This window comes from Bacillus rossius (genome assembly GCF_032445375.1).
Source record: "Bacillus rossius redtenbacheri isolate Brsri chromosome 4 unlocalized genomic scaffold, Brsri_v3 Brsri_v3_scf4_1, whole genome shotgun sequence".
Taxonomy (NCBI): Eukaryota; Metazoa; Arthropoda; class Insecta; order Phasmatodea; family Bacillidae; genus Bacillus; species Bacillus rossius.
This window is the reverse complement of record NW_026962010.1, coordinates 14,885,879-14,957,967: the sequence shown is the minus strand read 5'-3', so window position 1 is coordinate 14,957,967 and position 72,089 is coordinate 14,885,879.

Genomic DNA, 72,089 nt, shown 5'->3' with positions numbered 1-72,089 from the left:
GTGTAGTCGAGGCTGTTTTAAATAAAGGCAGCGATACTTATCGTCAGTAGGTTACGGCTAGGGAAAAGACTGTTTTCCGCTCCAATTGGTTATCCATTTCAACAGAATATTGTTCAGTATTTTTTTTCTTTTACCGAATTCGGGTACATTTGCATACCCGAGCGTATCTTCTCGGGTACCTATTACAGAGGTAGTAATTTGGGTAAGTGTGCCCGAATTCGGCTACGTCTGGCAACTCTGCCCGGCACTGCCAGTTTGGGAGCTGCTGGTTCCAGGGAAGCCTACGATTCACGCGGAGTATTCGACATGCCCGAACCTTACCGAATACTTGCCTTCGGGTGTCTTCGGAATTCTTTTGTTTAAGTGCAAAAACGTCTGTTTTAAATGACGGACATAAACAAATAAAGGTAGGAAGTTTCATAACGATAATACAAACTAAGCCATTAATAGGTTATGTTGGGTTAGGTTGGGTTGGGTTGGGTTAGGTTAGGTTGGTTTGGGTTAGGTTGGGAGTAGTATAACATAGTATTTACTGGATCAGGATGCAGGATGTGGAGCCGAGAGCCGATCCACATCTCTGACGTCTCGTCCATCTCTGACGTCACGGCGACCATCTTGGATCCGCCATCTTGAATCCGCCATTTTGGATGACGTCATTGTGTTCTAGAAAATTCCGGTGATGTGTTTTCCGCCATATTGGATGATGACGTCACCGTTGCAATTTTTGTTACGGCCGCCATCTTGAAATTTGGACGCCATCTTGAAAATCTTTAATTATTATCCGATTTTAATGAAAAAAATTCCAAAATTCATCAAAAAATTAACTTATTCGAATTCTGATTGATTATATCGATCACCGTCCTCGGTTCAAACCCGGTGAGTCCAAAAAAAACTAAAAATGGCGACATGCTCCTTCCTCAACGGTGGATGCAGGCAGACTGACTCCTAGCAATTTTTTTCAAAACATATATATCGTCAGCTGGTATGACGACATGTCCGCCATCTTGTCTTCATCCGCTGGAGACCACCATCTTGTTTTCGTCTGCTAGAGTGTGCCTATAACATGTAGTATAATTATCTGGTCACCATACTTTTGTCCTCAACTGTTGACATTGAACATTGACCTTGACCTTTGTCCATGACCTTGAACTTTGACCTTAACCTTGAACTTTGACCTTGACCTCAAAATTTGACCTTGACCTTGAAATTTGACCTTGACCTTGAAATTTGACCTTGACCTTGAACTTTGACCTTGACCTTGAAATTTGAACTTGACATTGAAATTTGACCTTGACCTTGAACTTTGACCTTGACCTAAAATTAGACCTTGACCTTGAACCTTGACCTTGAACTTTGACCTTGACCTTGAACTTTGACCTTGACCTTGAAATTTGACCTTGACCTTGCACTTTGACCTTGACCTTGAAATTTGACCTTGACCTTGAAATAGGACCTTGACCTTGAAATTTGACCTTGAACTTGAACTTTGACCTTTACCTTGAAATTAAACCTTGACTTTGAAATTTGACCTTGACCTTGAAATTTGACTTTGTCCTTGTCGACCATCATGGACCCGACATTTAATGTTCAGTACATGCTACCAGGAGCGACCAACTGCTGGAGTACGTCATCTTGTGTGTGTACTCATATTATAGAGTACATTTACATCTGGTTAATTTTATTTTAACCTGCTACAGTGCAGTAATCATTTATTACCGAGGTGCCCCCCGCCATCTTGAAATTCGGACGCCATCTTGAAATCATGTAATAATGTAGCTAGAAAAGCGGGAAAAAATCCAAAATTCATCAAAAAAATCACTCATTAACTTACAAATCGAATAGATGGATCCCTGTCCACGGTTCGATTCTTGACCAGTGACAGTTGTAACTAATTATTAAATAAATGTTAGGTTCTGTTTTCCATTACCATTCGCGGAGTTTATTAATCATTCGCTCTACGAAAAACAACTCAAGTCAATATACCTGACCAATGAATTAAATCAGTACCGATTAGCCTATTATGAAAGTCTAATTTTTCAATAATCTGAATAACATATAAGCCGTTCATGTACAAAGCCACACATATAGATCAATTGTCTTCAGTCCATAAGACCGAGTCATGACATTATCAGACGTATAGGCTAGTAATTTCAGGACCACATGAACTTCGTCGTTATCTAATTATATTCTATTAATCCAACGTGACATTTTTTAAACATACTAAAGGACCAAGTAACCTTGAAAAATATTTTAGTAACACCAAGAGGTTTTAAATTAGTAAATATTCAATCACTACATTTTGTACTACGCGCAATCAACAAAAGGGAAGCACTGACAACGAAAAGACAGCACCGACAACGAAAAGGCAGCACATTTGGAAGCACCGACAAAGAAAAGGCAGCACATTTGGAAGCACCGACAACGAAAAGGCAGCACATTTGGAAGCACCGACAACGAAAAGGCAGCACATTTGGAAGCACCGACTACGAAAAGGCAGCACATTTGGAAGCACCGTCATCGAAAAGGCAGCACATTTGGAAGCACCGACAACGAAAAGGCAGCACATTTGGAAGCACCGACAACGAAAAGGCAGCACATTTGGAAGCACCGACAACGAAAAGGCAGCACATTTGGAAGCACCGACTACGAAAAGGCAGCACATTTGGAAGCACCGACAACGAAAAGGCAGCACATTTGGAAGCACCGTCATCGAAAAGGCAGCACATTTGGAAGCACCGACAACGAAAAGGCAGCACATTTGGAAGCACCGACAACGAAAAGGCAGCACATTTGGAAGCACCGACAACGAAAAGGCAGCACATTTGGAAGCACCGACTACGAAAAGGCAGCACATTTGGAAGCACCGCCATCGAAAAGGCAGCACATTTGGAAGCACCGACAACGAAAAGGCAGCACATTTGGAAGCACCGACAACGAAAAGGCAGCACATTTGGAAGCACCGACAACGAAAAGGCAGCACATTTGGAAGCACCGACAACGAAAAGGCCGCACATTTGGAAGCACCGACAACGAAAAGGCAGCACATTTGGAAGCACCGACAACGAAAAGGCAGCACATTGGAAGCACCGACAACGAAAAGGCAGCACATTTGGAAGCACCGCCAACGAAAAGGCAGCACATTTTGGATGCATCATCGAATAAGGAAGCACATTTGGAAGCTCCATCAACTAAAAAAGGCAAAAAGGAAGCACAAGTTACGAGATCTAAGTCTGAGTAAGAAATCATAATACAAGAAATAAAAACATTACATTCTTATAATTTAAATTATTTATTTTATTGCTTTACATTATACAAATGCAAGTAAAACAAGTCAATATTGTATGTAGCCAACATTCCTCAGTTCCTTGAGTATGAAGGATATTTCTTTGATGCACGAATAGTTTCCTGCACAAAGCGAACCATGTAGTAGTCTTAGCCGGTCAACCAATATGTTTGGATCTTTCCATGATGTGTAATCATTCTCTTCTACCACCATTTTCTTTGCACCTTTATAATAAATATTATGATCTCTGGTGTCTTCCGTTTTACTACCAACCTCAGGGTAACTTTCATGTTTGAGACGGTGATCATCACAAGCTTGATCAGATTTATTTAATATATCACGTCGTTTCCATCGTTTCGGTCTCAGGACACCGCCACATTCTTCGATCTTGGCAGCTTTAGGTGCTTCATCATAGTCTATGTCTTTGTCAACAGCCTCAGAGTCACTGTAACAATCACCGTAGAAGGAATCGTCTTCACCCAATTTACCGTAATAATTCGATGTTGATGATGTTGAAGTGTCTTCATCGTCTTCGTGCTTCCTTTTAGGAGTCCATCATTTTTACAAAGTAGGAAAGATCTACTTGAATTCGGCTGGAATATATTCTCACTTTTCACGTTAAGGATTCTTCCATTGTCTTCATTCTTCCGTAAATCATCAACCTTCTTCAATTTAAGTTCTTTGTCGAGATCGGAAGAGCCAAGAAAATTATTGTCGTAATGCAGATCACTCTTCCTTAGGCTAGTAGATTCATCGTTGTCCTCTAGCTTGTACGCAGGCTTGGCGCTACAAGTTCTGCCATGTCTTTTTAGGCTCTCTCTCCGTGTAAACGACTTGCTACATCGAACACAACTTATCATATTGCGCAGTGAATTTTTAACACAGTCATTCTTCTCGTGTTGTCTTTTATTCTTTCTCAAGATAAATTATTTACTGCAAAACTTACACCTATGTTCTTTTGAAACAGCGTCAGATCCCAAATCGGAATTCATATTAGTTACTGAGACTAATGCCAGATACCAATTGAGTGTTTAAATTAGATTCAATACTTAAATAGAAATTTTTTCATATTTCATCAGCGAGAATTAATATATCTCATGCAAAAGTACTTTATGCATGTAGTTCTGCTTTTCAACAACAGATATCGCCACATGTCGCTTGCAGGTAAATAATATTTAGTTATTTTATGCGGGATGCGGGATGCTCACTAACGATCGCAAAAGAAGGATGGCTTCGTTAGACTCCAAGGAAAAGAAAGTTCGTCTTGCATGTTGGTGCTCCACAGATGTCTCATGGCGTAATATTAATTTGACTGAGTAATGATATTTGTTAATTCCACCTGATAAAAATATTGCAAGTTTTGATTTAGTAGCAGAAATTATCGAATTAAATGTAACTCCAAATAAAATGACATGTCTCATTAGAACAAAAAAAAATCCATGCAGAGAGCGGTTTCTCAGAATAGTCAGAAACACTTTAAGAAACCACAGGAATGATTGCAAGAACACGGGAAAAACCATCAAAATATTGTCAAGAATAATCAGGAGCACACTGAGAAAACCACTATAATATTAACAATAATAATCGGAAGCACACGGAGAAAACCATCATAATATTGGCAAGAATAATCAGTGGCACACGAAGAAAACCGCCACAAGTTTTCTTTGATATCATTAAAATACAAAAAAAATTAATAAAAAATAAAAACGAAAAAAAATTCAAACATTCTGGCTTGTACTAGAACTCTATCTTTGCTCAACAATGAGAAGTTCACAAGCTAGCAGAATGTTTGAATTTTTTTTCGTTTTTATTTTTTATTAATTTTTTTTTTGTATTTTAATGATATCAAAGAAAACTTGTGGCGGTTTTCTTCGTGTGCTTCTGATTATTCTTGCCAATATTATGATGGTTTTCTCCGTGTGCTTCCGATTATTATTGTTAATATTATAGTGGTTTTCTCAGTGTGCTCCTGATTATTCTTGACAATATTTTGATGGTTTTTCCCGTGTTCTTGCAATCATTCCTGTGGTTTCTTCAAGTGTGTCTGACTATTCTGAGAAACCGCTCCCTGCATGGATTTTTTTTTGTTCTAATGAGACATGTCATTTTATTTGGAGTTACATTTAATTCGATAATTTCTGCTACTAAATCAAAACTTGCAATATTTTTATCAGGTGGAATTAACAAATATCATTACTCAGTCAAATTAATATTACGCCATGAGACATCTGTGGAGCACCAACATGCAAGACGAACTTTCTTTTCCTTGGAGTCTAACGAAGCCATCCTTCTTTTGCGATCGTTAGTGAGCATCCCGCATCCCGCATAAAATAACTAAATATTATTTACCTGCAAGCGACATGTGGCGATATCTGTTGTTGAAAAGCAGAACTACATGCATAAAGTACTTTTGCATGAGATATATTAATTCTCGCTGATGAAATATGAAAAAATTTCTATTTAAGTATTGAATCTAATTTAAAACACTCAATTGGTATCTGGCATTAGTCTCAGTAACTAATATGAATTCCGATTTGGGATCTGACGCTGTTTCAAAAGAACATAGGTGTAAGTTTTGCAGTAAATAATTTATCTTGAGAAAGAATAAAAGACAACACGAGAAGAATGACTGTGTTAAAAATTCACTGCGCAATATGATAAGTTGTGTTCGATGTAGCAAGTCGTTTACACGGAGAGAGAGCCTAAAAAGACATGGCACAACTTGTAGCGCCAAGCCTGCGTACAAGCTAGAGGACAACGATGAATCTACTAGCCTAAGGAAGTGTGATCTGCATTACGACAATAATTTTCTTGGCTCTTCCGATCTCGACAAAGAACTTAAATTGAAGAAGGTTGATGATTTACGGAAGAATGAAGACAATGGAAGAATCCTTAACGTGAAAAGTGAGAATATATTCCAGCCGAATTCAAGTAGATCTTTCCTACTTTGTAAAAATGATGGACTCCTAAAAAGAAAGCACGAAGACGATGAAGACACTTCAACATCATCAACATCGAATTATTACGGCAAATTGGGTGAAGACGATTCCTTCTACGGTGATTGTTACAGTGACTCTGAGGCTGTTGACAAAGACATAGACTATGATGAAGCACCTAAAGCTGCCAAGATCGAAGAATGTGGCGGTGTCCTGAGACCGAAACGATGGAAACGACGTGATATATTAAATAAATCTGATCAAGCTTGTGATGATCACCGTCTCAAACATGAAAGTTACCCTGAGGTTGGTGGTAAAACGGAAGACACCAGAGATCATAATATTTATTATAAAGGTGCAAGGAAGATGGTGGTAGAAGAGAATGATTACACATCATGGAAAGATCCAAACATATTGGTTGACCGGCTAAGACTACTACATGGTTCGCTTTGTGCAGGAAACTATTCGTGCATCAAAGAAATATCCTTCATACTCAAGGAACTGAGGAATGTTGGCTACATACAATATTGACTGGTTTTACTTGCATTTGTATAATGTAAAGCAAAAAAATAAATGATTTAAATTATAAGAATGTAATGTTTTTATTTCTTGTATTATGATTTCTTACTAAGACTTAGATCTCGTAACTTGTGCTTCCTTTTTGCCTTTTTTAGTTGATGGAGCTTCCAAATGTGCTTCCTTATTCGATGATGCATCCAAAATGTGCTGCCTTTTCGTTGGCGGTGCTTCCAAATGTGCTGCCTTTTCGTTGTCGGTGCTTCCAATGTGCTGCCTTTTCGTTGTCGGTGCTTCCAAATGTGCTGCCTTTTCGTTGTCGGTGCTTCCAAATGTGCTGCCTTTTCGTTGTCGGTGCTTCCAAATGTGCTGCCTTTTCGTTGTCGGTGCTTCCAAATGTGCTGCCTTTTCGATGACGGTGCTTCCAAATGTGCTGCCTTTTCATAGTCGGTGCTTCCAAATGTGCTGCCTTTTCGTAGTCGGTGCTTCCAAATGTGCTGCCTTTTCACTGTCGGTGCTTCCAAATGTGCTGCCTTTTCGTTGTTGGTGCTTCCAAATGTGCTGCCTTTTTGTTGTCGGTGCTTCCAAATGTGCTGCCTTTTCGTTGTCGGTGCTTCCAAATGTGCTGCCTTTTCGTTGTCGGTGCTTCCAAATGTGCTGCCTTTTCGTTGTCGGTGCTTCCAAATGTGCTGCCTTTTCGATGGCGGTGCTTCCAAATGTGCTGCCCTTTCGTAGTCGGTGCTTCCAAATGTGCTGCCTTTTCGTTGTCGGTGCTTCCAAATGTGCTGCCTTTTCGTTGTCGGTGCTTCCAAATGTGCTGCCTTTTCGTTGTCGGTGCTTCTGAATGTGCTGCCTTTTCGATGACGGTGCTTCCAAATGTGCTGCCTTTACGTTGTCGGTGTTTCCAAATGTGCTGCCTTTTCGTAGTCGGTGCTTCCAAATGTGCTGCCTTTTCGTTGTCGGTGCTTCCAAATGTGCTGCCTTTTCGTTGTCGGTGCTTCCAAATGTGCTGCCTTTTCGTTGTCGGTGCTTCCAAATGTGCTGCCTTTTCGATGACGGTGCTTCCAAATGTGCTGCCTTTTCGTAGTCGGTGCTTCCAAATGTGCTGCCTTTTCGTTGTCGGTGCTTCCAAATGTGCTGCCTTTTCGTTGTCGGTGCTTCCAAATGTGCTGCCTTTTCGTTGTCGGTGCTTCCAAATGTGCTGCCTTTTCGTTGTCGGTGCTTCCAAATGTGCTGCCTTTTTGTTGTCGGTGCTTCCAAATGTGCTGCCTTTTCGTTGTCGGTGCTTCCAAATGTGCTGCCTTTTCGTTGTCGGTGCTTCCAAATGTGCTGCCTTTTCGTTGTCGGTGCTTCCAAATGTGCTGCCTTTACGTTGTCGGTGCTTCCAAATGTGCTGCCTTTTCGATGACGGTGCTTCCAAATGTGCTGCCTTTTCGTTGTCGGTGCTTCCAAATGTGCCGCCTTTTTGTTGGTGGTGCTGTCTTTTCGTTGTCAGTGCTTCCCTTTTGTTGATTGCGCGTAGTACAAAATGTAGTGATTGAATATTTACTAATTTAAAACCTCTTGGTGTTACTAAAATATTTTTCAAGGTTACTTGGTCCTTTAGTATGTTTAAAAAATGTCACGTTGGATTAATAGAATATAATTAGATAACGACGAAGTTTTATGTGGTCCTGAAATGACTAGCCTATACGTCTGATAATGTCATGACTCGGTCTTATGGACTGAAGACAATTGATCTATATGTGTGGCTTTGTACATGAACGGCTTATATGTTATTCAGATTATTGAAAAATTAGACTTTCATAATAGGCTAATCGGCACTGATTTAATTCGTTGGTCAGGTATATTGACTTGAGTTGTTTTTCGTAGAGCGAATGATTAATAAACTCCGCGAAAGGTAATGGAAAACAGAACATAACATTTATTTAATAATTAGTTACAACTGTCACTGGTCAAGAATCGAACCGTGGACAGGGATCTATCTATTCGATTTGTAAGTTAATGAGTGATTTTTTTGATGAATTTTGGATTTTTTCCCGCTTTTCTAGCTACATTATTACATGATTTCAAGATGGCGTCCGAATTTCAAGATGGCGGGGGGCACCTCGGTAATAAATGATTACTGCACTGTAGCAGGTTAAAATAAAATTAACCAGATGTAAATGTACTCTATAATATGAGTACACACACAAGATGACGTACTCCAGCAGTTGGTCGCTCCTGGTAGCATGTACTAAACATTAAATGTCGGGTCCATGATGGTCGACAAGGACAAAGTAAAATTTCAAGGTCAAAGTCAAATTTAAAGGTCAAGGTCAAATTTCAAGGTGAAGGTCAAATTTCAAGGTCAATGTCAAATTTAAAGGTCAAGGTCAAATTTCAAGGTGAAGGTCAAATTTCAAGGTCAAGGTCAAAGTTCAAGGTCAAGGTCAAATTTCAAGGTCAAGGTCAAAGTTCAAGGTCAAGGTAAAGGTCAAGGTCAAATTTCAAGGTCAAGGTCAAAGTTCAAGGTCAAGGTCAAATTTCAAGGTCAAGGTCAAAGTTCAAGGTCAAGGTCAAATTTCGAGGTCAAGGTTAAGGTCAAAGTTCAAGGTCATGGACAAAGGTCAAGGTCAATGTTCAATGTCAACAGTTGAGGACAAAAGTATGGTGACCAGATAATTATACTACATGTTATCGGCACACTCTAGCAGACGAAAACAAGATGGTGGTCTCCAGCGGATGAAGACAAGATGGCGGACATGTCGTCATACCAGCTGACGATATATATGTTTTGAAAAAAAGTGCTAGGAGTCAGTCTGCCTGCATCCACCGTTGAGGAAGGAGCCTGTCGCCATTTTTAGTTTTTTTTGGACTCACCGGGTTTGAACCGAGGACGGTGATCGATATAATCAATCAGAATTCGAATAAGTTAATTTTTTGATGAATTTTGGAATTTGTTTCATTAAAATCGGATAATAATTAAAGATTTTCAAGATGGCGTCCAAATTTCAAGATGGCGGCCGTAACAAAAATTGCAACGGTGACGTCATCATCCAATATGGCGGAAAACACATCACCGGAATTTTCTAGAACACAATGACGTCATCCAAAATGGCGGATCCAAGATGGCGGATCCAAAATGGCCGCCGTGATCTACTTGTCCCGTTACGTTATGTCCCGTTACGATATGTTCCGTTACGCTGTGTCCCGTTACGCTTATCCAAGATGGTCGCCGTGACGTCAGAGATGGACGAGACGTCAGAGATGTGGATCGGCTCTCGTCTCCACATCCTGCATACTGATCCAGTAAATACTATGTTATACTACTGTTGGGTTGGGTTGGGTTAGGTTAGGTTGGTTTGGGTTAGGTTGGGTTGGGTTGGGTTGGGTTGGATTAGGTTAGGTAAGGTTGGGTTGGGTTAGTCAAACTCACTTAATTCATTATGCATGTGCGTTCCATCGTCATACTCACCCGCGCTTTTTTCACCTAAACAAAAGAATTCCGAAGTCATCCGAAGGCGGGTATTCGGTAATCTTCAGGCATGTCGAATACTCGGCGTGAATCGTAGGCTTCCCGCTGGTTCCACGCATTCTCGCGGCGATAGTGCTGCTGGACACCGCCACCAGAGCGCAGCACTGGTTGCGGGCCTCTGGTATTCTGCGGGTGACCACTCTCTTTCCCTCGCCTCATTTAATTACCTACTACGCGCGATGAACATGCCTGTGTTCAGCGCGAGGCCTTCATCCTAGGGTCCTGCTCCGGCTTATGTCCGCTCGGTTCTGCCAAAACTGTTTGCACGGAACTGCAGTACACGTCACACGCTCACACCGGTGATCAACTGACTACTTGCACTACAGCACACTAAGGCCGACTTGCAGAGTCAGGTGGGACAACGTAAAACATATTTGCATTTATTAGCCTTAAAGAACGACTGTGAAAAATGGGGCTAACAAAACCATTTAAGATTCATCAACAAGAATTTTACCTCTAGAAAGTAACACGAACTAACTTCCACGTCGAACACCAAAAACATGATTAAGAAATATAATATGTTTTTTGAAGACTCATTTACGAGCACAAATGTATTCATCTATTTTTTAACGACGCTTATTGTGCACAAACCTGTGTGATGAAAAATTATATGTTATAATTTATAAATTGTCTTCAAAGGCGATTCAGCAGGCATACGTCCTACACTTGGGAGCCAGAAAATCTGGTTTGCACCTATGCCTGCCAATTTTTTCCCGCCCTCCCAAATCCTCGTCACGTAGCCAGAATTACGAAACTGGTTGCTAGTGCATACAGCTGACTCTGAATATCTGCCTTATTGCCAAGAGACATAGGAATTTCAAGGTGCACCACTGAGTATCGCCCCTCGGTGGCCCATGTGAATGAATGAGCTGCATAGAAGCGCCACACAGGAAAGTAGTTTGGTCAAAAAGTAAGGAAGATAAGAGGCGCAACTCAGAGCTAAAACTTATACGCTCTTATTTTCATTGTAAATCAGCGAACTATGCGGTATTAATTAGCAAACAAACCAACTTAGAGACGTCAAACTTTAGAAAGTAAATTTTGGCAAATTTTTTTCTGGTCTTTCGTTGCTGGAAATATTCACTGTATATTCTTTAATTTCATCTATTTTTCAAAACGAAACAACAAAAAAACTACGTTGAAATTCTTTAACTTAAGTTTAAAAAATTAAAAACCGCTTAACCACTAAGCATGAGTGTTTAAAATCATAAATTCAGTTTCAATTGCATACACACACACACGTACACATGGCAGCCATGTTTATTTCATTGCCACCAAGATAATTCAACGTTGTTCAAATTATAATATTTTGCAATTATACTAAATAGGCCACTCCTTAATTCTGAAATAAGTATGACAGTAAATTTAATTTCTAACTTGGTTATCATAACAAATTTTTATGGTTTCTTTATGTTTGAAACTTCATTTCAGATTCTGGCACTTATCAACCACAAAGATTTTTTGTGGCCATATTCCGTCTGTACAATTGCACATTCCTGAATTTGGTCATGGAGTCTGACGATGAATTTCTCCTTGTTCTCCTTGGGTGTTGTCGGGGTCGTATTAGGCAACAGCGATCATCATGGATGCACGCAATTAATCAGAACGGTTGGCTAGCGTACAGTTCCACTCACATGCAGATACAACATGGTGTAAAAAATCTTTCAGTATGAATAAAATATTCAATTAACAACTTTGCGAGCAGGACGCTACATAGAATGTTCTCTTGACAATCCTACAAATAAATTACGTATTCTCCACAGGCCACAGAATGCAGCCGTGCGGAATGCTGTTACCATCCTAAAGGCGTGCTACATGCTACAAACTTAGTAATACAGAGGGATGGAATAGACTTCGACAGCACTCTGTGGGACTAAACCAGTGGTTCTTAACCTTTTAGTTATGAGGGACCATTTTACCAAATATATGTCTTGCCGGGGACCACCCAGTTGGTTTACCTAAAAACCTAAATTAAGGGTTGTTTTATAAAGAAAACAAGCACAATTTTATAATTAGCACTCATTTCTTAATTATTTGGCAAAAATCTAAAAGTTACAGATTTTAATTTAATGTGATTTTTGTGGCTGCATACTCTTTACTAACTTCTGAATTCTTGGTTCAGTGCTACTCAAAGCTAAACGCATGTCGGCAGTGGCATCAAACCGATTTCGATGCTTGTTTTTAATAATCAGAAGCGTCGAAAATCCCTGCTCGCATAGATACGTCTATGAAAATAAAGTTAGGTAACGTATAGCAATGTCTCGAAGCTTTGGAAAAGAAATTGCTTTTTGGCTCCAATAATCTTCAAGATTTATTCCTGATTCGAATGTATCTTTTAAGTTCGTGTCGTGTTGCATTTCAATCACTTCTTCTTGAATTTCATCAGATACTTCGGAAACGTTGACAATGAAAGGATTCCGGATCAGTTTCTGAATACTTTTGTCCTCACAGTCAGGAAAATAGCGATTGAATTCACTTTTTAAATTAGTCAAATGGATCATCATGTTCTTTTGAATTTCTTCTTTAATATCTGCACCTAGTCCGTCAATAATTTATTTGAGCGTATCAAATGCAGAAAAGTTTTATCTTTCGACCTTATTGATCCATAGCTAGATTTTAGCAATAAATGCCCTGATTTTATCTTCATATGCAAATATGTTGCTCATGCCTTGCAACTTCAAATTTCCTGACCCTTGCAGTTGAAGGTTCAATTTATTTATTTGCGCAAAAAAGTCGACCAAATAAGCAAAACGTACCTTATATTCGGGCTCGCAGAACTGATCTAGCAACTCTTTGTTTTCCTTGTTAGTTAAGAATATTTGTACTTCCTCTCTTAGTTCGTACAGCCTCCACAGCATGTTTACTTTGGAAAGCCAACGAACTTCTGTGTGGAAAAGCAGAGTTTCGTGTTCAGAGTTCATGTCAGAACACAACTGTTTTAATAGACGAGTATTGAGTGCGCTCTTTTTAATGAAGTTAACTACTTTTATAGCAGTTTTCAGAGCCATAGTGAAACATTCCGGGAGCGTTTTGGCAGCCAATGCTTGACGGTGAATAACGCAGTGCGTCGTAATTGAGGAGGGAATTTTTGGTTTTTATCAATGCTGCAAGACCAGAGCGAGAACCAAGCATAGCAGGAGCACCGTCAGTACAAAACCCGGCAAGCCTTTCCCACATAAGTCCATGTTCCTCCATATATTGACTTATAGCATTCATAACATCTGCACCTTGCGACGTCGTTTTAAGTTCATGAGAAAATAATAACTCTTCTTTAAACATTTTATTGTCCTCCAAGAATCGAATAAATACAAGTAATTGACAGCATTGCGAAACATCGGTAGACTCATCACATTGTAATGCAAAATAAGGGCTGTTTTTAATCTTGTCAATAACTTGGTCTTAATATCAGTTGACATTTTTTGAATGCGTGACTTAACTGTGTCATTAGAAAGCGGTATTTCACGAATTTTCTTTTGAGCTTCCGCGCCTAAAAGCTCCTCTGCAACTTTGAGCATACAGGGCTTTATTAAAGATTCGCCGATTGTGTGTGCTTTTTTCGATTTTGCAATCAGTTTTGAAACTTCAAATGATGCAGATAATGTTTTTTCAGGTGTTGAATAACTTGTTCCACTGGGTCCAAGTTTCATTTTTTTAAGATTTGTTAGTTTGCCATCAAAGAATTCTCGCGAATGGTTACAGAACTTCGGATGCACGGTCTTCAAATGACGTTCCAACTTTGCTGGTTTTAAAGCGTCGTTAGAAAGAACATTTGCACATAAAACGCATTGCGGTCTAGTTTCTCCATTAATTTCTATTGAAGTAAATCCCAGCTTAATATAGTCTTCGTCATATTTTCTTTTTGGTGGCATTTTCCTGAAAACAAAGTTTTAGTGATAATACAGACAGGTATAATCTTATGTATACCTTATGTGTTACATGTAATTTATACTTTATCTATAATAATAAAAATGTGTTGTTTTGACAAGCTTTTATTTGTGAGGTCTATGGCCAGCTGTGGGAATGACGGTAAAAGTATCTAATACTCAAGATGTATCAAATGAGCCCAAATACGTCGGTATTATTAAGTAGGTACCTATACTTACATATACATCATAATCTGCTCAATTATACCAAACAATTGCATTGTCACCGAAATGACATTATAATGTATTCCCGACTTTGCCTCTCAATTGGTTGAGAATAACTGCTTTGAAATATTATGTTGTAATGGTACGATTCCACCCAAATACTGTGCAGCACAGTACAGCACACCGGTGGAATCGTACCTTAAGGTTTAACCCGAAAAAACAAACATTGCAAGTCAAATAAGGCTCGTTTTTAATTGCTCACTAAAACGGTTAACCTAACCTACAAAAGTACTGAAATGTGCAGTATTTTACGTTTTATAAAAATGATTAAAAACAACAGTAGGTACCTAATAAGAAACCTAGCAGATTTACAATGTGACGAAAATAAAGTAAAATTAGTAATCCGCAATTAGTTAGTTGTGTGGCATACCTAAACAAAACAAATAGAAAATATTTATTTTACTTACCTACGTAGTATTTATATCTGGAGTAGTTATTTACTATAACTACCTTCGTGCACTAAGGAAATTTGCTTTTTGCTGACGAACTTTAAAAATTAAACCAAGTACTGTAGTAGGTAGGTACTCGTCACTCTCTCAATGCCACGTTACAAATCCCTACCGCTCATTACATCGTCGACGCTACAAGTGACGATCGGCAACCCGCGCCGATAAAACAAAGAACAAATGGAACGAAACCGCCACCCCCCGCCCTCTTGCACCGCATTTCGCCTTCGGACTCGTGCCACGCGCGGCTCACGTTGTTTCGACTCAACACATTACGTCACATATTATTCGGATGGCTTCGCGGACCACTTGGAATGCCTCCAGGGACGACCAGTGGTCCGCGGACCACCGGTTAAGAACCACTGGACTATACGAAGGTAAACCTGTAATGCAAACAGATGGTCGACGACCAGCTTTAACGATCAGAGAAACGTTTGCAGATTATTTTTGTAGTGCAGAAGGATCTGTGCCGAGGCAGAATCGAACGAGTGATAAAAGTTTATTTTACAATCACAATATGAGTTTCATCGTTGTATTCTAGATCTTGTATTGCAACAACTGCGCTATTTTTCAGTATTCTGAGTGGTAAAATTAGTAACAAATAGGCCTGTTTGGTGTTCTTTAATACTGAGTAGTCAGTCAACACGTTTGGCAAAACAAACGATGCGAATTCTTGTATAATATTTTTTATGTTTCAACAAAATTTGTAATAATAATCCAAAAACAATTTCTGTTCGTACAAAATGTTGAGCTTTTCTTCGTGAATGTAATATTTTTAAACGTTTTACCTAAAATTACACACACAAAAATGTTCACATACCTACGTTGTTCTTTCTGCAGCATTCATGTCAAAAATATCTGGGAAGAAAATTGCTCACACCTTCAACACCAAGCATTCCCTCGTAAAATTTGATTGAAGTAGAAATCAGAAATTGAAAACCAAACTGCTGAGATAGCACGGCGCGAACAAAAAAAGCTGCTGGATAACAATCCATGCGTGTCTACTTAACGTAAGCGTCGGAGCAGCAGTCACCTGACGCTTGACGGGAAGTGGCCCGTGTGGCTAGCTCCACGCCACAGTCACCTGACGCGTGACGGGAAGTGGCCCGTGTGGCTAGCTCCACGCCACAGTCACCTGACGCGTGACGGGAAGTGGCCCGTGTGGCTAGCTCCACGCCACAGTCACCTGACGCGTGACGGGAAGTGGCCCGTGTGGCTAGCTCCACGCCACAGTCACCTGACGCGTGAAGGGAAGTGGCCCGTGTGGCTAGCTCCACGCCACAGTCACCTGACGCGTGACGGTAAGTGGCCCATGTGGCTAGCTCCACGCCACAGTCACCTGACACGTGACGAGAAGTGGCCCATGTGGCTAGCTCCACGCCACAGTCACCTGACGCGTGACGGGAAGTGGCCCGTGTGGCTAGCTCCACGCCACAGTCACCTGACTCGTGACGGGAAGTGGCCCGTGTGGCTAGCTCCACGCCACAGTCACCTGACGCTTGACGGGAAGTGGCCCGTGTGGCTAGCTCCACGCCACAGTCACCTGACGCGTGACGGGAAGTGGCCCGTGTGGCTAGCTCCACGCCACAGTCACCTGACGCGTGACGGGAAGTGGCCCGTGTGGCTAGCTCCACGCCACAGTCACCTGACTCGTGACGGGAAGTGGCCCGTGTGGCTAGCTCCACGCCACAGTCACCTGACGCGTGACGGGAAGTGGCCCGTGTGGCTAGCTCCACGCCACAGTCACCTGACGCGTGACGGGAAGTGGCCCGTGTGGCTAGCTCCACGCCACAGTCACCTGACGCGTGACGGGAAGTGGCCCGTGTGGCTAGCTCCACGCCACAGTCACCTGACGCGTGACGGGAAGTGGCCCGTGTGGCTAGCTCCACGCCACAGTCACCTGACGCGTGACGGGAAGTGGCCCATGTGGCTAGCTCCACGCCACAGTCACCTGACGCGTGACGGGAAGTGGCCCGTGTGGCTAGCTCCACGCCACTAGCCACTCTGTGGCACCACAAAGACGCGGGGAGCCACGTCAGCCCAACACAGATGCGTGCCTCCTTCGCTCCTGTGGAAGGCTCCCCAAGTTAACAATGGCAGCTTATGGCTAACTCCTAACAACTCACTTGACCCTTACGTTGCAGTGTTTCGTTTCCGTACACGTGAACCTCAACAAAATTAACATTTTTTGCCATTCCTTTCTACGCATTAAATCAATACTGATTAATTTTTGAAAAGCCTGTTTATTTGAGCTTATCCAAACACTTCGGAGTTGAGTTTTCCTTTTTTTTAACTAATGTTTTGTTTATAAAAATGAAAAATACAAGAGACATGATTACATTGATAAATAACGTGTAACAGCAGAACTATAACATTGTATAAATTTGCAATGCTGAATTCCAAAATTAATGCCTCACATATCACAGGGAATATCAAATATTAGTGTTAGTGAGACCACATAAACTTAGGGCACGCCATTAAATATTGTCTTAAGCTTCCACAAAAAAAAATTATTTGATTTTAAAATGTAAAAAAAAAATATTATTGACCTTAAAACTGTAGAAACAATTGCGGTGTTTTTCGTTCGCATTCCTGCCCTTTTGTATTGAATTTTGGGGTAAATGTTTTCAGGAACCACTGTCAAAAGTTGATTCCAAAATGTTTCGGACTAGCCGCACTGCACTATGGACTTGGCTGACACGGGTGGCGTGTGCAAAGAGGAAGGAATGCACGGAGGGAAGGATCGGCTCTCGTGAACTTTACCAAACCACAACTTGTAGCGGGTGCAACAAAATCAGAGCCAGACATTCCGATCCCCTCTCCCGACCATCCACCACGATTTTTTTTCCGGTTGGTATTCCAGGTCAGCGTGCAGCCTGCCGAAAAGGGGAGGGCGTAGAGGAAGTGTTGAGCGCACGAGGATTGTTTGCACAATCAAGCGCGCTGGCAGTCTAACCGCGGAGTATCCAACCTCTTCTCCCAGCCTGTCTCCCGTTTCCACGTGCCGAACAACACGTAAAAAAATGTATATTCCCGCTGGAGTAGTGGGAGATCGGGGAAGGCGCCAGCAGTGCTGATAAAGTCTCAGAGCTCAGGACACAGCCAACTGTCTGGTCAGCTGAGTGTGGTAAAGGGGCTGAGGCGGTGACTATGCTAGGTTGGTGGCCCCAGTCGCTGGTCGTTGCCGAAGCACTTATACCCTCCCGATAAAACAAGAGGGAGTGTTCCCTAACAATTCTGTTTTAAGTAAACTATTGAATGTATATAAAACAAACTAGAAGTTTCTCCCACCCTATACTCTGATAGGGCGCATATGTGGGAGGGTAATGTGAGAATGCCGGCCGTAGGTCGTAATAATCTGGAGTAGAACTCTATTAATAAGGTCGTGGAGCCTCAGAGTAAATTCTAGACCAGTTTTCGCTACACTGAGGCCTAAATATGAGCGGAGAGATTCTAGGAAATAAAATTACATTAACCTTTCTTAACCACTTACTAACTGACTTGAAATTAACTCCTTAGGTTGTCTTTGAAGTAAGAACAAGTTCACCCGCATTGTTATTTGTTTTTATTACTCTATGATTTTTTTTAAATTCTTGATATGTAAACATCTTAGCTCTCGGTAAACGACATTTTGCATGTGTAATGTCCTGAAAATGGAACTGAAGTCGATGAGGGGAAATGTGTCAGAAATATGGCGGACCCACGTGAACCCCTACATAGTATCTTTCGTAAACATGAGGGGACATAACAAAAGTATGAGTGTGCCAAATAAAACTTTATGATAGAAGAACTACCCTAGAATGTATATGGTGAACTAAAATATTCTTAGTAAAAATCATTCACAAGTTTAAAATACCTAACATACCTGGCATTACAATACTTATAAATCAAATTTTCGTTTTAAATTCTAAAGAGGCGTACTAACACAGAAAAAGAACATACACATATTTACCTCAAGGACGAGGTTCAAATCCGCCTTTTGAATATTTTCCTTTTTTAACAACATTATAAAATATTAATATAAAATTAATGTTGAATCAACTCTTAAATGTTATGGTTTGTTTGTAGGAAGTATTTACAGACAGATTGCAGTTGTTCAAGCCAAAAAATATACAAACATATATTTAATGTTATAATGTGTGTTTTAAAATTTTTTCGTGTTAATTTTCTAGTAATGCCATCGAATATAACTTCTAACACATGCGAAAACATGAAAGTATTTATTTTGAGGTATATTTTAACAATATGGGCAGTATTTCAATAAAACACATTTTCGAAATTCCCGTCCAAACACGGGGTTTTAACGGAGCGGTTTCTAATGGTTTAAAATTTCCGGGTATTCGTGCTTCTAATTGCTATCTATGTTTGATGGTGGCATGCAAATACAGAGGTAGCTAATTCTAGCGGCGGGTGCAGAAACTATGCGTGTGAATTGTATCCAGACATTTTTTTATTTGAAGAATTCTACGTTAAATTTCGTGTCAGATTTTCATATTAAGTTTATTTGCAACATGGTCAACATGAAAACACACGTTTACTCATTAACGAGGTTAGATGTTTGCACATCACTGGCGGGTTCTGAAAGACTTGCTCACTTTTTTATATATATACACTCTCATCAGACGCATTATACGAAATTAAATTTTATTACTAATATGACTGTTAAAATTAAAAAAATACGTTACAATGCAAAAGCTCTCTTCAAAGAAATTTTCCAGTTTTCAATTTGCCGTTAGCAAAATAGTATATATTATTTATTCTGAAGAGTGTATTAAGAATTATCTTTATTTTTTTAATTTACGATAGTTAGCAATGAAAATACGGAAATTAAATGCTGCTTTATATTTCATGACACAAAATTTTAAATTACTTATAGCTCACCAGTATGACTTTCATGTTTTTATTATTTTGAATTGAAAATCAATTGCTTCAACAGAATTGATTTCGTAAATGAGGTACATTTATTCACAAGACTTTTAAGCATTAATAAATAAAATAATTTTAGTAAAAAATTGTGGAAATTTTAATGGGATTTGATAATATACTTATAAAAAACTTTAAAAGATAACTTCTAATCTGCGTGCATTAAAATAAAATAATATGTTCGGGTCGTTTAAACAGTTGAATGAAATAAATTAAAACTAAATTCTTAATGTTTTACAAGGAGATCTTTCCTGAAAGTCTTACATAGAGATCATTTTTAGTTGCAGTAAAACTTATTTATAGCATATTATGGCACTACGTGGTACCTGACCTACCTTTTAAAGCATGTTGAAGAAATAGTTTTATTCACTGTACCTACTTAAAACTTTGGCGGCCGTTTAAAATTATAAAATATTTTATGCCATTGTTTTACGACCCTATTTTGTAAATAAGTAACACATTTCAACAAAGTTGAAAAACTTGTGCATTATTTATTTTGTCTTTTTATTTTAAAAAAAATATTTATAACTTTATTAAAATAAAATTATAAAATAACATTACCAAGCGCCCGTTAAAAATTGAGCAGCGTTTCTTTGTGAGACTTCATGCACACTGTCACATCTCTCTTGTAAGCATTTGTCCATGATGCAGTTGCTGATAAATGGGTTCCCAATGCTGTTCCACACGCCTTTATAACAAACCACCGGTGAATAATTTTCTCCACTTTTGTCCAACGCATTTTCCATTTTCCCAGATAACACAATAATTGATTAGCGAAAAAAATACTGTGTATCTTCAGTGTTACTGCGTTTTAGAGTGAAAACATTAAAAAAAATTGGTTGTCTGTAAAGTTTACGGACGATAGTTTAACGTGGCAACGTCATAACAAAAAATTGATGAAATGATTGATCCAGAAGAAAATGAAATATCCAATTCGGCCTGAGACTGAGCCGTAATAGGTTTTTGAAACCAAACCATTTAGGCATTAAAAATATTATATTCTTTGAGGAAGTAATTTTTTTTAATTTTTCTATCTTTTGTATGATAAAATATACCTCTTCATACTTGTATGAATAAAATTGAATCTTTTTATTGAATTATCACTATTTTGTATGGATACAAAGAAGGAGTGAAATAAAATCTACAATTTAATTTAAAAATTTACTTTTATTTGCATTTATTAATTCAAATATGTTTATAACTTTTGTAGTGTCATGCGCGCCGTATTTATTTTTACAAGTACAAAAATGAGAGGTATCGCGGCGGCGGGGCTTCGATCCGTAAACCTGCGGATTGGTAGTCAAATTCAAATTCAAATGCTTTTATTACACAAGTTTGCACTAAACAGCTTTGAGTTCTATTAGACATACCAGCACTCAGTGCTCTTTTGTCCAGATTTTGTAGTTTTTACGTATTTACAGTTGTTTTCATATTTGGTACACTTTTGGTAGTCAGCGATGCTAAACGCACGGCCACGAGCCAATCTTGGAAATAATAATTCCAGATGTTGTATATATGCTTATAAAATTTTGTTTTGTGTTGTGGAAGTTTTAAAAACGTCTGTAGTCCACCATGTTTATTTCTTATAGTAGTAGGCAGGAAATTAAAAATATATTGTCGGCTGCTAGTCGGCCGCCATGTTTATACTAACATCAAGATCGTCGAGAATGTTTTGCGCTTTTTCGCAATTACACATTTAACGACGAAGTTTGTTTGTCGTGAAATTGAACGTAGAATTTAATAAAAATGCCCTTGCAGTTAATAAAATAATTATTAGTAAGTTTAAGAAAGAATTTCAGCTTTAATCTCCAACCCAGACGCTCGTGGTGCACTGGGGCCGAGATTAAAATTCGTCGAGAACATTTTACATTTTTATGTCTTCCAGTGCGCAAAATGATATGCAATTGTCGTCACGGGCACGAAATTTAATTTATGATTCATTAATAATAACGTCCCTCGCGATAAACAAAAGAAAATATGTACCAACGAGTGCCTGGTTGCCGCGGAAGACAATGAGCGTAACGGGACACATTGTATTGGGACAATGTGCGTTACGGGACACTTTTTCGTGCGTGCAGCCAGCGTCAATCGATTTATTAGACGTTGTCACGTCAAAAGGAAAAAAAATCGCGTGTAACTTAGTACACGTGAAATAAGTGAAACGTCTTTGGCAATTCAAATTATAACTTGTAAATATATCGTAAAACGGCAGAGAGAGAAGTATAGAGAAATATTCAAATTTTAAAAATATGGTTGTCTGTAAAGTCGGTTTACGGACGATAGTTTAACGTGACAACGTCATAACCAAACATTGATAAAATGATTGATCCAGAAGAAAAGGAAATATAGTCGGCCTGAGACTGAGCCTTAATAGGTTTTTGCAACCAAACCAATTAGGCATTAAAAATATTATAGTCTTTGAGGAAGAAATTTTCTTTTAATTTTTTTATCCTTTGTATGATAAAATCTACCTCTGCATACTTTTGTGAATAAAATTGAATAATTTTTATTGAATTATCACTATTTTGTATGGATACAAAGGAGTGAAATGAAATAAACAATTTAATTAATAAAGTAACTTTTATTTACATTCATTAATTCAAATATATTTAATACTTTATAAATGTTGCGTGCGCCGTATTTATTTTTACAAGTACAAAAAAAAGTTTCGCATCTGCCGGGACTCAAACCGACAACCTTCAATTTGGATGCTATGCTGACCGCACGGCCACGAGGCCATTCTTGAATCATAATATTTTTAGATGGAATATATATATTTTTAAAAATTTTGTTCACGGTTGGGGCATAATATTATTTCGTTTTTATAACACGATTCTATAAAAAAATACGCATCCCAAATACACCAAATTTATTTATAATGTGTTACAATATTTTTTAAAACATTGTGCAAAATATCCCGGATGTAATTTGAATTATTATGTGTAACTCTAAAACACCATTGTTGGTTCAAAACGTATTTGAATATTTAACATTACTTTTAAATAACCTTACCGATTGTGCTGAAAATCGGTGGACGATCGTTAAATTACATAATATTAATAATTCAAACGACGAAAATATGATTGAAAAGTCAAATCGATGGTTGTTCCAATCGAGTGGAAGAGAGATGCCACGCATGCGTACAATGAGCAAACAGGAACATCCGTAGTGGGACATCCGTAGTGGGACACTTTTTCGTGAGTGCAGCCGGCGTTCATCGATTTATTAGACGTTGTCACGTCAAAAAAATAACACACGATGTTTTTTGGCTTTAATTTAAATTTTAAGTATTTAATAATCCTAACTGTTTTGTATTTATTAGCAAGATAATAAAATTTAAATAATTTAATAGACATTAGATGACAAAATTATAACTCTCTGCTCACATAGGATATAAATAATTATTTATCAATCATTAATGATTAATTAAAAATTGATATTACTCACTAATGAAATACACCATGAGCACACTGGCTGTCTTATTCTTTCTTTCATATAGGTATCTCTTTCTGTCCAATTTTCTTTATTGCTGGGGAAGAATCATCGCACGACGAAAACGAGCCCAGTATAAATGCTCTGTCCTTATCGTGTCAGAAACGTTTCACAACAAAGTTTCACGAAAACGTTTGATTAATATTCAGCCTTGAAATTCACTCTCATTGCTCCCAAAGAAGAAACACTTCAAAAAATTTTAGGAAAAAAAAATGATTGTATTTATGTTGTTCCGGATAGCAAACTTCATGCTAAAAATATTATTTTTTCTGAATAAAAATGTATCCGGAGAGCGTGAACGAGGGTTGGGCGAGACCTCGGGCTGGGAGGTATGATGTGCTGTCAGGAGCAGGCGATGCGTGCTGCTGCGAGGAACAGAATGCGAGGCCCCTCATCACGGCCAGATATTGAATCGGCGGAGGAAATTCGCAAACTCGATGGGCCTTTTCCAGAAATCCGTCTTCTTTCCGTGATTCAAAACCGTTCTAACCGATCGTATCTCACGTGAAGGGAGAACGCTAAACGTTCGACGCAAATAGATCCATACTGTCGACCGTTGAGTAATACGATTTCAGCATGTCCCGTCATCGCACTATTAATTGCGTCTAAACTTATTATCTCTACTCACAATAGGTAAAATCCTTCTTTTTCTGAGACTCATGAAATAACAAAACTATTTAAAGTTAAAATTTATTGCAAAACCATCTCCAAATACTTAAAATCACTACACGATGTTCCCGAAATTTACAGATAAATATCTGTTGAAATTTATTTGAGTATTTTTGTGCTAAAAGAAAAGAAAAGCTTGATAAAGCAAATAAATTGTTTTCAATGCACATCCTTTATATAATTTTAAGAATAAAATATTATTACAAGTTATTGGTTTAAGCAGAGGTTTTACTACTCTACAGCCAATGCCAAAGTGTGCGAAAAGTAAAATTTTACAAATATTAAGTGGTAAATATTAAGTATTAATAATACAAAAATTCTAACTTAAAATGTCATAAGAAATATACCTGAAAAATGTTTACTTAAAAAGGAAATTAATTTCGAATGTTTGTTTTAGTTGATTAGTAAAATGTTTGAAGAACAGCATGTTTCAATATATTTTGATAAGTAATTTACTTGTTTAAAATTATGAATTCATCTTTGACAAGAACAGCAATACTACTGAAAGTAGATCGAAAGTTCGTACTAGCGACCACTCAAGTGAATAAGAGCCCTTCGGAAACTTACCCGTGTCTAATATTGCGTTGAACCGTAGCGATAGCTCAGCCGAATAGTAAAATCATTAAAGGGTCGCAATTGCAGTCAAAAACGTATAGCTTATTAATAAATATACTATAAACTATAAAATAATAGGTGGTTTGACAATGTTTTTCAATAAATAAAGTCTTATGATTTTTCTTCTATCTTTCATAGAAAGTATTAGGTATGTAACAACATTTTCGAATAATATTCCCCAATTGAAAATTTCTTTACATTAAAGAAATCACATGGTAAGAAAAAGTATTTTCTATTAAAAAAAAAAATTATTACGCAATTTTTATAATCTTGGCATTTTTTCGAGTAATTTTAAACTTAATTATTTTCTTACTAAAAATCCAAATAGTACATATTTAATACCTTCGTAAAATAATAACTTATGCCAAAAAATAAAATTATACGAAAACATTTTACATTATTTGACTTTCAAGCAATTCATAAGAAGAAACATTTTTTTCTAAAAAAAATCATTTTCATAATTTTTTTTGTTTTAAAATTTGAAGGGAAATATTTCGAAGTATTTAACTTGAAATTTTTTATTTTAAACGATAAATGCAAATAAATCCTGAATTTAGTTTTCAGAATCGTACAAAATATATTTGTGCAAAAAATGTCCTTATACTGTCCTTTGTAAATACAGCTACAGAAAACATAATGTATTTAATGTTCAGTATGATAAATTTTAAAACAATTGTGGTCATTTGTATTAACATGAAAGTAACAAACGAATTTCACTGACAATAAAATAAGAAACACAAATTTAAAAACTGTATAAGTAAGGCTATAATATTTCCCCTGCGACAAAGCTGAGACGTTAAGAAGATCTTCACACACGCAGTTGCATAATCTGGAGGAATGCCATTCATTGCTTAATCAGTCAGAAAACGAATATCGAGACCGAGCTGCCTAGTGATGTATGAGAGTGTTTTCTTGCAGGATGACTCATAGTATACAAACAACTAAACAATAAATTAAGTTTAATTCTCGAAGGTGTTTTAATCTTAGCCATTAACAATTGAAGAATTTTAACTTTAAAAAAATTCCAGAAGAGTGAAAAAAAAAATGTTAATTATTCTGAGACATTACAGTTTGTTAGTTAATAAATTGTCAATAAATAAAGTAAAGGGTGATGAGATAATATTAGAACTTTGACAAAATTAATAAATTAAGGACTCTAGGGGAACCCTAAGACGTAACTTTTCACGGCAAAGCCGGCCACGCTTAATACTAGTGAAAAATCCGGGTTTAACATTAGGAATATAATTCAAATCGCTTTGGTGTAAGGTGGGTATTTTGATGACCTTTAAGTTGATTTCAATGAAATACTACATATTGTAGCCGTTACCATGATGCGACTTCAGGAAATTTTTTGTATAGTTTACCGTTTCATGGGCCATAGACCCCAAAACCAATGTCAAATCAAAAATTTATATACACACATACATAAACACACACTCACACACATATATATACATATATATACCATTATTATAGACACGATAACTGCCGTACTTTTTCACAAATCACTTTCAGAATCCATACCAGGCCAGAAGTATGGTCCAGGAAGAAGAGTTGGTCACGTTCAGAAATTTCAAACCGCGCTGGGGTCGGGATCTATGTCCTTGCGGTCCGCACTGGTGCTTGGTTGCACCTGGATTTGTGCCGGTGGCGCGTGCTCAAAGCTGGGAGAGAGAGGAATGAGTCGAGCGCACATAAGATAATTATTGTGTTAATTTAATTACGTTGAATAATCGCCCGGGCCGTCACTCTGATAGGGACAGGGCGGCGGGTCGCCGGTCGCCAGGCTTCGACCAGTCGCGGACCCGCGTCGCGCTGTTCCCGGGGAACAATACATCCATCGACGACTAACGGCGGTCCACCCCAACCCCCCTGCCTGTCACGCCGCGACCCGCAGCCACGGGCTGGCAGCCCCGGGTGATTTAGCAGCCAGTCCTTTGTCGTAGCGAATGCGGGCGCCGCTGCAAGTCCGACGGGAAAAAAAACGAAGGAAAAAAAGGGTGGGTTCGATCGACCGTGCGAGGGAAACAGGAGAGGAGTGCAAGGTGGTGGGTCCAATCGAACCCCGCCGTCGTTAATGACGTCACTTTGAGGTCCGACGGGGCGGAGGTCGTTCAGGCGTGCGTTTAGCTCTCTCGGGTACCTCGAGGTGCTGCTGGCATAAGTAACGGTGCCAGGGGTACTCTCATTCTTCGAGAGCTAATGCCAGTGAATTTAGCTCCAGCTACTGAACGTACTTCCACACAGGAAATTTGCGTATGATGTCTTTAAATTATTGTTAACAAAACACACAGTCTTGACAACTTGATAAAAAAAAACGTTGGTTATGTCAGTAAAATTGTTTTGAAAAATTAAACGTAGGCATACGAAATATTCATATCAATTTCTTTGAAAGGTAAGAAGGAATATGTGATAACGTTTTGCCTGATGTATTAGATTTGAATTGTAAAATATTTTGAATTTTTATTTCTTTAATTAGAAGTCTAGTTATGCGTAGGTTTTCCTCAGATTTAATTTTTTTTTTGTCTCGTGGAGTTGTGCTCTGAATGACCGCTATGTTGTCACCTTTTCTTGTTGTTACATTTTTTTTCTGCCGACAAACTATTCGGCTGTTAAATCTGGCGACAAGGAAATGCTGAGGCTTAGACAGGTTTGCCACACAAATAGGATGAGTAGTTTGTAAAAATTTCCTATTTTCCTGCTAAAGTAAATTTGATTATATTCTGTTGGTATTTAAATTATATTTATTATATTTATTGGTGCTCACCTTGTTGAACTTCATAAAGTAAATTTGTAACGGAAATAGTGAACTGAGGAAACATTTGTTCTTGGTTAGGTATAAACTATAATACTTGTTAAGTGATTATTAATTTTATAAATGTTCTGTGGCATTATATTCTGATTACAAGGTACATAGTAGGCATAGACTTTATTGCCAGTCCAGCTTGAAGGATTTTACCAATATTGGTGTTTTATTATAATTTGTTTTAGAACAAGTGCAGGAACTTTCTTAAATACTCAGTAACTGTCTATCTATCTTGGTGCTAAAAATATATATATTATTGTGAATGTGCCAGTGACCTAATGTGTATGACATTGATGTGTGTAATAGTACCTGAAAAGAGTATTTTATATATTTTTATATAGATTGTTTACATATATTCTTTTTTGCTTTATATATATATATATTATTTTTTTATGAGATTTTTAGTGGGGTTAAGTGGTCTGGTGTAACGGGTGCACCGGACGACGGGGGCAGGTGGTTCCAGATTTTGTGAGGCAGGAGGTTCTGGTGTTGAAGGGGAACGGCCTGTATGCCCTCTTTGCTTGAGACCTTGACCCCCATTGATTATTATACTGTATCATGTGTCTTTATATGATCTTAAGACTGTTTGAGTTTGTAACTGGATTAATGCCTTTTTTTGATGTGGAATATTTATTGTGTATATTTTTCTTTTGGAACTGAATATTATAAATTAATACCATCAGCCTGGGTTTATTATTATTGTAATCCAGCCTTCTGCTTGGTCCCTATTAGTGTTTACTGGCCCGGCCAGGCAAAAGAGGGGGTTACAAAACGAAGATTGATATTGGGAAATCACCAATTGAGTTAATGCTCAACGAATATTGCTTAAATAATTTCAGAAGATTTGAACACAATTTTAAAATTTATTCGTAAGCATCTGAAAATGATGTGGGAATTCAAAAGGTAAAAAAAAAGAAATACAAAGTTCTTGTATTGTATAGCGGATGAAGCCCTTACAATTTATAATAGATTCAGTATAGAAATATTAAAGCAACTTTGAAATCGGAGTTGCAGGCATCTGAAATGTACAAAAAACTTAGGATAAATGTCATAATAGAGAGATATAATTTATTTATAAAACAAGGAGAAGAACATTTTGGTTCTTTTTCCATCTAAATTATTTAATGTACGTTACAAAGAATTATGACATCAATATGCAAGAAGACACGTTAGTTAAACATAGAACAATTAATCGCAGTAGGTGATGCAACAGTTTTTGCTGAAAATAACAGAAACCTTCATAAGGCTGTTGATATATGCCGGTTAGCTGAGCTTAGTAAATAACAGCAGAGCATGTTGAAGATGCAAGCTGATTACTCTTCTGTGCTAGCAGTTAATGTAATCAAGAGGGTAAGAAAGAAAGAAAAAACAAGGGGTTACAAGAGTAACAACAAGTGTTTTTAAAATGGAAACGCTAAAGTGTAAAAAAATTCAATAAATTTTGCGAATGGGGAAAATGTTTTGAATTTGGTAAAGTCAGTCGTAAGTGTAAGGAAAAAAAAAAAAACATTTTTCTGTGTGTTGTAATTCTAAGTTTATCCAAGAAAGTGATATTGAAAAAATCAGATGGCATTGTTGAAGAATTTCACGTAAGTGTCATTTTTGATAATGGACAGAGTTTAAGGTGGTCAGAAACTTTATGTATATATTAATCAAATTCAGTGTAAACTGGACACTAGGGAAGAATGTTATGATATGCCACTGAAAACATCAAAGGCTACGACTATCAAATAAAAATGTACAGCAATGTAATATGAATGTGTTTAGTTATAATAATGAGAAATTAAAATGTGGGTTTTATCATTTAAAAATTCATTACTAAGGGAAGAAGTATAAAATTAAATTCTTGATTTATAACATTGACGCAAAGCAATTTTAGGGCTACTTAGTAGGCTTCCAAGTGATATTCCAATTTAGAATTGTATAAATATTAAAAGAGTTGTTGAAGTTGTTGTATGTGACAGTGTAAAGATATATATATATATACACCTAAATTAGCTGTATTTATAACGTATAGGAACGTGTCATGGGAAGTACAAAAATGAGTAGGAAGAAAATGTAAATACAGTAATGACCCTAAGAGAAAGGTGCCTGAAGATGTAAATTAAAAATAGAAAGAGACTCTAGATATGTCAGAATGCAAACCCAAAATATCAAAGTCATAGACTGGGCACACAATATTGTCGTTGTTGAAAAACCGGATAAAAGTGTTAGGATTTGCTAAGACAATTATAATCTTAGTAATTGCCTAAATAAATAATTTTTTTTTAACCTACTGTTAATAAACTTCCTTACAAATTAACAAGTAAACGCTTGTATACAGTTATTGATATGAATGCAGGATTTCATAAGGTGGAACTCACAGAATAAAGCAAAGATTTATTTTGTTTTGTAACATATATTAGTAAATATAGATCTGAAAAGCTTCCCGTTGGTTTGTCATCAGCAACAAAGTGAGGCACCTGTGTTCAAATTCTTTCATAAAAGGTTTAGTTTTGTATTTCAGGCAGTTGCAGCACAATTTGTTATGGTCATGCCTAAGACAAATAGGTCAAGCAGTATTTTTTTTTTCAAAGTCACTCACTCAGAAGAAAAATATTCACATATGTATGTAGAAAAAGTTTTTGGCAATATGTTTTGCTTTAGATAAATTTATTCACTACACATATGGGTTAGTACAGACAGATCATAAGCCCATTGTAAATATTTTTTTTGTATAGCTGGTCATAAAATAGCTTGTATGGCAAAGGTTTAAGTTAAAATTGTTTAACTACAATTCGAAAAATATACATTTATCTGGAACAGAAATGTTCATAGCTGATTTGATGTTTAAATAATATGACAATAATAATGATTAGCTAAGCCCTCATAGTATTATTACTGATGTTAAAATTAGCATAGAAAAGGAGTGTATTTAAGTGATAAGAGGATGAAACAATTTCAAATAGAAAGCAAAATGATCAATTCTTGCAATTAGTTGAATAATATGTGTTCCAAGGTTGGCTTCATAGGACATATTTTGGGCAAGTGTGAATGAAATTATTTAGTTTTTTTTTACTTTCAGTGAATGCATTACCTACGGTTTATCATCAGGTTATAACACGATATTAAAGTTCGTAAATGGATATAAATCTTATAATCGTAACATTACTTGCAACGAATTTGAATCGTTGGATCCCTAGGTATGACATTATGTATTTTAATTAAACATTGTTATTATGTAATAAAATAATCCCATGTAGTTTGTGCTTATGCACGTACATTTATTTCAATATACATAGTCAACCTAACATCAGGAATACATATTTAATGAATTAAAACGTCTTGGACTTATTTTATATTAGATTGATACTAATTTTATTTAAGCATGAGAAGTGGGAGTGTGAAAAGTACCATTTACAGTAAATATACTTGTTATAAGTACATGTTGTGTAATGAGTTATATTGCCAATCACAAACCCTACTACATAGCAATTTCCAGTTATATATATTAACATTTGGGTTTTCATTTACTTTGACTAGTTCAGTTTACCAAATATAGTCCAGGGTAGTTTCACTTTCATAAAGTATTATCAATAAATACATTTGGGATGTACCCTAAATTTTACAAAAGTGACTATAAACGTGTTTATATGGCTACACGGGGGTCCGCTATCTGGGTCCCTTATTTTCGTTCATTGACATTCTTTTTTTTTTATTTTCACGAAATAACTCCTACCAAATGCCGAGAGCCAATATTTTTACCCATCAAAATGTACAACACAACTACAACAGAATGACGCATATGCGACCCCAGAGACGCCGACACCACAGCGAACACAATAGGTTTCCTAAGACAATACATACGACGTTTCGGAAACATAAGAAATGTTACCGTCCTCGGGCACAAACATTCATAACGTTAGATGTAAAAAAAAAATTAGATAAATTATTTCATTTATTGGTTTTTTAAAGAAACTTCTTGGCCAATGATAACGTGAACACTAGCATGAACTTAAAATATGTATTCGAGTTCTTTACAGTTTTAAATTAATAATTTGTGGGTAACCATTGACATGTATGTTATACATTTTTGATAATAGTTTAGTAAGTAAAAAATCTATTTTCTCAAAAAAAATGGTGTTCGTACTTTTGGGAAATTTCCAATTATTATTCATTAGGGAATGGTATAAAACAAAACATTAAGTGATACATGTACAGAGCTACACAAAAAATATTTATTTAAAACTGTGTTCAGGCTTGGGTTTACGTAAATATTAGCTTTTAAATTGGTAAAAATTCTTAAGTTTATATGTGTTACATTTTTAAAACACTTCATAAAAAATTAACGATACTCATACAGGATGTCAATAAAATAATGTCTCAGTGCCAATGGTATAATATAAGTTCTATTTAGACTCTTTACAACAAATCAAGCATCAAATTGAAGTTGAACTACCACAGTGTTCTCTAACAAATGGACAATATGTGCACCTTTAGATATACGGCACATATCCCCAGATACGAACATTTGTGTATTAAACATCCCACTTATATGAAAAATTGACTCATCGCTGTACACCAAACGATCAAGGAAGTCCTCTTTCCTCTCAAAAACTTGAAGTGTAAAGTTACAACGTACACCTAAGTAATCTGGCTTCAAGGCATCTAGCAACTCTAACCGATATGGACGCATGTGTAACCGTGTTATTAAACGGTCGTCTTAGGCAACTGAAGTACAAGACTTGCTCTCCTAACAGATTTCTCAGGACTGCGCTGGTAAGATGCACTGACACGGTGAAAATCATGGACAGACACTTTTGGTCAACCCGTGCTTTTCCCTTTACAAACACATTCGGTCGTTTCGAACTGCCTATACCACCAAAGGATGTTTTTGACACGTTGGGGATCACAATTAAAAGCTTAATCGAAACGAACGTTAAAATGAAATTACAGATGCACTCGTAGCAAATTGCAGAACACAAAACGCTTTACGCTCAGGAATCGCCATTTTGTGTAGGTGGCGCTGCAAGCGAGAAAACAACAAAGCAGTACTCGCGCATGCGCTTTTATAAAACTGTTTGAGTTACTCTTTGGTCGTAGTGAGAAATTCAGCCACCAGTGCCACTTTTGTTGCTGTTTTTTTTTTCACTTTGTTTTCAAGATATACACTTTAATTTCACGCCCTCAAAAAATTTCTTAAATAATATACCCGCTTAAAAATCACCCTCAAATTCACCCTAAATAAATGTACCCCTAAAAAACCCAATTACATTTTGGTTCTCCTTAAATTTAAGGAGAAAACCCCCAAGTTGGCATACCTGGCCGAGCCCCGCTCGCTGCCTGCGTCACGGCGCACCACGGAGGAAAGAGGTCGACCGCCGGGGATTCCGAGCTACCGAGAAGCGCCGCCAGGGTCGCCCCATTCGCTCAGTCGCCTTCCCCCGGTTCGCGCGGCTCGCTTTTCCCTGAGCCCGGATAATTACAAACCTTTTCGCGAAGATACCAAACGGTGTCGGTACAACCCCGCACAAGATTTTTAATACAACCCTCTTTTTTTTTGTTTGCTTTTTTTTAATGAAAGGAAACAAAGAAGTATGAGATTACCTTCCTGACCGTGTATGTGAGTTCTTAGAGCATGTGCTTGCTCTGTACTATCTTTATTCCCAGAGAAATTATTATGGTGAAATTAATTAAAAATTCATTCTTTTATTAATTTAATAAAATGTGCACCTAAATATTTAATCAATATTGTTTAGAAAACAATTGAGCTTTATCACTACTTTATAAAAATTATGCAATAACTTGTAAGTAATTCTTAATTAATAGTACCAAAAAATGATTTAGCTACAATTAATTTTTTTGGATATGTAACCACAAAGAAACGATTGTTTACCACAGAGGGTAAAGATAAAATAACATTTTGTGTGTTTTGGCAAACTGTAGTCTAAAGTGACGCGAAAGTGCAATTCAGAATTAAGGTACATAATTTTTTCTGAATAAAAATGTTGTTTTTAAAACAGAAATTATCATACGAAAATTAATTTTACATGAAATTAAATTTTTAGCACATATTATTATTTCGAAGAAAACGATTTTGTTAAAAGTTGGATAAGCGTTAAATATAATTCTTTTGTATGTATTTTTATTTTGGGGCTATACAAATTCATAAAATTAAAAATTGGACTTACACAAATAAAAATATTTTTGCATGCAAAATTAAACGTAATAAAAGAGTATAATAAATATATCTTTAAAAATATTCTTATATAGGTATAAAATCGAACATATGCCATGAAAGGTTTAATTAATTCATGCTAACTTCGTGATAAAACAAAATAAAACAAACTGCATTCATTACCATATTGAGGAACACATAACGTTCTATTTAGGTCCTTCACAAAAAAGTAAGGTATATAGTAAATATGTAAGTTAAAAATGTGAAATGGTTTAGTTTTTATAGTGCGTGGACACCAGTAATGATATAAAAACAATTTAAAAGTTATGCCGCGAAAATTTGTTGTCTTTAATTGTGATTCTGACTTTTCCACGTGGATTTATTTTACCTTTCAATTCTGATTTATACAAGCTTTTCGTTCTGCGAAATATATGCACTCCTGGCAGATTTGAACTGAAGGATCGAAGCAGGAAAATAAAATGTAAGCTAAATAGAAAAGATGGTAATTTAGATTTTTTTTTATGTGCGCGCTAGACCAATCGGTGCACGGTCCTGGGAAGACCTCTCGCGTGCTTCCGGTCGAGCTGCGGAAGGTCGTGTGGAAGGGCCGCATGCGTGGGTTTATTTGAAACAGACATTCCCAAAACAGCCCTTGCTTCGAGATAGGTCCTCGCCAGGAACCCACCTCTCCCTGCTCCAACCCTTTCCCCTCTGCGCAGCAGCGAGTTATCCTGTCTTCTGTGCAAGCGCTTAATCTTCCACTTACCCAGTTTTCCCTTTTTTTTTTTTGTTGAAGCGGAACGATTTTCCTAACAGCACCTCTTTTACTTTTAGTCCCGGCAGACATAGCTTTTCATGCGCTTTTACGGTGCTTCTTCCTTCCTGCTAGACGCGTTCTCTTATTCTTTTGTCTCGCAACAGCCACACGAGTGCAGGCAGCCAGCACTGCGGACGGAAAGAGGAGCAGAAATGGAAATCAATGGAAATATTTATGTAGATTCCGGTCATAGATGAATTTATTTCCCTGAATATGCATTGTAATGTGGGGAGAACTGGGCTCGTAAAGTATAGCACAAAAATAAGTTTTTATTACAGTAAGTTGCATTAAATACTAATATTTACATTAATTACAAAAAAATATACTTAAAAATGTCCAATCTGAAATCACTGGCACTTAAAAATGTTTATCCTAAAGCCACTCAATCAAATGTTTATCAATTTCAGCAGTTCGCACTCCTTACTGGAGCTAGGCTCAACAGTGGTTCGCCCCTTACCACGCGCCTGTACACACACGCAGTATCACGCCACTCAGTCGCCGCACTCTCTCGATTCAGACGAACTCCGCGTCGCGCCACTCTCAGGGGGGTGGGGGTGGAGAGGTCTCTCACCCTCTTCGCCGATGTCGCACTCGGCACTGACGCGGCACCCGTAGTGAAAATCTCGCCGCACTCCTCGCGGAACTCTGTCACCAAGCTCCATCGCCGCACTCCTCGCGGAACTCTGTCGCCGCACTCCTCGCGGAACTCTGTCGCCAAGCTCCATCGCCGCACTCCTCGCGGAACTCTGTCGCCAAACTCCATCGCAGCACTCCTCGCGGAACTCTGTCGCCAAGCTCCATCGCAGCACTCCTCGCGGAACTCTGTCGCCAAGCTCCATCGCCGCACTCCTCGCGGAACTCTGTCGCCAAGCTCCATCGCAGCACTCCTCGCGGAACTCTGTCGCCAAACTCCATCGCAGCACTCCTCGCGGAACTCTGTCGCCAAGCTCCATCGCAGCACTCCTCGCGGAACTCTGTCGCCAAACTCCATCGCAGCACTCCTCGCGGAACTCTGTCGCCAAGCTCCATCGCCGCACTCCTCGCGGAACTCTGTCGCCAAGCTCCATCGCCGCACTCCTCGCGGAACTCTGTCGCCAAACTATATCGCAGCACTCCTCGCGGAACTCTGTCGCCAAGCTCCATCGCAGCACTCCTCGCGGAACTCTGTCGCCAAGCCCCATCGCCGCACTCCTCGCGGAACTCTGTCGCCAAGCTCCATCGCCGCACTCCTCGCGGAACTCTGTCGCCAAACTCCATCGCCGCACTCCTCGCGGAACTCTGTCGCCAAGCTCCATCGCAGCACTCCTCGCGGAACTCTGTCGCCAAGCTCCATCGCAGCACTCCTCGCGGAACTCTGTCGCCAAACTCCATCGCCGCACTCCTCGCGGAACTCTGTCGCCAAACTCCATCGCAGCACTCCTCGCGGAACTCTGTCGCCAAGCTCCATCGCAGCACTCCTCGCGGAACTCTGTCGCCAAGCTTTATCGCCGCACTCCTCGCGGAACTCTGTCGCCAAGCTTTATCGCCGCACTCCTCGCGGAACTCTGTCGCCAAGCTCCATCGCCGCACTCCTCGCGGAACTCTGTCGCCAAGCTCCATCGCCGCACTCCTCGCGGAACTCTGTCGCCAAACTCCATCGCAGCACTCCTCGCGGAACTCTGTCGCCAAGCTCCATCGCCGCACTCCTCGCGGAACTCTGTCGCCAAACTCCATCGCAGCACTCCTCGCGGAACTCTGTCGCCAAACTCCATCGCAGCACTCCTCGCGGAACTCTTTCGCCAAGCTCCATCGCCGCACTCCTCGCGGAACTCTGTCGCCAAGCTCCATCGCCGCACTCCTCGCGGAACTCTGTCGCCAAGCTCCATCGCCGCACTCCTCGCGGAACTCTGTCGCCAAGCTCCATCGCAGCACTCCTCGCGGAACTCTGTCGCCAAGCTCCATCGCAGCACTCCTCGCGGAACTCTGTCGCCAAGCTCCATCGCCGCACTCCTCGCGGAACTCTGTCGCCAAGCTCCATCGCCGCACTCCTCGCGGAACTCTGTCGCCAAGCTCCATCGCAGCACTCCTCGCGGAACTCTGTCGCCAAGCTCCATCGCAGCACTCCTCGCGGAACTCTGTCGCCAAGCTCCATCGCCGCACTCCTCGCGGAACTCTGTCGTCAAACTCCATCGCCGCACTCCTCGCGGAACTCTGTCGCCAAACTCCATCGCAGCACTCCTCGCGGAACTCTGTCGCCAAGCTCCATCGCAGCACTCCTCGCGGAACTCTGTCGCCAAGCTCCATCGCCGCACTCCTCGCGGAACTCTGTCGCCAAACTCCATCGCCGCACTCCTCGCGGAACTCTGTCGCCAAACTCCATCGCCGCACTCCTCGCGGAACTCTGTCGCAAAGCTCCATCGCAGCACTCCTCGCGGAACTCTGTCGCCAAGCTTTATCGCCGCACTCCTCGCGGAACTCTGTCGCCAAGCTTTATCGCCGCACTCCTCGCGGAACTCTGTCGCCAAGCTTTATCGCCGCACTCCTCGCGGAACTCTGTCGCCAAGCTCCATCGCCGCAATCCTCGCGGAACTCTGTCGCCAAGCTCCATCGCCGCAATCCTCGCGGAACTCTGTCGCCAAGCTCCATCGCCGCACTCCTCGCGGAACTCTGTCGCCAAGCTCCATCGCCGCACTCCTCGCGGAACTCTGTCGCCAAGCTTTATCGCCGCACTCTTCGCGGAACTCTGTCACCAAGCTCCATCGCCGCAATCCTCGCGGAACTCTGTCGCCAAGCTCCATCGCAGCACTCCTCGCGGAACTCTGTCGCCAAGCTCCATCGCCGCACTCCTCGCGGAACTCTGTCGCCAAGCTCCATCGCCGCACTCCTCGCGGAACTCTGTCACCAAGCTCCATCGCCGCAATCCTCGCGGAACTCTGTCGCCAAGCTCCATCGCCGCACTCCTCGCGGAACTCTGTCGCCAAGCTCCAACGCCGCACTCCAGTAGTATGCAAATGACGGACCGGGCACAGGCTCCAAGGTGAGGTGCGAGGTGCCGACCGCCATCTTGGATTCTGACGTCACGGCGGCCATCTTGGACTCAAAAATTCATCATAATTCCTCAAAAGTGACTCAAAAGTGACTCAAAATGACACAAATTCCCAAAAAAATTCTCTTTTTGAGGGAAAAATTCCAGTTTTAAGGGAAAATTTCCCGTTTTTAGTCCTTAAAAATCGCAGCAGCCAGAAATGTCCATATAGAGGATTAAGCATCCATGTCTACAGCCTCCGATAAGCCTCTGACGTCATCATGGATTATGACGTCACCGTTGAATTTTCCGTTACGCCCGCCATCTTGAAAATCTTTATTTATTATCATATTTTAACGAAAAAATAAAAATAATTAATAAGAAAATTAACTAATAAAAATTTAATATAAAATTAATATAAACAATCATTTACGACACGGAGCTCGGAGTCCTTGGTTCGAACCTGGAGAGGGCAAAAAAATTAAAATGGCGACCGATCCTTCCCTCACAGTGGCTGCAGGCAGACTGACTCCCACCACTTTTTTGAAAGCATAAATACCGCTAGTTAGCATGACGTCATGTCCGCCATCTTGAAAATCCGTAATTTTTATGTAAGAAAATCGGGAAAATTTAAAAAAATTATAAAAAATATTTATTAATTGAATTAAAAAATAAAAATCATAAAAAACACCATTGCATTTTTCGTTACCGTCACCTTCTTGAAAATCCGTAATTTTTATGTTAGAAAATCGGGAAATTTTTTAAAAAACATTAAAAAATTAGTGAAACTAATTAAATAAAAAGCTTAAAAAACACCGTTGAACTTTTCGTTACGGCCACCATCTTGAAAATCCGTAAATTTAATGTTACAGATTCGAGAAAATTCCAAAATTCATCAAACAATTTACTTATTAGAATACTGATTGATTAGATCGATTCTCGTCCTTGGTTCGAAACCGGTAAGAGCAAAAAATAAAAAAAACATCAGATCCTTCCTCCAAGGAAGCCGCTGGCAGACAGACTCCCCCCACCAATAACAAGGTATATATCAACTAGTATGACGTCATGTCCGCCATCTTGTCTTCATCTGCTGGAGACCACCATCTTGTTTACATCAGCTGGAGTGTGCTGATACCATGTTAGTATAATTTTCTGTTCACCATACCTTTGATCTCAACTGTTGGCATTGAACTTTGACCTTGACCTTGAAATTTGACCTTGAAAATTGACCTTGAAATTTGACCTTGAAATTTGACCTTGAACTTTGACATTGTCCTTGACGACCATCATGGATCCGACATTGTATGTTCAGTACATGCTACCAGAAGCTTCCTCCTGCTAGTGGTCATTACCACCATCTTGTTTTCGTCTGCTAGAGGACACCATCTTGTGTGTACTCGTCTTACCATCATGTTAGTTTTATTCCAACCTGCTACAGTGCAGTAATCATTTATTATTACTGAGATGCCCACCATCTTGAAATTTGGACGCCATCTTGAAATCATGTAATTATTTAGCTAGAAATGCGGGAAAAATTCCAAAATTCACCGAAAAAATCAATTATTAATTTACAAATTTATTAGATCAGTTCCTGTCCTTGGTTCAATTTTTGACCAGTGACAGTTGTAACTAAAAATTAAATGTAAGTAATATATTATTTTCCATTTCTTTCGCGGAGTTTATTAATCATTCACTCTACGGTAAACAACTCAAGTGAATATACCTGACCATCGAATTAAATACAGTACCGCTATGCCTTACATGATAGTCTATTTTTTCAATAATCTTAATAACCTATAAATCGTTCATGTACAAAGCCACACATACAGGCCAAGTGTCTCCGGACCATTCGACCGAGTCAAAACAATATCAGACGTATAGGATAGTCATTTCAGGACCACATAACCTTCTTCGTCTTTAGATAATTACAGTCAATTAGACCATCGTGAAATTTTTATAAATACTAAAGGACCAAATGACCTTGAAAAATGTTTTAGTAACGCCAAGAGGTTTTGAACTAGTAAATATTCAGTCACTGCATATTTCACTACGTGCAATCAACAAAAAAGGAAGCACCCTCAACGAAAAGCAGCTCATTTAGGACGCACTGTCAATAAAAAGGAAGCACATTCTACAAAACGAAAGCTCATTTAACGAAAAGGAGGTGCATGCTAAAATACATGCAACTCGGTAGGATGCGATCGTCAATGTTAAGTTAGGATATAATGTCTCCATCAGTCTATGAATCTATCAGTTTGTAGTTCCATAATTCATTGGCTCCAATAGTCATTGGCTCCATCAGTCATTGGCTCCAAAATTCAAAGGCTCCAATAGTCATTGACTCTATCAGTCATTGTCTCCAACAGTCTGTTGACTCCAAAAGTCATTGGCTACAAAAGTCATTGGCTCGTACAGTCATTGGCTCCAACTGCCTTTTGACTCATCAGTTCCAATGATATTTGGCTAGAATGCTACGAGTCTACGAGACTATCAGGCCACAAGGCTTCGAGTCTAAAAGGATCTAGCTGGTTACGAGTTACACATGGCTGCGAGACTGCATGGCTAAAAGACCGCGTGGCTACGAAACTACATGACTATGAAGCTACAAGGATACAAGTCTACTCGGCTCCAAAAGCTCCATCAGCTCCAACACGCAATGTACGCATTGTACGCGCAATACATGCAATTTACATGCAAAAAATGTAATGATCACACAGTACACACAGGAAACGAAACGTACACACAGTACACACAGGAAACAGAACGTACACACAGGAAACGGAATGATCACACATACAGTAGCGGAAACACAGGCTTAGTTGGAAATCAGAATACAAGAAATAAAACTTACTTATTTTTAATATAAATAATTCATTTATTTTTCAATAGTACACACATGACAGTTAAACAAATGATTATTGTATGTAGCCAGCTTTCCGCAGTTCTTTAAGTATGGACGATACTTCCTCGATATGCGAGTAGTTTCCTCTACGAACAGATGCCACCAACAGTCTTAGCCGGTCAACCAATATGTTTGAATCTTTCCATGATGTGTAACCAATCTCTTCTGCCACCATCTTCCTTGCATGTTTATAATAAATATTATGATCTCTGGTGTCTTCCGTTTTAACACCAACCTCAGGGTAACTTTCATCATCGATCCATCTTTCATCACAAACTTGATCATATTTATTTATTATAACACGTTTTTTTCATCGTTTCGGTCTCAGTACACCATCACAGTCTTCGATCTTGTCTGCTTTAGATGCTTCAGCACAGTCTTCGATCACGTCGCCAGTTTCAGAGTCACTGTAGCAATCACCGTAGAAGGCATCGTCTTCACCCAGATTTCCGTAAGAACTCAATATCGTTGATGTCGAAGTGTCTTCATCGTCTTCATGCTTACTTTTTAGGAGTCCATCATTTTTACAAATTATAGATGATCTACTGAGTAAAGGCTTGAATGTATTCTCACTTTTCACGGTGTTCATACTTCCATTAGTTTCAGTCTTCCCAAAGCCATCATCATCCTTCAATTTATGTTCTTCGTCACGATCGGGTGAGCTAATACCATCACGCTCAGGACAAGGAAAATTATTGTCGTAATGCAGATCACTCTTCTTTTGTCTAGTTGATCCATCGATGTCCTCTATGCCGTAAGTAGGCTTGGCTTTACATGTTCTACCATGTATTTTTACGCTGCCAATTCGTGTTAACAACCTGCTAGATCGATTACAGCTTAACATTTTGCGTAGTGGGTTTTTAGCACAATCATTCTTCTCATGACGTCTAGCATTCCTTCTCATGACAAAATCCTTGCCACAGTATCTACAGCGGCTTCCTTCCAATTCAGCTGCAGATAACAAACCATGATCCATGGTAGCTTCTGTGACTAATGTTAGATAAAAACTGTCAGTTTTTCCAATTGGAACTATTTCTTAAATATAATTTTTTAAATATTTCATCAGCGAGAGTTAACTTATCTAACGCATAGCAAATTGATGCAAGTAGTTCTGGCTGTCATCAACAGATGTCGACACATTTTGCTTGCAGGTAAATATTATTTATTTTATGCAGGATGCGGGATGCTCACTAACTATCAGAAAAGAAGGAAGGCTTCGCTAGACATTTAGGAGAAGGAAGTTCGTCCTTCATGCAGAGATCAAATTCTCATCTGTAACTAGAAGCAATCGGAGAAAACCATCAGATGTCTAGTCAGGAATAATGAGAAGCACTAAAAGAGAACCATCAAAATATTGTCAAGAATAATGGGAAGCGCTTGGACAAAACTATCAAAATACTGACAAGAATAATCAGGAGCACACGGAAAAAACCATCAAAATATTGATAAGAATAATCAGGAGCACCCGGAGAAAACCACCATAATATTGACAAGAATAATTGGAAGCACACGGAGAAAACCACCACAAATTTTCTTTAATGACATGAAAAAACAGAAAAAAATTATTAAAATAAAAATAAAAACGAAAAAATACAAAAACAGATTCTGCTAGCTGGTGAACTTCTGATTGTTGTGCAAGGTTAGTGCTCTAGCACAAGCCAGAAACTGTTTTCTTCTTTTTTCGTTTCAGATAGATATGGATAAAAAGAGGTAGATACACAGAGAGATATAAATAGATTAGTGTGAATGATACATAAAGATACATAGAGAGATGTAGAGAAATAAAGATAGTGAGATATATTGAGATATTGATTAGAAACATAAATGCATGGCGAGATATAGAAAGTAGAGTGATATGGAGAGCTATTAATAGATCTAGAGATTTTGAGATTTTGAGAGAGATTTTTTACAAAAAAAAGAGAAATATGGTGAGATTTTTAGAGTGAAATATATAGAGAAATAGGGATAGTGAGATAGAGATGCTTTGTACATGTGTAACTACTTCAAACAAATAAAAAAAAAATTTAAAGTGGCATAGAAGCGAATGCCGGGGATCAGCTTATATAAAAATAAGTATTATATATTAATTATATATTATACGTAGCAAGAAAGAAAGAGAATTCGTAAAATTCCTTTCGTTTTTTTCCTGAAACATCTTCTGTCTACTTAACTTGTATTAGAGTCTTACGAGCTAGTAATTCTTGCATTGTGCCTGGGCAGGGAGTTATGAGGAAGGCTGCGGGTGGAGAGGGGGTGGGATTGAAGAGAATGAGGAGACGAGTTTGAAAAGAGTCTTGTCGGAGCCTGAGTTTGTAAACAGTCGGAAGAAGAGAAATAAGAACCGCGCTGTGCATTACCGAGACGCGTGCGACGAAGCGGACCTTCCAGCGCCACTCCAGAATCCACGTCTTAATATCGGCTCGCGATGATAAAAATGATGAAAAGAAATTGCTAAAAAGCAACTTAGCTGACAGAATTAATTTTTTTTTCTTCATCTGAACAATATAAAATTTTTTGTGCCAAATGTGATTCTAATGTTCATATTTAATAATGGTAAGGGAATATGGAGCATTCATGTTTGCAATACCTATGCGCTGTTTGATCAATTATTATTTTTTGTTTTCAAATCCACCCGTTTGAAGTATTATTCGAGCTTTATAACATATGATTTTATACCTATACAAAACAATAAGTGTTAGGAAACGTGTTTCCTGGTTGAAATAGTTCCATTTGGTCGTCTTCGCGATATTATTTCATTTGTTTTACTTTAAAATGCATCAGTTTTCAAGTCATTACATCAGTCCAACAAAACCAGCGTTACCAAAAGTGTTTCATAAGTTTAAGTTTTTATTATTTCATTTCCCTATTTTAAATACGGCTTGAAGGATTTGACTCCAAGTCATATCAAATTTAAAAAAAAATTGAAACAACAAACTGTCAATGTCAGTGTTTTTTTTTTTTTTTTTGGATTTTAGGTTACCTACCCTAATGAGTTTGCTTTTGTCAACTGATACACGAAACAAATTCTTAATCTTTATAGTATTTTGTGCAGTGTTTATTTACCTATGATCGCTAATTATTGCGTGTGACAAAATAATCTATAATATAGATATGCCTCCTATTAGACGAAGCAATTTAGGTAGAAGAACCCGAAATGCTACAAACCAAGCTAATTACCGATCTAATCATGCTGCACAAGAACATAACGGCCGAAATGAACGTGAAAGAATTCGGATATCACAAACGCGTGAAGCGCAAACGCGACATTCAACTAATAATCGCGCAAGTTTGAATCGAGCTGCTTTCAGGTACGATGTGTCAATTGACTACAGTAACTACCAATGTGTTGTTATTGGTTCCATGAACTCTTTTTGCTCACATTGTAAGGCATTGAAATATAAAAACGAAGCTAATGGATTGTGTTGCGCAAATGGTAAAGTGAAATTGATACCATTGGAACCACCATCAGAGCCATTGTACTCATTGGTTTCAGGAATAGGAACAGATTCCATACACTTTTTGACAAATATTCAACAAAATAACAATTGCTTTCAAATGATTTCATTTGGTTCAACAAATGTAGTTCGGGAAAATTTTATGCAAACTTTCAAGGTATGTATTATATCAATTAATCATAATTAGTTTAGCGAGCAATATGTTCTGTCACCTATGTTAAGATGTGTCACTAATCATAATCATCACTTAGTCATCATATTATTTGTTGATTCATTTTAAGCAACACATTTATTATTTTGAAACACAATATAATTATTTGATGATAGATATTAGTTACAGCTAATAAGGAGACAGATATAATTTTTAAGAAAAAAATATTTAAGTTTGTTCACTGATAATCCATAAATTTATACCTCACATTCATTATTTATTTTATTTTATAGTGTTTGGTGCAAAAATAATATTTTTTTTAATTTACAGATACAAGGCCAAATATATCACAGAGCCGGTTCACTGTTACCAGTGTCAGATAGCAACTACAAATTCCTGCAAATTTATTTCATGGGCAATTCAGCACACGAAATTAATATGCGTTGTGCACATAACAATTTAGTAAAGAGGTCTATTGTAGAACAATTACAAACTTTATTTCATGAACACAATCAATTGATTATATTGTTTAAAACTGCCCTGGATCTGATGCCATCAGATAATCACAAAATTGTAATCAGATCTGATAAAACACCTGCGGGTCAACATGCAAGACGTTTTAATGCACCAACTATTGATGAAGTTGCTATCGTTGTAGTTGGAGAAAACTTGGAATCCCGTGATATTGTTTTACATCGTCGGAATGATCAATTACAACGTATAAAAGAAACACACCGCTCATATGATGCACTGCAATATCCCATTATATTTTGGCAAGGTGAAGATGGCTATGATTTCTCAATAAAAATGATAAATCCCATTACAGGTAATTAAAATATTAGTTTAGCTATGTCAATAATATCTAAGTAACTATATTATGTATTTTAATTTTATATTTCAACAATGTTAATTAAACAAAATCTATTTACAGGTTCCGAAACGAACAAAAAAGTCAGTTCAATGAACTACTATACATACCGCCTAATGATTCGGGAAAACGAAGACAATCACATATTGAAATGTCGGCGATTATATCACAAATATATTGTTGACATGTATGTTACAATTGAAACGGAGAGATTAACATTCATTAGGTTGAATCAGACCAAACTCCGATCTGAAGAGTATATTCACCTTCGAGATGCGATTAATACTGATGGAAATGCACAGAATGTTGGTCGGATGACTATTCTTCCAGCAACATACATCGGAAGCCCTCGACATATGCATGAATATGCTCAAGATGCCATGTCGTATGTTCGTCATTATGGTACAGCAGATTTGTTCATCACATTTACATGCAATCCACAATGGATAGAAATCAAGCAGGAGTTATTCCCTGGGCAATCATCCATTGATCGTCATGATATTACAGCAAGAGTCTTTAGACAAAAATTGAAATCTTTAATGGATTTCATCGTAAACCATTATGTGTTTGGTGAGACACGCTGCTGGATGTATTCTGTGGAGTGGCAGAAACGAGGATTGCCACATGCACACATTTTGATTTGGTTGGTTGAAAAGATAAGGCCAAATGAATTTGATGCAGTGATATCAGCAGAAAACCCTAATGTATAAGTAGATCCTGGATTGCATGAGGTAGTTATCAAAAATATGATACATGGTCCCTGTGGAACTCTTAATCAAAATTCACCATGTATGATGGATGGCAAATGTTCAAAACGATATCCACGGACATTAATATCAGAAACAATTACTGGTAATGACGGTTATCCAATGTATCGTCGACGATCGACAGCAGATAATGGAAGATCACTAATTGTCAAATTAAATCAACAAGATATTGAAATAGATAATCGTTGGATTGTCCCATATTCACCCATTTTATCAAAAACCTTCAAAGCACACATCAACGTTGAATCTCGCCATTCAGTGAAATCTATTAAATACATTTGCAAATATGTAACCAAAGGAAGTGATATGGCTGTGATTGGAATTGGTGGAGAGAATTCCAATGATGAAGTTACACAATACCAAATGGGCCGCTATGTTAGTAGTAATGAAGCAGTATGGCGAATATTTTATTTTCCTATTCATGAGAGACACCCTTCTGTTGTTCACTTAGCTGTGCATTTAGAAAATGGACAAAGAGTGTATTTTACAGCACAGAACGCAGTACAAAGAGCTGCTCAGCCACCATCTACTACATTAACCAGTTTTTTGAGACATGCCAAAACGATTATTTTGCACAAACATTGCTATATTCTGAAATGCCAAAATATTATACTTGGAATAATTCCTCAAGGAGATTTATAAGACGGAAACAAGGGAAAGAAGTTCAAGGATACCCAGATGTGTATTCCACCGATGCCATTGGTCGAATTTATTCAGTACATCCAAGCAATGATGAATGTTTTTATTTACGACTACTATTAGTCAATGTACGTGGCCCAATATCATTCCAACATTTACGAACTGTTGATGGTGAATTGTGTGGATCTTACAGGGAAGCCTGTCAACATTTGCAATTGCTAGAAAATGACGCTCATTGGGATCAAACTCTCAATGATGCTGTAATATCATCACACGCTCTTCAAATACGAACATTGTTTTCTATAATCTTATCTACATGCTTCCCATCAAACAAACCCAATTGATTTGTGGATCAAGTACAAAGATTATATGTGTGATGATATTTTGTATCAAATACGAAATAGAATGGGAAATCCAAATATACAAATCAGTGAAGAAATTTACAAAGAAGCATTGATTTCAATTGAGGACATGTGCTTGATGATGTCAAACCAACTATTAATTCAATTAGGCCTGGCCGCGCCCAATCGTCCAATGATGATGCTTTTAACCAAGAGTTGAATCGAGAAAAAATGTATGATCTCAACACTTTAAAAGAATTAATTCAAACGAACCTTCCACTGTTGAATGAACAACAGAAGTATGTATTTGATAATCTTATGAATGTAATAAATGATGAAACTGGAGGGATTTACTTCTTAGATGCACCTGCTGGTACACGAAAACCTTTTTTGATTTCATTAATATTAGCAACGATTCGCTCACAAAATAAAATTGCACTTGCACTCGCTTCGTCGGGAATCGCAGAAACTTTGCTTGAAGGTGGTCGAACAGCCCATTCAGCATTAAAATTTCCATTAAATATGCAAAGCAATGAAACTCCTACCTGCAACATTTCTAAGAACTCTGCAATGGCAAAGGTCTTGCAGCAATGTAAATTAATTTTTTGGGATGAATGCACGATGGCACATAAAAAATCTTTGGAGGCTTTAGACAGAACATTAAAAGATATACGGAGCAATCATAACCAATTTGGTGTGCTATGATTTTATTAGCAGGAGATTTTCGTCAAACATTGCCCGTGATTCCACGATGAACACCAGCTGATGAACTCAATGCATGTCTAAAGTCCTCCAATTTGTGGAAACATGTCAAAGTACTTCATTTAAGCAAGAATATGCGTGTCGAGTTGCAAAATGACCAATCTGGAAACATATTCTCTAAACAACTCATTGACATTGGTAATGGCAAATTTCCTATAGACATGTTGATTGGCTGCATTAACATTCCCCCATGTTTTTGTCAGTTAACTCGATCAAAAGATGAACTTATTCAGAAGGTGTTTCCAGATGTTTCTCAAAATTACAGAAACCATGATTGGTTGATCGAACGAGCTATATTGGCTGCAAAAAACATAGATGTAAATGAATTAAATTTAAAAATACAAGAACAAATTACAGGCGAATCGAGGATATATAAATCAGTTGATTCCGCTACTTACCAAGATGATGTAGTGAAATATCCACAAGAATTTTTAAATTCTTGGATTTGCCAGGATTGCCACCTCACAATCTTCAATTAAAGGTTGGATCGGTTGTTATAATGTTGCGAAATATCAACCAACCGCGTCTTTGCAACGGCACACGGTTAGCAATAAAAAAATTACTAAACAATGTGAAAGAAGCAACTATACTGAAAGGAAAATATAAATGAGAGGACGTTCTCATACCTCGCATCCCAATGATTCCGAATGATGTGCCGTTTGACTTTAAACGACTACAGTTTCCAGTTCAGCTTGCTTTTGCTATGACCATAAACAAGTCCCAGGGGCAATCATTAAGTGTTTGTGGTATTAATCTGGAAAACCCATGTTTCTCACATGGTCAATTGTATGTTGCCTGTTCCCGTGTTGGAAAACCATCAGATTTGTTTGTCTATGCACAAGATAATCAAACAAACAACATCGTATATCAAAAAGCACTACAATGAAAATAAAACTTATTATGTTTCACATGATTAACAATAAAGAGATTACCTATTTTTAAATGCTTATATATGTTTTATTGAATTATATTTCTTATTTACAACGCCCTATCACCAGGGTGACGGTTCTGTTCAGGAGAATTTTTTGCCCTGACTATAATATATGTAGGAACAAAATAATGTCACATTACAAATCATTTTGACAGGACTTTATTGCAATTTAATTAGGCAGTACGAAGTCTGCCGGGTCAGCTAGTTACTTATAAAACTACATTCCGTTCTGCAGTTGGCACCGCAATATAAAGAAGGATAGAAGACGTTTCACATTACATAAGAAAATCTTTAAAATCCTACATTTTAAGTCGTTATTAAAGAACTTATATTTAATGCTCGGTCGCTTACTCCTATGTTGATTATTTTTTTTAACATGTTTAAGTATAGGCCTATTTATTAAATATTACTTGGTAACTCCCTTAGATTTATGTTAATACCAAAATTAATGTCAACATAAATAAATGTCAAGCGAAGAATTGTTGATAGGCTTATTAATGACGTTTCTGCATGAACAAAGTCAATGAGTCTTTCAGTATTCGCTAATGTTATGTTAATATCTGACTTCGGTTACCGATATAATTAATATATATCAATTTTTTCACGTTGTGAATAAACTTATAACTCTGATGTTGGACACAAAATTTAACATAGAATTCTTTAAAGTCATAGCGAGCGTAATGAATAAAATAATAAATAAAATATTCCCTTTTCAAATACAAAAATTGCTGGATGCGAATCACACTCATAATTTCTGCAACCACCACTAGAATTCGCTGCCTGAATCGTCGTTTGCCACCATTAAACGACAATAACAGCTAGAGACGAGCGAAGTTGTTATTTTCCAATTTCAGTTATGGAAGTTATGGTTGCGATTGAATAACTGGTTATTTAGATGGCTTACGTTATCAGTTATAGCATAGGGCATGAAGTTCTGTTTGCTATCATTCACTAATTCAGTGGCAAAGGTGACTACAACACTATTTAAACGAACACAAAAATAATTATGGTTGATATATTAACTATGGCATTGTATTTTCTTATTTTACGTTTAAAATAAAATATTTAATTGTGGTTACAGATGTATTTATATATAATTTTATGAAAGGATCTTAATTATTTTCACAATTGTGAAGAAATATATACTGACTGAATGAATGGTGAAAACTGGAGGCTTCATTAGACACAGGGTTTTTATTGGTAAACGGTGTATTTAATAAAATATTGTCCCACAAACATGGCGCGACAATAATCAGTAATGTATGCACGCCAACCCTCTATCCAGTGCGCAGACACCTTGGTGTTGGATTGAACAGACGCGAGACGGGTAATCACATATCATGAGCCGCAGTAAGCCTCATCAGACAGCTCTACTACAACTGCTCCCTGGAGTGGGCAGGATCGCCACTAACACGGGTTCCCTACAGCCACAGGGAAAAGTATACGCCGTTTCATCGCGAGTTGGAGGTATTAGAGGAGGAGTTACAACGAGAGGCTGAAGCGACTCATACCAGCATCACTGCCACCAACCCCCACCACCCTTTTAACCCATTAGGCTAGCCCGTGGTCGACTCAGAGGAAGCACCATCTGAGAGTATCACAAAGCGCTTAACTAAGTCTGCCACTTTCTGGGACCCCACAGACAAACCAGAGAGCCCGTGGTCTGGCCGAAGTACATCCAACATCCAACATGCCTCGTCAAGGGGATGTTTCTTACCATGAAACTTTAAGCTCCCTTAGAAATCGCGCGCAACCTCCAGGCAAGCCATCGTTGGCGCACTGAGTTGGCGGTTAAGCATCTCTCAGTCTAGAGAGTAACGTTAGCACTAGCTGGGTTTAATGTGCGCAGGAAACCGCGATCTCTTTCAACTGCCCACGAGGCTTTTGGAAGGATAGGGGATGAAAAAAGAAAGAAAATTGAATAAAAGATGCCGCAAAATAGGGACGATAATTTTCCTGGTGAGTGGCTCTTGCGGGTGCGGTTTTTCGCTCTGGTCCCTCCCTATTCCTTCCAAACACCAATCTTTTTCCACGTCTCATGGAAAAAAAAAGAGGAAGGGCCAACGCAAGCAAAAGCTCTGATCTTATAATCCCCACGAAGTGGTATCACCGCAACATTCACTGCGGTCCGACCCTCGCTCACATATCTCCTTATCCCACCCACTCACAAGCCCCTGGCGAGGTAATCCCATACATTGCCCCCTCCCGCGACGTGCCTTTAGTGGGACGGTGGTACGAGAATTACCGTGTGCGCGCGAGGGTTCGGGAACTCGTGTAGCTTTTGAGGGGAACGTCGATAAAAATGCGGTAATTCAACTCTGCTCGGAGGAAAATATCACGGCTGCAGTGACGTGTGTGAGGTGAACATCACAGCCACCTGTGAATTTCATCCTCTCTCAAATTTCACATTTTAACCAGTCTCTTTTCCCCTGACAGTTTAATTTTTCCACTTGACAAGATTCCAATTTAATCGGTGTTTGTGATATGGTTTTGCAACTGGCATTCTGTTCTCCTATACATATTATATATTTAAGGACAAACTATAAAAAAATTAAAAAATGAGTGTTGTCTGTAGCAATTTTTCTAGATAGGCTTAATCGTGTAAAATTTTACTAGGCTACATGTTATTTTCCGTTATTCTTTGTACCATTATAGCCAGTCTTAATTGTGTCGAAAAATTTAATGAAAAGTTTCTACTATTAACCCTACAAAACTGAAAATATGTTACTCGCTGTAATATAAGTTTGTCTTCAAAATGGCTTTGCTGTACATGTACATAAATGTGTTTTGTTTACATGGGTGTATGTTGCGGCAAGCGGTTAGGTGACTTTTGAAACATTTTGGGGTGTCGATAAAGTAAAGATTGTAAAGTCATGACTCGGAGACTTGGCGGTAGAATCTCAGGTTTATTTTTCATATAAAACAGCACATTTTTAGATTACATGCAATAGGAATACCTTCCTAAAAACATAAGGTCAATCATAGTGAGGTTACATAATATCCTTTTCGTGGCTGCGAAATAAAAATTCCTACATTTCAGGCGTTTTCCTTGGGGAGTTTGGTTTCACATACTAGAAAATTCACAGCTGTGCACGCCACTGAAAAAGACACCAGTCCTCACCATTGTACATGCAGAGTTTATATGGCTTATCATATGGGATACCCACTGTTTTTATTCTTGTTAGAGCGATTAATTCAGTACTCTTATGCTTCCACAAGATCTCTACAGGTATGATGATGTAGATGGGGATGATGCTAGGGATGATGATAATAATAAGGAAGATGATGATGGACATGACGACAAAGGAGATGATGAAGAGGAAGATTATTATGTGGATTATGATAAAGAGGAGAATTATATTGAGGATAATTATGAAGAGGAAGATGATTAGGAAAATAATTAGGATGATGATGGGGATTATGATCATGATGATGATTGTGTTGATTGTGGTGATGTGGTTATATTGATGATAATAATGAGAGAGATGATGCTGATAAAAGTTGATTATGATGATATTAATACTATACATTAAATTTTAACAGGCACAAAATCATGTTAATATGAGTTACTAATTCTGGCACATGGTAAATATATTCCAGTTGGTGCTTGATATAATTTTTTACTCTCGTAATTGTCCGTATTACATTATCGATGTGTAAACATCTTATATCTCAGTATAAGGCTTTTGGTAGAAGTATTTCGTGAAAATGAAATAGAAGTCAATGAACGGAAATGTTGCATAAAGATGGAGGACCCACATGTATTCACATAAATCCATAGTCACTTTCGTTAACATAAATGTACATTTTTAACTTATTGGTGTGCCAAAAAACCCACTGTGATAGTGGAACTACAGTGGAATATATTTGATAAACTAAAATAGTCATAGCAAAAAGGAATCCCAAGAATGAAATAATTTTAGAAAACTGGCATTACACTGTTGATAATACACAGTACCCTTCCTAAAAGTAATTTTATTATTTCTTGGTATTCTCTAGTAGTAGATTATGACGTGGTTAAACATAGTGACTGGAATATTTTAACTTTATTTAACAAACTATTAAATTATGTATGAATTACCAGAAAGTCTATACAAAATACAGTTTGTCCATCAAATAATGTCCCAGTTATTCATAGTACAGGTATTACCTGTAAGCATTGTAAGGTTTTGGTTCAAGGCCACAATTAAGAGTATAACTGAAACCATTTTAGAGAAGCGCATGCGCGAATACTGCTTTGTTGTTTTCTCGCTTGCAGCGTGAAAGAATTGTTCTTTCCCCAATTAGTAGAGTTTGAACCTGAAAACTTTATTGAGCAACAGGATGAAGCCCCTCCCCATTAACAAGAGAGTTTAATCGTCAAAGTCACTGACCGTTGGATTATTCGTAGTGGTCAAGACGATAGAACACTTTTTCCCTGGTTTCCACGTTCACCTCATATTCCGCCATTCGATTTTTTTTCCTTTGGGGCTTTATAAAAGATCGTGTCTATGTTCCGCGGCTATTTAATGATTTTCCAGAGTTGGGACACAGATTTGAAGAGGCTATTGCTTTCAATACGGACGTGATAACCAAAGTACGGGAAGAATTGGACTTTAGGTTGGGTGTTTGCCATATCACATTGAACATTAGTAAAAAAAAAATTGGTTAAATTTGATGCAAGATTTGTTGTGAAAAGTCTAAATCAAACTATTTATGGGAGTTATTTAAAAAGACTCGTCTGTGCAGCGTGAATCCAGCACGCGCGAGTCCATGGAACGCAGCTGGTTGTTTCAGAGGGTCCGCGAGGGGGGACCACATGGAACCCAGTTTGCTCGTGCGGCGCCTGTGTTCCGCGAAGCCGAGCGAACCGCAACCAGTCGCCGGTCATCGGGGGACTGCCGGCGGCCGCATCGATCCGCGCGACCATTGCGTTGCCGTCCGCCGCGGTCCCTCCGCCATCCTGGCCGCGGTCCAGGGAGGTGCTCAGCGCGGGGTACAGCTACTGCCACGACACTCGCGCTACATCGGTGTGCCGCGCGCGACGCCTCAACGACACCGCGAGAGGTGTCTCTCGTGACAGAATATGTCACGACAGAGGGTGACGGTCCGCCCCACACACACGATCGGTACGAACTGTCAGTTGAAACTGAACAGTTGGAACTGTCGTGTGCGTGAGCAAGGACGTTGGACTGGGTAGTCGGAACTAATGGTCTCGATAACAACCATTCCGATCTGCCGAGTGTGGGAACAGCGTCTCACCAGTCCAAAAAAAAAAACAGTCCATTAGTCCATCAGCTGAGTGTCTTGGCAGACATCTTTTGTTGCTTTGCTTTTATTTTATTTTTTTTAACTAAAAGTGCAACTGCAATTGCAACATCAAAAGTATCTTCCATATGCCACGATAAAACGATACAACCCAACAGCAAAATCAACCAAAAGATTGATCGTGTGTGGGGGAGGCTTCACTGGAACACCAAACTGTCAGTTCGGACTGTTCGTACCAAACTCAGCACCTGGACTGATAGTGTGTGCAGAGGGTCTCAATTCAATCGGAACTGTCAATTAGGACATAGCAGTCCGGACTGGAAGCTGGACTGATAGTCTTTAGACGTGCATCAACAGCAGTTCTCTAGTGTGCTCAGCATGACGGGTAAGCACCACGATGAGAGCTGTCACGACAGAGGGCGATAGTTAGTGCAACGATAGACTAAATTTTGCGTTTTCATAAACAACATTCCGATAGTTTACTGAGTGCGATGCCTGTCCGACACAATGAGAGGTCTCTCGTGATAGTAGATGTCACCACAAGGGTGATAGTTTCTGCCACGATAAAACATCGTTACTCATTCATTAACAACATTTTTATAGTTGACTGATCCGCAAAATAAAGTTAGCTACACTTTTCTATTGCTTTTTAATCGTCTATATGAGTTGAATTCCAATAGTAGTTTGATTTGAGCTTTGTGTTTGTTTATCAAATTTTCTATGGCGCTCAGGCTTAACGAATATTACAGTTTCCTTTTTAAGTGATGATAGTAACCAGATCTTTCGAAATATTTATAACACCACCATTTCTTGAAACTTTAAATAAATTAATTTATGATGGTAGAATATGTTTGAGGAGCTATTTCAAGGAAATTGATACATTTAGTTTTAACAGGAATAAGTTCTACGACGAGTAGCATAAGCAACTAGGTTCTTACTGTTTAAAGCAGTAAAAATATCTGTATTGTATTATTTTCAATAAATTTTCCAGAACATTTGCAATAAAATTGAAACAGCCAATAGCTTGCCTTTGGTCCAGCTAAGGAAAGTTAAGTTCTGTGCTGTGCCGCTAATGAAAACTTCCAAAACAATAACCTATCCATTTACTCCTTTAAACTTAACATTAAACATATTCCTTCGTACCTTGCGATGTGAGATATAACAATAATAACGGTATGGCATATTGTGCTCATATTTTAAAGTTTTACAGTAATTTTAACGGCTTGATTTATGTGTACTTAAGAAGTAATGAAAAGTTTTGTTCCGTAAAATCTGTTTCGTCACCACTAGTCCTAAAGATTTGCTGTTTAACTAATTGCTTAACCGAAAGTTAATGATAAAATCGAGGAGTTTTACAATAAAGTTATTTAATTGTTCATATTAATGTAGTTATTAACTATTATGAAATGTTTTGGCCTCCTCTTAAGCTAACGGTTTGTGTAATCATTAAGTCTTTTGCAAACGTTTTTATTAGTACTCATAGGAGACACGTTTATTCCAAACAGGTGAAGTTATTTTTATCTTAAGGGGTTAATGTTCTTTGTCTTATTCTCCATAGTAACTAGGATGTTATTTTGTAAAAAAAAAATGATTTATTCTACAGTTAATTTTCGAAAAATGTTTGCAGTTATCGTGCATGCACTGTTTGTCCCTGATGACGGGAACATATGTTAGTTCCAAAAACATCGCAACTGTTTGTCTTAGAAAGCATACTGTGTTCGTCTGTGTCGTGGTCCAGAATGTTTGTTTAGTCTCATTGCTGAGTTAGCCTGCGCGTAGCTGTGTTTTCGTTGTGTCGTCCACATTATCTGTTTTGTATCATAGCTGGGTTCATCGGTTTGTAACTGCGTTAGCAAAGCCTTTTGTTTGTCTGTCTTGTCTGTTCTTGTTACAATTGTATCGTTGTTGTTAGCCGACTGTTTTTATGGGCTATGATATTTTTTTATAATTTATTTTTTTCCCCACGAAATTCTCCTTGTCCTCTCTACGGGTTGAAGTAACTTAATCCGTTTCTCATTCCAGAATTTCCTATAACAAACAAAACGTTACCTATATGTATAATACAGTCATTAAAAATATTTGGTTCCTCTTGAATGTATCGAAATGGATATTTCCAATTTCACTTGAAATTCAGACCACCATTGATAGAAAAAAAATTAGAATTAATGAATTTAAACCTAAGTATTAAGAACAAAACTAATGTAATATGTAAAATTTACATGGTAAATACATTTTTAATTTCTCAAGTTTTGGAATCCACAAATTCACAAAGATTTTACGAAGAATGTTCTTAAATTTTTTTTTAATCTTAGTCCATTGTTTTGTCACGTATACCACTATTTCTTACCTATTTCAGTTAGTTTATCAACAAAAAATATAAAAAAATGGGATGTGACTGTGTCATGGACACGTTGTACGTGAATACGTGTACGTGACAGGTAATATTTTCAATACAAAACATAAAATACGCTATTTTTTATTTTTACACCATATATATTCACTGTAACTATTAAACTCTAGTATTTTATATACACAATCAATGTATTTTGACGAGAGCTGAGGATTGAAACTCAAACGAACGTCGTAGCTTCTCCGAGTCAAAAGTTATACTAAATGGAAATCTCTAAACGCAGAAAAATGACCTCAAAATGGCGGCATTTCCCCCTCCACCGCGCACGATGCGTCACAGTCCTCACTTAGCGTAACGAATTCTCTGATCCTTTAGCTATCCAGTGGTGAAATCAAATTTTGGATGGAGATGATAGATATGTAGCTGCAACACCAAACGTTATCCCTTGATTTTGTTATCATTTTTTTAATTGCCTCCCACTATGGAAGCAATTTTAAAGACGTATTCACGTCAAAAATTGGTGTACTATGGAGTGAATGCAGGTTCCTGCTGACAGTGTGGTAGCGCTCGAGCGCAGCATCATCCCCGCCTTAAAGAGCAAAACTGTGACGGTAACGGCCGGAGTCGGGATTCTCCCGGGAGTGCGTCCAGGGACACGGTTTTGTTTTTAACGAGAGCTCGGCGCCCGACGACCTCTGCGCGGCAATCATTACCGCTTAGCGCGCGTGATGGCACCGTACGGCGCGATAAAACTGTATTGGTCCCCATTTCATCGGCCCGTAACCCGGCCCGGTCCGCGTAAACTGCACGTGTGCTTACAAAGTGCGGCTCATTTCGAACCCGTGTAGCTGTTCCGAGCGCCGTCAGTGCGGGGGAGTTCAGCTGGGGAGAGATCCCGACGAGAGGTTGGATGCCTGGGGATTACTCGGCGTGACTGCTTAGTATACGGGGGGATATACGTGAAGAAAGATCCGTTCGGTCATTAAAGAAAATTACATCGTGAGAATAACTTTTTATAAACAGTTTTAATTTACAAACATCTCTACTTCGCATCTTCACATGTTCGCAATTCAGTTCCAAACACTTGTGGCCCCCGGGCCACATTTATACTATTTTTTATATTTTTGGTTTTATTGATTTTATGGATTTATTTCCATTTTAAAGTACCCTTTTTAATTTTGTAAAGGTCAGTTGCTGTACTTTTTTTAATTATTTAATTATTGTGATTATTTCTTTTATTGGTTATTCTTTGTTTGGTTTCGTTCTAGTTTTATAAATATTCAATATATCGATTGTGTTTCTATGGCCGGCTACTGGGAGCGGTACTTCGCTTCGCCGATGACGTAATCAGCGCCTGAGTGCCGGCGGTGGCGGTGTGAACTGTGGGACTGGGAGTCGCCGCGACTGGACGTGTTGAGAGACCGCGCCGAGAGACCAGCGTAACCGCTTCGACTCTGTACCGGCCAGCCCATGCCGGGACCACCAGTTATGAGGCCTTGCCTTGCCCGGAGGCGTATTGAGCTGCGATACCATCAAGAATGACGCTAAGGTAAAGAGGCGACACAAAGTATTTGTTTAGCGGTTGTGGAACAAGAAAAGAATATTCCTAAGAAGAATAGTTTGGCAATGGGCTTTCATCTACGAAGCGCGTTTTACAGTTGGCTTGTGCTGATTGGACTTACCCATTAGATATGTTGAAAATATAACGATTGTATGCTACTAAGTATGACGTTGAGTAATTTTCAGTGCGGCACAAATTTGTATGTATTTACGTCATACGTCAAGATATTTGTAATTTAAACTTTGATTTTGGATTCCCTTTTTGCCCACGGAACTAAACATTTCTAGTGACGCACCCCCCCCCCCCCCCCGGCGTAAAGAGTGACAATACCCGGCGCCTTTGACTGTACTGTCTATATTTTGTGAAGGTCACGGCTAACAGCTGATTGTGTTTAAGCAGGAAGACGTGAAAGCTTGTATCGACGTGCGTAAATATTTAAATCCGGCTCCCAGTAGGACATTTGAACTTGCATAATTATATAGTTATTTAAATTGCATTTTGTCATATTTATTCATTTTCTATCAGTAGTACCTGCATTTGTATACACCTTTGATTTTTTTATTAGCGTTATATTTTCGCTATGGTAATTTTAAGGTAGAAATAGGTAAATGCTATGTACGAATTTTCAATTTTCTATGAAGCCTGGAAATGAAGTTGCCTTTATTAAAATTTGGCTTACTATTACTCTGCTTTTTCATTTTAATTCACCAAAGACTAGCCGTCATTGTTTGTGAATATAATCCTTTTTATTGCTCCTCCACTTGGGGAAATTTTCTAGAGCTTAGTACATATTTCAGGTTTTGCTTTTTAATAGTTTGGATAGTTACCCAGAGTGAGTCGGGGACGGGACCCCCCTTCCTATTTCGTCGGAAGGTGGGTTTCACACTTTTCTCAACGCTCTGCAAATACGTTCACCGACTAGGAATGGAAGTGACGGCTTGGACATAGGCATCAATGACTTTGAATAAGCAATGCGTATTGCCAAAGTACAGGCTCTTAATAAACATCTACGGAAAACGTTTAAGCAATCTCCGTACTAGAGTCTAAAAATGATGGCAACATTTTTTTTGGGGACCAAAGGTGATTAATTTTTGTTGAGTTCATGAAACGTAGTTCAACATTTACAGCAAAACGCACAAAACTACGATTGTCGAGTGGTTTAATTTGCAGGCGGCGAACTTCTATGCAAAGGGTTAAAGAAACTACTGCAGCGTTGAGCAAAGGGCTTGGAATTAAATGACGATAATGTGAACGTTTAATGTTGTTCTGTTGAAAATTAAAACTCAATAAAAACCTTTTCTCGTCAGCAGTTGTTTTTAATTACCGAATGTAGCTTAATTTACGAATAGCCCTCGTGTTTGTATGTATGTATATATATATATATATATATATATATATATGTGTGTGTGTGTGTGTGTGTAGGCACACTCACAGGTTAGGACAAAACTTACGAAGTGGTTAAAACTGTGAATCACTTCCTTATTTGTCATTAGTTTCAATTAATTATTACGAAATATATTCCACACGAAAATGCAAACTATCTCCTATTCTTGATATTTAAGTGTGTAAAATTAGTGGAAACAAATATGAATAAAAAGAGTAATTAAAAGTTATAACCCCTTCGTGACTTGTGGCATATCATATATATATATATATATTTATATATATATATATATATATATATATATATATATATATATATATATATTTATATATATATATATATATATATATATATTTATATATATATATATATATGAAATATTGTTCATGTAGTTCGTGAAGTTCAGAGTGGATCTGTGTTTCAAGTAAACGGGTTAAAAAATTAAATACTTTCTTATTAGTCACTTTGTATATTTTTAACTTTGGTGCTACACTGAGTGACTTTACACTTAAAATATTTTATTACTCTTTATGTCTAAAACCATATTTTGTAAATTTAAATTACAATTTTTACTATTTGTTTTCTTATATCATTTTAAAAGATAAATATATTTTCAGTTCTAAAATAATAAAATAATTTACTGCTTTCCTAAACTAATTTTTAAAACTATTCTTTAGGAAACATGAACTTACAAACAAACATAAGTCTTTCAATCTATTTCCGCAATATCTAAAACAATTAATTTACCGCAGGTAAAAATATTTCCTTTTAGTGTTCTCAAAAATGAAATGAGAAGTTTCTAGCGATTAGCAAATTAAACACTTGTTAAGGAAAAGGCTCAATTATAAGAAAATGAAACAATCATTTTACAGGTTATAAACTTGATTTACATATTAAGGGACATGACCAAAAATTTTTAATGTGTAGTTTAGTCGTTCTACCATTTAATAATGAAAAGGTTCACCCATGCGGTATTAATATCTACTTACGTATAAGTCCGTTTAAATAAATAATAGTAGTAATAATGATAATTTCTCTGCGAAAACCACTGCTAATTCGCAAAATTCTGAATAAGTTATTTCAATAATTGTAAACACAATGACTCAAAAATATGCTAAAAATTGTTATCAAATTTTAAATCATGAACCTAACTTCATGCTTGCGCGTCTTAAGCCTCACTTGCAATGTTTGTTGTTTCAATTTATAGTGATTGCAAGGTATTATATAAAAGTCATATCATTAAATTTATAAGGGTATTTTTATTTTATATTATGTTTATCAAGTATAGCAAAGTATTGACAGTTAATTTAACTTAAAAGATTTTCTACAGTTCAAAGATACCAAACAATAAATAAAAGTCCGGTGAGAAAATTGGTGCATCAAAAAATGCATGAAAACTAACAGAAAAACGAAAATACCAAGTTGGTGTGTGAGAATATCAACACGTGTTCTTCCGTCTGAGGCAGGTTGTATATGGATGGAGTGGGGCTGACACTCATAGAGGCTGGCTGTCCTACCCGCGTGACAGATCTGTCTTTGGGATCAGCCTGATGAATGCATGAGGTGAGATGAAATGGGGTAAAGAGAAGCGACGGATTGAACTGGTGGGGGATACGGGAGAATTTTTTGCAACATTATGAAAAATACGTAAAATTTTTAAACAGTAATTAATATTTGTAGTAATGAAAATAACGAAAATCATAAAAACCAGCCCGAAGATGTTGAAATCAAATTTTGTGAAGTGGGAAATTTAAATTCTAAATAATGGAAACTTTTACAAGTTTTTTTGAAACTGCAATTTAAATGAACTTTTTTATATCATGAAAAAAACATTATTTAAGTTTTTTTCTGCTACGTATCAGACCGTTACCATAGCATTTGATTAAAATAAGAGAGGAACTCCATGCATTGGAATCGCACCCCTGTTTCCGGCAGACGCCTTTGAAGTGCCTAGCAACTTGTTTTAGAATTTCCCAAACCAAAGGAAGAAACGTTTTATGGTAAGATACTGTGTGTGTGTGTGTGTGTGTGTGAAGGTTTATGGTAGCCTTGTTTTGCTAAGTTATTTTTATTTTTCGGTGCTTTGATCCTAACCTATCTCTTGATGGTGTTGATTTAAGAGCGAGGACTTGATAAGCAAGTAATTCATAACTGATAATGGTTAACGTACATTAATTTCTCTATATATATATATATCTCTTCACCAGAAATTTGCAATAACTTTGAACGAAATTTAATAAAATAACCTAAGTGCGAACGCTCAATTTTCTGGCAGGTTAATTAAATAGCCGTAACTCAATAGCAACGCACAAGCAATTCACTATCACAAAAAAAGAGGGGAAATAAATAATTTCAGCATTTATATCTTTTGGCACGTTAAGAAGGTAGGCATAATTGGGAAAAAAATACTAAACATTTCACTGATCCAAAAACTCAGTGAACCACAGCTCAAGAAGTTAGCTTTGTTTATTATTTAACGTAACCCGCTTATTTTTGTTATAAATTATATTCGTACCCTAAAGCAGATCACTCTCTTAATGCACAAAAACATTAACGACAAATACTATTTGTTTCTATACCTATATGAAGATTAAACACAATGAGAACCATTTTAAGAAAGCTTTTGTCAAAGCGAGGTAAGTACTCCCAGTTCATCGAAACAAATAAACTAAAAGACAAATTAAACAATTTGGTAAACACATACTCTTGACACCAGTGTCACGGATAAAAATATAATTTGATTAAGTATGAAATTAATTAATAATTAGGCTTTATTGTTAAATATTAAATAACTGAAAAAATAACTTAACCTAGTAAAGTGTCATAATGTTTTGGCTCTTGACAGGAATATCAACATGTCACATAATGTTCCATTGATGGAGTCTATAACTTGACTAACTCCATAACTCAGAATCGACGAATTTCACTCAAGAATAGGCTCTATAAATAATGACAGTTCTTCCTAAAATCAATCTTCGTGCTATTTATTTGTAATTTCTCGCACAAACCATTTGTACAACTATGACAACTCTTTATGAATAAAATAAGCAGCACTTCATGTTCAACCAGAAGTTAGTATTCCACTCAAATATTACTAACATAAATGTTCCATTTGGTTGCTCCTAATCAGAGTATGTTGATTGTTTTATGTAAAAAAAAATATGAAATTAAACAAAAAATTTTATATGTACAATAAATTTTAATATAAGAAGCTATGTTAAAAAAGGTTATCATAGAGAAAAATTAATGATTTAGAGACTATTGCACATAGGTTATTTAACCTGGTATTACTCTGTGAATTTTAACAGGAAGTAGAGAAAAATAATTAACCAAAAATTTATAGTTATGAAAATATTTCTCTACACTATATGAAATATAGACTATTACATTTAAACTTTTGAAATATTTGAGTAATGTGGCGTCATCCTACATAAAATTTACATAATCTTCCAGAAGTTTCTATTCTTTTCTAAATGTTTTCAGAATATCCAAGAATACACCAGGGTGCAGTGTCGGCACATCATGTTTCCAGAATATTCTACATAGTTTATATAAAGCTGCATTTGCGAGGGCCTTCTTGGTTCAATTCTTGCTTCGACTAGTTTAAAAAAATTTGCATTGAATGTAAAATTAGTGATCGCTGCAACGCATATGTTTGAAGCGGTAAAGTTCGAAATAAATTTAAAACAATATCGTGTGTTGCATTGGAAATAGGTATATGAATTAATAATAATTTTAAAATCTTAAGGAATTATTATAAATATTTAATTATTGGAGGTATAGTATTCAATTAGATAATAGAACTATTTCAAAATCTACACACGGTAATGTCTTAGCTTAGATTTGAACCATGCCTCTTCAAAAATATGCTTTTCAGAAGTCAGCAATTTTAAATAAAGTTCATATCTTTAAACAATTTTAAAAAAATGAAAACTTTTAGAAGAAATTATAAACTTCTGGAAAATTATGTAAATTTTATTTAAGAAGACTTCATATTTCTCAAATATTCGAAAAGATTAAATATAATAGTTATGTTTATTTCATGCAGTAAAAATATTTTTTTATTATTTTATTTTCTAAAATTTTTCTATACTATTTACAATAAGAATGAACCAGCCAATACCTTGCCTTTGGTCCATCTAAGGAAGGTAAGTTCTGTGCTGTACTGCTAATGAAAGTAAATACAGTATGCCCATAAAAGAAGATCCCAATTATAAATTTAATTAGTAGCAAATGTAAGCGTTGTATGTTGTCGGTCCAAAGTCACCATTAAAGAGAAACTCAAATAGTTTTAGGTAAGCGAAAGTGCCGCTGCTTTATTGTTATCTTGCTTGCAGTACCACCTATGCTGATTGGCGACCTGAGCGTAATTAGTAACGGGTGAAAATTAAAAATTTATTTATAACAGGATATATCCCCTCTCCATTAAAATCTCTTTGTACGAGAGTGGTTGATTGCAAAGTCCCTGGCCGTTAGATTAGTCGTGATGGTCGAAACGACAGAGCTCCCTTTCGCTGGCCTCCACGTTCACTCGACATAAAGTCATGTGATCTTTCTTTCTTTCTTTGGGGTTTTATAAACGATCGTGTCTTCATTCCTCCGCTACCTAATGATCTGCCAGAGTTGAGACACAGAATTTATGAGGCTATTGTTTCCATTACTCCGGACTTGTTAATTAAAGTAAGGGAAGAATTGGTTCTTTATGTTTGGTGTGATCCGCATACCTCAATGTGCACATTTTTAACAAAAATTATGTTAGTTTGATTTCAATTTTATTTATGATTTGTTTTAAATAGTTTATAATTAAATATAATATACAATTGAAACAGGTATATTCTTTAATGGTCACCCTGTTAAGTGATTGTAACTAACTGGCTGTGCGGGTTGGGCGACCAATGGCCAGTCGCGGAAGGGGTAGGCCTGCGGGGTGGGGGACTACCCCCGGCGCAGAAGGGGGTCCCTGGCAGTTTGCCACGCGAAGGGTGGAATTATGCATGCAGCGGGCGGGCGAGGTAATGGTCGCCGCTGCGGCGGCATCTGTTGTGTCCGTGTCATAGCAGGTTGGTTTAGCGGCACTGCCCCTGTGAGGAGGGGGGTGGTGGGTAGTCGCGGGGAAGACACCGGGGCAATTACAAGCGAGGCGGCCGGGCTCTCTACCTTGGCGGCGCTGCAGATAATTGGGGAATCGGGAGTGACCTACTTTTGCTCATATCGCTTACTATTGTTACCGGAAGCCCTCGGAGGAAGGGTAAATTTTCCACCCAGTATTATTCTCGGACTGAATTTCACAGCTCCATAATTGAGAATAGTTTTATTACAAGTGAAAATATTTTGAAACGTTTTGTAATTCCCTTCAAGAAAGAAAACACATTAAATTTTTTTAAACAATTACAAATACTGTTTCTTTAGATTTAATATTTTCGTTTGAATATTTTTTTTTGTAGTGGGTGATTAAAAAGCCCCCTTTTCTAGTGTAACAGAAAATATGACATTAGTACCTAGTTTATAGATATCAAAAAATCGCACGACTGTGTCATCCGACAAATAAAGTGGGAGATTAAAGATAAATTCTATCAATTAAGTTACCTTAAAGGATGTCACTAGTCAGCGTCATGTTCTACATCAGCAGAATCGAGGTAGGCAACTAAGAACGGCTTCGCACCAGTTATAGGTCATTCATCCCTTATTTTTAACCATTTTGTTACAGACAGGATACTATCCTACATTAAGTTATTCATGAAGTGTTGCGTTACGAAGAGATTATTTAAGAGTAGGCGACTTGTCATTAATAGTTTGCATAAAAATAGGATTTTTAACATTTGCAACAGCTACAGTTTTATCCTTACATTGATATTGTTACGAACGCGAGAGGCAAGACCGCGACGCGCCCCAGTTTCGGAGCGGGCTGGCGGCCATGCACGACCACTAACGTCATGCACAGTCCATCGACGTAAGACATGGCACGCGTGCCTGATTGGATTATAAGGATCCTTGCTACCCCCTTCCTACTTAGTCACCACTGCATCGTCCCGCCTCGTTTGGTGGTCTGGGAATCCCGGGTTTACAGGGCCGCCGCATGGAGAGGTGTGTGTACAAGTGTCGCCAATCTCGATGTTTCGGGCCTCGAATCGGCACGGGATAACACGACACGCCACAGCTGCTCTCGTTGGTTCGAGAAGGGTGCCACAGGTACTTAAGCAGCGACACCAGCCTTCGCGGGTGTTCCTAGAGTTCCGAGAGTTCTGAGAGTTCAGCAATTGAAGGGAAGTACGACATTGACAAGAAGGTAAGAGTAGCGCGACGCGGAGAGTCGGGATCGAGAGAGTGCGACTGAGTGGCGCGAGACTGTGTGTGTGGACAGGCGCGAGGTAAGGGGCGAACCACTGTCGAGCCTAACTCCAGTGATGAGTGTGAACTGTGGAACTTGACAGACATTGTGTAACTTGAGAATAAACATTTTTAGTGCCAATGATTGGTGATCGGGAATTTTTAAGTACAATTATCTATTATATAGTAATGTTAATATTTTTAATCAATTAAACTGTAATAAAACTTAAATGCGCTATTCCTTACAAACCCAGTAGTTCTCCCCACATAAAATCCTAACAATGTGTTATGTTTTTAAAAGCAAGGGGAGGGTATGGACCTTGATTTAAGCAGTGATGCTGTACTTATCCAATTGAACCACGGCTCATGTCCTCAGCGGCGCAGTCGTGGTATGAGCCTCGTGGCAGCTCAGACACGGCGCATCGAACGACGGTCGCACATCGACGCCGGGCTGTGGTATCCCCTCGCGGCCACGTCGGGGACGAAGACGAACACCTCATACCACGGCGTGTCCCCCGTGCTTACCTTGTGGGGCCCTCGCACGCGTGGTTCTCAGCCTGGCCTCAGCCACGGTCATACAGAGGTAGGACCGGCCACTTCCCATCCTTTGTGTAGGCGTGTCTCGTCCACATAGTGAGGCTCGCGGAGGCCTGGCAACTAAAGCGCTAGTAGAGGCTTTAGCCCATTATTAACATCGTTTTAAATGGGAGTTTCTTATACAATACGATATTATTCCTTATTCCATCACAAGTTTTGTAAACATTTTTTCCCAGATTGCTACTTTTTTAATTCGTTTTGGTTATTTTATAAATGCCTTATCTGCACCGATTCCTTAAAAGTTTCCCCAATATTTGTCAATTAAGTTTAAGTGTTGAGAGAGAATGCCTCGCTCTGGTATTGCGCCTAGTTGTGATGTAAGTTATGGCTTGAAACAATTAAGTTTTTTTTATTATAACTCTCTAACGACCCTGTTAAAAGAAAAAAAAATATTGCAAGCTGCAATGACAGGAATATTAAAGAGTAGAAATATTTCTTAAATTAAAAAGAGTTGCAGGATTAAAAATCACATTCGAAAGAATGAGACTTGCTTGAAGATTACAACGTACAGGTATCAAATATAAGTTTTTTAAGTATGGACTTTACAAATAAAAAATACTTTTTTATGGGAGATCTAGTTTGTTAAGGATCGGAAAAAACGTCACTATAACATTTTACTGACAATTGTGGCGAAGTTCCAAAATATTTATATGCATTGAACCCCTTAAAAGCTCTGAAATAAACTTAAAAATCCTATCTTTAACCAACGTTCAAATCTGAACAACCTTAAAAAAATTATTTCTTATTTTATATGAAACTCCCATCAAACGCATTGTTAATAATGGGTCCCACTTCTTCAGATCGTAGACCACCGCGAGCTTCACTAAGCGGATGGGTAATGACGGTAGGTTGCCAGACCTGTCTATATGACCGTAGGCCTGGACTCGAAGCGCTGTCTCAATATCTTGCTCACCACACATCGCTTTCTGCCACCCGCACGAGCGAATCTCTAGATCTCTGTTTGCTTCGTCTCAAAACATCCCGCACCAATGTTTCCTACGGACTCCAGCTGAACGACCGGTACACAATACCGATGACCTGAATATCCTGTCCAGTAAGGCGGAAAACATCACAAGACTGACCATACTGGTTTACTAAGTATCTTGGATGTTTGTATCGATAACCAGTGACTATAATAAATTGAAACTACCATACTAGAGTAATTAGGGTAGGTCCGTCTAACTGTGGCAAAATGTGCGTTATGCTGGGTTTATTGGAAGTACAAAACAGTCTTAGGTTAGAATATGTGTACACCTATATTCCAAGACATTGCAAAAGCCAAAGTACCAGCGGCTGACCACGATTCTAAGATCGGTGCAGGGCCTGGAGTATTTTACATTTGCCGATAAATATTGATGATCTGCCTCCTGGCGATGCAAGAGCCAATTACATGTTTGTTTTGGACGATGTCGTGTGTGAGAAGCAAGGTTTCATTCAAGAGTACTTTTTCGTGGGCAGACAAGCAGAAGTATACTGCATTTACCTGTGTCAGACGTACAGTATGATACCGAAACATTTGCTATGAGACAATGCTAACGTCATAGTATGGTTCCGCAATGACGAACTTAAAATTACATCATGCTTAAGACGATCACATGAATACCGACATGATGTTTCAGGAATTCAAAGACATGTTCTCTTTTTTCCTGGAAAAACGAGCATGAATTCTTAGTTAGATTCAAGTAATGGCCACTATATAAAGGCAGGTACAGACAAGGTTTTGATCAGTTTATCGTCAAACATGAGTCATGGCACTTCGAAATTCGGTCGTAGCTGGCACACTACCGAGTTACATACTGTTCTCAAGTCTCACGATGCCGATATCCGGAAATACATTTCACTACTGGCTTAAATATTAGAAAGTAGGTATAAAAAACAGAAATTTATACAGTATCCTCTAGCCATCTACCAGCAGGTGGACGCCTCGGATTATAAAATTCACGACATGATCGAAGTATCCAACGCACAAAGACACGATGGTTTGAGGGCTTTTCAAAGTAGCCTGAATGTACCACTAACTTACTTGGCAACGAAAGCAGATACTGCTAACCATTGGACGAATAAATAAAATTATAAAAGAAAGTCTTGCAAAAAATTTTTTCAGTCAGTACAATGTCGGACTTGGCAACTAACCTTCATCGAGCTCTACAGTCTGTTCGTGCAAAATATCTACTTGCTAGAATAGTGAGACTTGCTCGTGAAATGTAAAATGAAGAGATATTTAAACCAATCACTACAGTCGTGTCGACAAACTTTAAAATACAGAAGAACCAACAATTTCTAGTGTAATTTGACAATTTAATTATGAACGAATTCCCGTCTCTCAAAATGTTAACGTCCTGTAAAATGTTATTTAAATGGTAATTAGTTAAGCAGCATTCTTTTATATAATTTAAATATACAAAATTTCCTATTTGATCGGTAACTGTAATAATTAAATAATTTTCATTAGTTACTATATTGTTTCGAGTTTTGATACTAGTATTTATTTTAAACTTGAAATATTTCTATAAGTATTAAAAAACGCGTGAAAATAAATTCATTATGACTTGTTTCTTATTAAAATATAAGGAGCCATTTAGCAAATGTTGTGAAAGGAAACACTTATGTAGTTGGCTCTTGTTACATAGTTCTTGAAGCATATAAACCCTTGAATAATAGTTGCGCGGATGGTTTGAAGCAGGCGAGAATAATAGCGATTCTCGTCGGCACGCACAAGAACTTCACGTGGTGCCCGTGGCTGCGCGTAACCTGATCTCGCTCCCACGGTCGCTCATTAAGGCGGCGGCGCTGCACCCAGCAATTAACGAGCCAGGGCGAGGTGGCCGCCTCGGGTACAGACTCGCCCCCCACATGTGCACCCCTCCCCCCTGCCCCACCAACAGCCCGGCGCTGGACTCTTCAACAGCGGCGCAGGAGCTGAAGCAAGCCGGCCATTGTTCGTGCGCCCTGGACTGTCCTGCCTCGTTGCTTTTTTTTTTGCTGCTGAGGAGATGTTCAAATAAACGTGGGCCAATAACCACGTGACTTGAATGAATACTGGTGACGGGGCAAAACACAATTTTGATCGAATCCGAGTTCTCAAATTTGAATCCCGGAGACTACCTGGACTATACTATTCGAATCGGAATCTAGGTGTTAAAGGTAAAAAAAATATATTTATTGTAAAATAAATTAAAAATACTAGCTAACCATGGTGTTAAAACAATCAAGTATAATTTTAAAATTATTTTAAGAAGAAAGCAAAGGCACAAGTGACCACAAGGAGCTTGGCTTCTGGGTTGTAGCCGTGTCCTTGGGAATAATTCACCGACGTTTCGGTCGACATTGCAGTCACCATCATCAGGGAGCAGTTACCTACTGCTCCCTGATGATGGCGACTGCAATGCCGACCGAAACGTTTGTGAATTATTTGCCAAGGACACGGCTATAATCCATAAGCCAAGCTACTTGAGACAATGGCTGTCAAAGCCTGCAAACATTATACAAGCGACCACAGTTTATTTGGTTAGACCGCTGTTCGGTTTCGTAATTGTACAACGTAGTGGTCCGGCCCAGAAACCATCATTGTTCTGGCTGAGGTCTTAAATCACAGAAAATTGTTTCCAGATTTTATGTATGCTAACCAGTGGGTGTCATGACCTGTCGACGCCTCTTAATCAATAATGGAACACTCACAATTCTTTGGCATGCAAGGTTAATTGTCTCGCATAATCAATACCCGGAAATGTGGTATTTTAATTTTTCGAACGGAACTTATTGAATCTATAATAGTGATCTGACATTTCGGCAGAGAACTTAGGTATTTTTTTCACTCGTATCTTTCACATGACTCAAACGATTTGTGGGGTACACCTTTTTTTTTGTCAATGACAAAGGCTTCCATGCTGGCATTGTGTCTTCGTACTTCCTCCAACAGCTTGCACTCGTTCTTGGAGGTGTTGACTGCTGGCACCATACCACTCGTAGCGCCGATGAGGCCACCGAGAACACCCAATGCAGATAAAAGTAGGGAAAGAAATCAATCCATAATTTTTGTCGAGATTCTGATTTTATCCTTTGCTTTTTGAATTCCTGCTCCAGTCTTGAGTTAATTAACCTTGGTCTTGTGGGTCCTGGTTCGATGAGCACCAATTCGTTATTTATTTTTGGCCTTCATGATTTTGGATAACCCAACGCCGCGAATTTTACTCCAAGTCCTGCGTCTTACGATTATATAATCTCTACGGCTTCCTGTAACAGTATCTCGTCAGGTAGGTGCCTTGATTCCATATTCTTGCTGAGGGAGTAGGCAATATCGTGCTGCTTGCACATATCGTCAAGATAATTAATGCCAACATCACATCGAGCTAGTTGTTTGGCCAGTTTCGTTCCAGGACAACAGAAACTGTAGCCTGGAATGTAGTATACCTCGTAAGGCAGAAGGTTGCTTTTATACCATTTTTCCAGTACAATGCAAGTCATCAAGCAAGAAGTGTGTTTGCCAGTGCGTATAACGCTCAATTACGAAGCCTGTGCCGCGAATCGTGACATGGATCGTTATTGCCTTCAACCGTACGAAGCATTTTGGCAGACCCATACAACTGTGGGAAAACCTGTGTTCTACTCAGTTTGCTGAAGGAACCAAATAGTCTTCGGTTTGAGAAATTCTACTTGTATTCGAAGTCGGTGAAACAGCCGAAGTAGCAGTGCTTGGATCCGATTTTTACAAATGGTAAACCGCCTGGAGTATTTTCCATTTACTGACAATGCACATGTGGTGCCTCCTAGTCGAACAATATCCAATTAAATGTTTTATTTCGACAATTTAATGTGTGAGAAGCAAGGCATAACAGAAGACTAATTCTCCACTGGCAGACACGCAAAAGTAGACTGCATTTACTTGTGTCAAATATACAGCAGGATTCCAAAACATTTGCAAAGTGACTATGTGAAAGTCATAGTACGTTTCCGGATGGATAAACTTAATTTACGTCAAGCTTATGAATATCATGTAATCAAAGATATGACATTTCAGGAATTAAAGATATGTGCTCCTTGTGCTGGAAAAACGAGCTAGGATTCCTAGTTACAGTCAAAGACTAACATTGAAATAAAGGTATTACTACAAGGTTTCAACCAGTTTAGCTTTAAACATGAGTCATAGCATTTAGAAATTCAGTCGTAACAATCACACAACTGAAATTCATACTGTTATCGAGTCTCGCGACGCCAATATAAATATCGCTTATAGCCCAAAAAGTAGAAAATGTGAAAAACGAATTACTAGTGTACCTGATAGCAATCAGTCAGCGCGTGGAGGCCTCGGATTCTCGAATTCGCGACTTGATCGAAGTATGGAATGCACAGAGAAGTGACAATTTAAGAGCTTTTCAAAGTAGCCTGAATGTATAACTTACTCACATGGTAACAAAAACAGATCTTGCTAACCATAGGGAAGACGTTTCTGCAGACGAATAAAAAGTATGAAAGGAAGTCTTGTAATATTTTTTTCAGCCAGTACAATTTTGGACTTGGCCAGTGACCTTAGTCTTGCTTTACAGTCTGTTCGTACAAATTATATAATTGCTAGAAGAGCCAGTCTTTAAAATGAAAGTCGTTGGTTATGTTCGTCTCGACGAACTTCAGAATAAGGAATAACCAACCATCAGTGTGAAAACAGAAGTAAATGATGAGAAGCCTACTTCAAAGAAGAGGAAATACGAACCAGCTCCAGAAGAAGATAACTTTACGAGTACAGAGTATATGAAACAAGAAACAATTACGGAAACGCGGACACCAAGTTAATGCAATGGTTCGGTCAAACCTCAAATATTTCACGAGTTGGAATACTGACGCGACCTACGGAGTGTACAGAAACATAACAGGTGGTTCCTGAGTGCTAAAGAACTAAAATATTTACCAGGAAATAACTAATTTGTAGAAGAGTACAAAACACATGGGTCTTTAGGTCTGTACAAATTAAGTTTCACAGGGAACCTGAAGGATTTTCCCACGAAGATTTGTAAGAGTACAAGATACTGGTAGATTTAACTGCGCATTTTCGCGATACTGATCCAGAAAGTGACATATATAAAGACAAAGTTCATGAAAATTTTACATTCTCAGCAAACTCTACAGTGAACTAGCAGTAAATGGTGAATGTTTTAAAAAGCCTAGAATGTGGTCAGAAAATTGTCTATGTGCATTGGGACGACCCAAACGAATTGCTCGAACTATTAAGAATTTTAATAGCTTCGTTTAGTGCAGGAAAATATTCCTACATCAACCAAGAAGAATTGAGGGGAGCCGGCTACATACAATTAGTCGAACCAGAATCGCTCGCGAAATTCACGCTCCTGTAAGACAAAAATACCTTTGGCTCAAAGTCGTAGTTCGTGGACCTGATGTTTATTCCAGGCGGACATAGTTGAGATGATACCATATTCTCAAACGAATAAAGGTTCCAAGTACATGTTAACGGTCATCGACGTGTTTA